The sequence below is a fragment of the Amblyomma mixtum genome, chromosome 6 (genome assembly GCF_055824585.1).
Source record: "Amblyomma mixtum isolate Tamu chromosome 6, ASM5582458v1, whole genome shotgun sequence".
Lineage (NCBI taxonomy): Eukaryota > Metazoa > Arthropoda > Arachnida > Ixodida > Ixodidae > Amblyomma > Amblyomma mixtum.
This window is the reverse complement of record NC_143017.1, coordinates 6025412-6097222: the sequence shown is the minus strand read 5'-3', so window position 1 is coordinate 6097222 and position 71811 is coordinate 6025412. Positions and strand designations below refer to the sequence as shown.

The window sequence follows — 71811 nt, the reverse complement described above, 5'->3', positions numbered from 1 at the left end:
TCACAAATTTTACCCTTTGCTTTCCAAGCCCCAGGTCTACTAATTTCGGAGCTGTGGAAAACAGACATGGCGCATTTCCTTTCCTCAAAAACCTATTCACAAATTATACCCTCTGCTTTTCGAGTCCCCGTGTATTGCTTTAGGAGCTGTGGAAAACAGATATGGCGCATTTCCCTTCCTCAAAAAGCAATCACACATTTTACCCTCTGCTTTATGAGCCCCCGCCTATTTGTTTCGGGACTGTGGAAAACAGATACAGTGTATTTCCTTTCCTCAAAATCTTATTCACAGATTTTACCCTTTCCTTTCCAAGATCCCGGTCTCCTGGTTTCGAAGCTTTGTAGGACTGATACGGCGCATTTTCTTTCCTCAAAATCAGTGCACTAATTTTACCCTCTGCTGGTTTCGAAGCCGTGGAAGGCAGATACGGCGCATTTCACTTCCTCATAAACCAATGAACTAATTTTACCCTCTGATTTTCGAGCCCCTGCTTATTGGTTTCGGGGCTGCGGAAAACAGATACGGTGCATTTCCTTTCCTCAAAAACATATTCACAAATTTTACCCTTTGCTTTCCAAGCTTCCGGTCTACTGGTTTCGAAGCTGTGGAAGGCAGATACGGCGCAATTCTTTTCCTCAATAACCAATGCACAAATTTTACCCTCTGCATTCCAAGCCCCCGGTCTACTTGTATCGAAGCTGTGGAAGGGAGATACGGCGCATTTCCTTTCCTCAAACCCCAAAGCACAAATTTTACCCTCTGCTTTCCAAGCCCCCGGTCTACTGATTTCAAAGCTGCGGAAGGCAGATACGGCGCATTTCATTTCCTCATAAACCAATGAACAAAGTTTACCCTCTGCTTTCCGAGCCCCCGAGTATTGGTTTCGGAGCTGTGCAAAACTGATACGGCGCATTTCCCTTCCTCAAAAACCTATTCACAAATTTTATCCTTTGCTTTCCAAGTCCCTGGTCTACTGGTTTCGAAGCTGAGGAAGGCAGATACGGCGCAATTCTTTTCCTCAAAAACCAATGAAAAAATTTTACCCTCAGCTTTCCGAGCCCCCGCGTATTGGTTTCGGAGCTGTGGTAAACATACGGCGCATTTTCTTTCCTCAAAAACTAATCACAAATTTTACCCGTGCTTTCTGTGCCCCCGCGTATTGTTTCGGGGCTGTCGAAAACAGATACGGTGCATTTTCTTTCCTCAAAAACTTATTCAGAAATTTTACCCTTTGCTTTCCAAGCCCCAGGTCTACTAATTTCGGAGCTGTGGAAAACAGACACGGCGCATTTCCTTTCCTCAAAAACCTATTCACAAATTATACCCTCTGCTTTCCGAGCCATAGCGTATAGGTTTTGGGGCTGTGGAAAACAGATACAGTGCATTTCCTTTCCTCAAAATCCTATTCACAAATTTTACCCTTTGCTTTCCAAGCTCCCGATCTACTGGTTTCGAAGCAGTAGAAGAGAGATATGGACATTTTCATTCCTCAAAAACCGATACAAAAATTTTTGCCCCTGCATTCCCTGCCCCCCCTCTACTTGTTTCCAAGCTAGGGAATACAGATATGGCGCATTTCCTTTCCTTGAAAACCTATTTACTACTTTCACCCCCTGCTTTCCATACCCCCGGTTATTTGTTTCGGATCATTGGAAGACAGATACGGTGCATTTCCCTTCCTCCAAAACCTATTCACAAATTTTACCCTTTGCTTTCCAAGCTCCCGGTCTACTGGTTTCGAAGCTTTGGAGGACAGATACGGCGCATTTTCTTTCCTCAAGAACGAATCCACAAATTTTACCGTCTCTTTTCCAAGCCCCCGGTCTACTGATTTCGAAGCTGTGGAAGGCAGATACGGCGCATTTCATTTCCTCATAAACTATTGAACAAATTTTACCCCCTGCTTTCCGAGCCATAGCGTATTGGTTTTGGGGCTGTGGAAAACAGATACGGTGCATTTCCTTTCCTCAAAAAACCTATTCACAAATTTAACCCTCTTCCTTCCAAGCTCCCGGTCTACTGATTTCGAAGCTGTGGAAGGCAGACACGGCGCATTTCTTTTCCTCAAAAACCAATCACAAATTATACCCTCTGCTTTCCAAGCTCCCGGTCTACTGGTTTCGAAGCTTTGGAGGACAGATGCGGCGCATTTTCTTTCCTCAAAAACCAATCACAAGTTTTACCCTCTGCTTTCCGTGCCCCCGCGTATTGGGTTCTGTGCTGTGGAAAACAGATACGGCGCGTTTCCTTTCCTCAAAGACCTATTCACAAATTTTACCCTTTGCTTTCCAAGCTTCCGGTCTACTGGTTTCGAAGCTGTGGAACGGAGATACGGCGCATTTCCTTTCCTCACACCCCAAAGCACAAATTTTACCCTGTGCTTTCCAAGCCCCTGGTCTACTGATTTCAAAGCTGCGGAAGGCAGATACGGCGCGTTTCTTTTCCTCAAAAACCAATGAAAAAATTTTATCCTCAGCATTCCGAGCCCCCGCGTATTGGTTTCGGAGCTGTGGTAAACATACTTCGCATTTTCTTTCCTCAGAAACCAATCACAAATTTTACCCTTGCTTTCCGAGCACGCGAATTCGTCTCGGGGCTGTGGAAAACAGATACAGTGAATTTCCTTTCCTCAAAAACCGATTCACATATTTTACCCTTTGCTTTCAAGGTTCCGGTCTACTGCTTTCGAAGCTTTGGTGGACAGATACGGTGCATTTCCCTTCCTCAAAAACCTATTCACAAATTTTACCCTTTGGTTTCCAAGCTCCCGGTCTAAGGGTTTCGAAGCTGTGGAAGGCGGATACGGCGCATTTCTTTTCCTCAAAAACCAATACACAAATTTTACCCTCTGCTTTCCAAGCCCCCGTTTACTGGTTTCGAAGCTGTGGAAGGCAGATACGGCGCATTTCCTTTCCTCAAACACCAAAGCACAAATTTTACCCTCTGCTTTCCAAGCCCCCGGTCTACTGATTTCGAAGCTGCGGAAGGCAGATACGGCGCATTTCATTTCCTCATAAACCAATGAACAAAGTTTACCCTCTGCTTTCCGAGCCCCCGAGTATTGGTTTCGGAGCTGTGGAAAACAGATACGGCGCATTTCCCTTCCTCAAAAACCTATTCACAAATTTTACCCTTCGCTTTCCAAGCCCCTGGTGTACTGATTTCGAAGCTGTGGAAGGCCGATACGGCGCGTTTCTTTTTCTCAAAAGCCATTGGAAAAATTTTACCCTCAGCTTTCCGAGCCCCCGCGTATTGGTTTCGGAGCTGTGGTAAACATACGGCGCATTTTCTTTGCTCAAAAACTAATCACAAATTTTACCCTTGCTTTCCGTGCCCCCGCGCATTGGGTTCGGGGCTGTGGAAAACAGATATGGTGCATTTCCTTTCCTCAAATAACTATTCACAAATTTTAACCTTTGCTTTCCAAGCTCCCGGTCTACTGGTTTCGAAGCTTTGGAGGACAGAAACGGCGCATTTTCCTTCCTCAAAAACCAGTCAGAAATTTTACGCTGTGCTTTCCGAGCCCCCGCGTATTGTTTCGGGGCTGTCGAAAACAGATACGGTGCATTTTCTTTCCTCAAAAACCTATTCAGAAATTTTAGCCTTTGGTTTCCAAGCTCCCGGTCTACTGGTTTCAAAGCTTTGGAGGACAGATACGGCGCGTTTTCTTTTCTCAAAAACCAATTTCCAATTTTACCTGTTGCTTTCCGAGCCCCCTGTCTACTGGTTTCGAAGCTGTGGAAGACAGATACGGCGCATTTATTTTCCTCAAAAACCAATGCACAAATTTTACCCTTTGATTTCCAAGCTCCCGGTCTACTGGTTTCGAAGCTTTGGAGGACAGATACGGCAGATTTCCTAACCTCGAAAACCAATCAGAAATTTTACCCTCTGCTTTCTGTGCCCCTGCGTATTGGTTTCTGGGCTGTGAAAACAGATACGGCGCATTTCCTTTCCTCAAAAACCTATTTACAAATTATACCCTCTGCTTTCCGAGCCCCCGCGTATTGGTTTCGGAGCTGTGGAAAACAGATACGGCGCATTTCCTTTCTCTAACACCAAAGCACAAATTTTACCCTCTGCTTTCCAAGCCCGCGGTCTACTGATTTCGAAGCTGTGGAAGGCAGACACGGCGCATTTCATTTCCTCATAAACCAATGAACAAAGTTTACCCTCTGCTTTCCGAGCCCCCGAGTATTGGTTTCGGAGCTGTGGAAAACAGATACGGCGCATTTCCCTTCCTCAAAAACCTATTCACAAATTTTACCCTTCGCTTTCCAAGCCCCTGGTCTACTGGTTTCGAATCTTTAGAGAACAGAAACGGCGCATTTTCCTTCCTCAAAAACCAATCAGAAATTTTACCCTCTGCTTTCCGAGCCCCCGCGTATTGTTTCGGGGCTTTCGAAAACAGATACGGTGCATTTTCTTTCCTCAAAAACCTATTCAGAAATTTTACCCTTTGCTTTCCAAGCTCCCGGTCTACTGGTTTCGAAGCTTTGGAGGACAGATACGGCGCGTTTTCTTTTCTCAAAAACCAATTTCCAATTTTACCTTTTGCTTTCCGAGCCCCCTGTCTACTGGTTTCGAAGCTGTGGAGGCAGATACAGCGCATTTATTTTCCTCAAAAACCAATGCACAAATTTTACCCTCAGCTTTCCAAGTCCCCGGTCTACTGGTTTCAAAGCTGTGGAAGGGAGATACGGCGCATTTCCCTTCCTCAAGAACCTATTCACAAATTTTACACTTTGATTTCCAAGCTCCCGGTCTACTGGTTTCGACGCTTTGGAGGACAGATACGGCGCATTTCCTATCCTCGAAAACCAATCAGAAATTTTACCCTCTGCTTTCTGTGCCCCTGCGTATTGGTTTCTGGGCTGTGAAAACAGATACGGCGCATTTCTTTTCCTCAAAAACCTATTTACAAATTATACCCTCTGCTTTCCGAGCCCCCGCGTATTGGTTTCGGAGCTGTGGAAAACAGATACGGCGCATTTCCCTTCCTCAAAAACGAGTCACAAATTTTACCCTCTGCTTTACGAGCCTCCGCGTATTTGTTTCGGGACTGTGGAAAACAGATACAGCGTATTTCCTTTCCTCAAAATCTTATTCACAGATGCTTTGCTTTCCAAGATCCCGGTCTCCTGGTTTCGAAGCTTTGTAGGACTGATACGGCCCATTTTCTTTCCTCAAAAACCAATGCACTAATTTTACCCTCTGCTGGTTTCGAAGCCGTGGAAGGCAGATACGGCGCATTTCCATTCCTCAAAAACCAATGAACAAATTTTACCGTCTGTTTTCTAAGCCCCCGGTCTACTAATTTCGAACCTGTGGAAGGCAGATACGGCGCATTTCACTTCCTCATAAACCAATGCACAAATTTTACCCTCAGCTTTCCAAGTCCCCGGTCTACTGGTTTCAAAGCTGTGGAAGGGAGATACGGCGCATTTCCCGATCAAAACGCACGACAGAATTTACTGTCGCGTATCTGTCGCGCGACAAACTTTTGTGTCGCGCGACAAGCTCTCTTGTAGTGCATTGTGTCGTGCGACAGGAGCTCGTGTCGTGGGTTCTTTCGCGCGACAAAGGTGTTTGTAGTGGGTTCTGCCGCACGACAGTCATCATTCCTGTATTTTGTAGTGCGCAGAAGGTGCCTGTCGCAGGATTTGTCGCGCGACAGGTTTCTGTCGCGGGTGCTGTCGTGTGACAGAGAGAGTCGTGCCGCGCGACAGGGCCTGCGTGCCTCGACAGAGTTGCCTGTCGCGGGTTTAGTCGCGCGACACTACAGCCTGTCGAGGTATCTGTCTTGCGACAGATACCTGTCGTGGGACTGTCTTGCGACAGATACCTGTCGCGGGTTCTGTCTTGGGACAAATATCTGTCGAGGCAAGTGTCGTGTTACAGATTGCAGTCGATGGTAATTGTGGTTTTCTACAGAAATCTCGAAATTCTGTAGCGCCATCGTGTGATAGGGATAGGCAGACATTCACCAATTTCGTGTTAAATCGCTTCCACTTTGGCGAGCCACGAAGACGATGCGAGTTGCTTTGTTCGATTGGCGACGATCATCGAGGGAATTAAATGAAGTGTTAATTCACAAACGTGACTCGAGTTTGCAACTCGCTTCCCTAGACCTAGCTACCGGCCGCACGAAAATTGGCGGGGAGGAGAGGCGCCGCTCGCAATCAATCTTCCCTTCAGTTCGCACATGACAGTGTGAGCGAAAGAAGACCATGCTCAAGAGAAAGCATATGCACCAGCGAGAATGCTAGCGGCGCCTGTGAATGAGGCAGTGCTTGCGGTAGTGGCATGCTGCGAGCCACGCGAGCGTCTTCATTCGAGTCGGCGCGAGCATGACGAATGGCGCTACCGAAGGCTGCTGTGACCTGTGCGTCTCGCAGTGTAACATACTGTACCCACTACCACATGCGGAGAAAAAGCTAAGGTCACAAATACGCGTCGCTTAACGACACGTAATAGAGTAACCTGATGGCGAAAAAGCTGGAAGATTACTCGCAGTAATCGTCCTGCTATCAGAAAGGCAGCATGTATGTTACGCACGCATGACCTGTTGCCTGTATAAATGATCAAGGCGACTCCCATATCAAGTTTCCACGTTTCAGTTTTTAGCCGCGCATGCTGCAAGATCATCATAAAATATGAAAAATATATATATATTTTTACGACTTCGCTCATTGCTTCCACTGAAAATTTCATGACTGTGACGCAACCATCTCGCTAAATATAGAGAACAGCGTACGAAGCCTAAGGCCCAGTACAGCCTTGAGCGTCTTTGAACACGGACGCCTAAAAAGGGCGCGTGCGTGGACCGTTGCGTCGCGCCTTCGCTGTAATTTCCCGGAGGAACAAGAACCCGATTATTTGTCAGTCGACGTGGCGTTACCCCGCGGCGCCAAGGATTGGGTGGCGAGTTCTGCGACATGAAGTCGCGCCGCAAGAATTCGGTCAGTGAGTGACTTCCCCATGAGGATGTATTTGTTCGGGGATCACCCTCCGTGACCAAGGGGCTTAATTAACTCGCGCGAACTCTGCGACTGGATCCCTACTGTAAACGTGCGTTTAATGCCCATTCACACTTGCAATAGCAAAGGGCATGCGACCAGCAGTCGCTTGCGATCGGGCAGCAGCTCCACGACACTTCCTCATACCTACAAGAGTGACCTGCAGCTCGCCTGCTCGTTTGAATCTCACGTGAAATGAGAAGTCTTGGAACTGACGTCAGTCGATCGCGCGCTTTGGTTCAGTCTCCTGCGCCCTCGCGCTTCGTCCTCTAGAGTGTTCTGGTCCCTCACGCTCGGTCCACTAAAGTGTTCCTTACTATTAACAGTGTGCTATGACAACCTGAGCTAAGAGTAGAATGTCGGGGCGGTTTTGACGTGCGCCCCTGCCATGCAAGCGTAAGGGCGCTCTTCTCGGGACCGGCCTGCCAGCCTGGATGCCGGCGTCAGAAAAATTCACTGGTATTTTTTGTTCACGTCCATGGGATAGAGTATCGTTAGCCAATATCGAGTTGTTGGTAGAAGCGATAACAGCAAAACAAATTTTCTCCCACAGCCGCTTCTGCTGCCCATTGCAGCTCGCCTGGCCTCTGCTAGCTCAGCTCCTGAAGGGGTCACAGAAACCGCGGGCTTATTTCACTATGACGCGGCGCTCACAGTAAAACGGTGGCGAGGGTAACACCTCAGTGCTAGCCAGTTCCGAATCGCACTCAGCTTAGGCGTCGATGTGCAATCGGCTAAGCTTAGCGACGACAAGGGTAGCTAGAGAGCAGCGCGCAGTTCGTCGGCCGGCGGGGCGGCGTCGTTGCCGAACGCTCGGCTCGCTCAATGATTGGCTCAGTAGCTTGCGAACTGAGCAGGCAAGGCTGGAAAATCGAGCAGCGGGCGTCTGTCCTGCGACTGAGAGAGACTTTATTCTCACGTTTGCAGCATAGGTGAACAAATTTAGCACACATATATGCATCGAATATCTGCATGCTGCCTTACGGCGTTTATTAAGCTCGTCCTCGACGTCACCGTTAGCGCGGAAACCGCGCATATCTTTATTTCACTACGAGACATGGCTCACAGTACAACGTACGGTGAAGAGAGTAGCACCTCAGCGCTAGCCAGTTCGAAAGCACTCTCAGCTCTAGCATCGATATGAAACCTGCTAGGCTTTTTAGCGACGAATACGACATCCAGAGAGCAGCGCAAACTTCGTCGCTCGGCGCGCTCGCGGGCAGTGTCATTGCTGAAAGCTCGGCTCCCTCAATGCTCAGCAACATGCGACTTGGGCTCGCAAGGCTGGAAAACTGAGCAGCTAGCGGCTGGACTGCGACTGAGCCCTCGTTTGCAGCACAGGTAAACAACTTTTAGCGCACATACGCTTGGAATACCGGCTTCGTTGCGGCCACCTTAAGGTGATTCTTACGCTCGTCATCGACGCCATCGTCACCGCTCGTGACGCACTGGCTGAGAACTACAATTCGAGTGCGTGCTAAAACAAGCTGCTCGTATTTCTCGGAACAATCTGAACTCGAAAACACAGTTGCTTCTATCGGCTTCCATGTGGGCTCTTGCTCAATTGTGAAAGTACACGCGCGAACAAGATGCGGCGAGTGCGAGCCGCTGTTGCGTATCAGCTAAAGTGTGACGCAACTATCGGCGTAGTTTCGTAAAGCAGTTGATATCAAAGTAATCCGCTTGTACGGGTCACAGTTAAGCTCTCAGTTTCATGTAAATCTCCGTCGAGCATGCCCGCGTCAGTCAAAGTAATGCATCGCAGCTGCTCTCAGTCCTACCGCTCACGTCCAACATATCCTTGATATGCACCAGCTTGAGATACGGTGCATTTCTTTGCCCTTTTTGTCGCAATTAGGAGATTTTAGCTGGCAGCAAACGAAATTTCATTCCGTCAACAGCGTCGTCTGCGCCGTCGTCTGCTCCGTCGTCTGCTAGGACATCCGGGGCACCCTGGGTGATGGGATCACAGGATCGCAGCTTCTACAAAAGTCAAGTCAACAAAAGTATTTAAAAGTGCTTTAGTGTTCACACTTAATAAAAAAATCAAGATTATTTTTGTTCTAAACATAATTTAAATATTAGTAGTAAAAAAGTGCATTTTAGTTGCAGTTTTTCAACGACGCAAAAACAAGGGCAAAGCCGCTTCCGCCGGCGCCATGGCATGCGTGCGTTGTTTCACGTTTTGTGTTATTTGGCTTTTCATGGCATTGTTTGAGTGTTTGTGCGGCGGACATGTGTGAAGAACAGAAGCGTGTTTTGGAAGCCAACGACGAGTATTACGCCCAGTCAACATCGGTGTGTTTGGACGGGCAAAGCCATGAAGAAAGGCAGCGCTACGACGCCTTGTCACCTGGAAAGGCAATGAAGACGACGGCGTGGGTTTACTAAGCCTGGATGAGCTGCATGATCGGCGAGTCCCGTCAACGCTTCTCTATTACTGATCTGTATTCGCACGCGTTATTAGTGTGCTGCTATATAGGGATGGCAGTGGAGACAGTCTGCGTGCGGTTGCCTCAGCTATAATGCGTTGCCAGAAAAGCACGGGCGTATAGCCTGCGTGATAAGTGTTGCTTCATAGTCTATTTCTGCGTTTAGTACTCAGGTGCCGTGGTAAATAAAAATGCCACCAGAGATCACAGCAGAGTTATGCGGTCGCTTGGCAGCGCTGCGAAAAACTACAATGTTTACTACATTCAACTGGCATGGATTTGTACAGCGTAGAAGACGACGATCAGTGCCGCGGGTGAGAGCGCTTTTGCTTGGACAGCTGACAACAGGCAAGGGAACTGACAACGGGCGATTTTGCTCGCGGCTGGTACCCATCGGGTGGATTTGTGCTATTTAGAAGATTATTATGAGCGGCAGTGCTGCGCGATGAAGCACTCGCGCTAGGCGAACTGCGAATAGACGCCGGATGATTTTGCTCGGTGTTGGTGCTAATCGGATCAGTGCTTCTTAATATTCGTCATGCAAATTTTTTCGAAGACAGTGATCGCATGTGGAAGGCTGGCGCAGATTTACTAGTCATTTGTAAACTTTTTATCTGTTTTTCCCCATTGGAACAGAATTTGGCAATATTATGTCAGTTAGGTCGTTCTTGTGTCTTCCCTGAACTGTAGGCGTCCATGCTTCCTCTCCTTCAGGGCACTGAACTGTTGGGGATGCAACTGCACACTTATTTGGGATTTCAAGCTTTTTGCTGTATGCCTCGCTTATGCGGCCCGCTTTCAGGTCGTTCGCAATTGGTGATGGTTTGTTATTCATTTTCACTTTCTCTTATTTATTCTTGGTTGACTGCCGGCAGCAGTTCTCGGCGCTCGGAACTGTTCCCAGGCACGGAACCCTACCCACAGACCTCCCTGCACCACACTCACCAGTGTTCTTCGGTATCTTTTTTTTCTCTTGCCCCTACTTCCATTGCCACTCGACAAATGTTTTGCTGTTTTTATTTGTGTGCAGATTTGTTAAATGCACTGCTAACTTTCGTATCATGCTCAGTTGTGACGTGAGATATTGGGCTCCTTGCTATTGAATTCATGCCTTTTCCATTCTCTCTTCTCATTTATGCAAGGTAAACTGGTCGACTGGTTGCTACGTTCAATTTAAGAATACATTAGATGCTGGTGCAAGGCACCCTAATAGTAATTAACTAAAGCCTGCGCATGCTATATTCGAATAGTTGGGCTCTTTTCATCATGCATAAAAATAAAGCGGTATTCCAGCCAGCTCATCTTTCATTGTGGTTATGACAGTCATGTAAATGTACTCAAAGAATGTGTATGGGTGTTTCACATACAATCTCCTTATTTATTTTGTCATGGGCCACCTCATTGCTTTTTGTGTTCCTATATTAATACCTTATTTTAGTTTCTGAAGCAGTCGACAGTTTGTTTTGTTGTCATTCATGACATTGTCACTGGCACTGACAGCTGTTGGTTGGGACGTATTTATCTGCAGTTGCCAGCTCAAAGAATGTGTATGGGTGTTTCACATACAATCTCCTTATTTATTTTGTCATGGGCCACCTCATTGCTTTTTGTGTTCCTATATTAATACCTTATTTTAGTTTCTGAAGCAGTCGACAGTTTGTTTTGTTGTCATTCATGACATTGTCACTGGCACTGACAGCTGTTGGTTGGGACGTATTTATCTGCAGTTGCCAGCTCAAAGAATGTGTATGGGTGTTTCACATACAATCTCCGTATTTATTTTGTCATGGGTCACCTCATTGCTTTTTGTGTTCCTATATTAATACCTTATTTTAGTTTCTGAAGCAGTCGACAGTTTGTTTTGTTGTCATTCATGACATTGTCACTGGCACTGACAGCTGTTGGTTGGGACGTATTTATCTGCAGTTGCCAGCTCAAAGAATGTGTATGGGTGTTTCACATACAATCTCCTTATTTATTTTGTCATGGGCCACCTCATTGCATTTTGTGTTCCTATATTAATACCTTATTTTAGTTTCTGAAGCAGTCGACAGTTTGTTTTGTTGTCATTCATGACATTGTCACTGGCACTGACAGCTGTTGGTTGGGACGTATTTATCTGCAGTTGCCAGCTCAAAGAATGTGTATGGGTGTTTCACATACAATCTCCTTATTTATTTTGTCATGGGCCACCTCATTGCTTTTTGTGTTCCTATATTAATACCTTATTTTAGTTTCTGAAGCAGTCGACAGTTTGTTTTGTTGTCATTCATGACATTGTCACTGGCACTGACAGCTGTTGGTTGGGACGTATTTATCTGCAGTTGCCAGCTGCCAGCATCTGCTGGGCCATGCGTGCTTCCTGCCTTCAGCTGTGCCATCCCTCCAAGCCATTCATGGTAATTTTCTTTTTCAGTTACGCATACCTTACCTGCCTGTTTTGAAAAATATTTTCAACATAGGCTCACTGCTGTGTTTAAAAATGCATGCAGAACTCTACATGCACTTTACAGCAGTACCTCAGCTTATTACATGAACTGCAAATTTGTACGAAATATAGCCGCACATGTAGCTCTTGACACTGCGCTGTTATTATAAAGCTGAGCCTGCTTCAGGTGCAGTGACTATTCCACACCTGTTGCCTTTTATGCATGTGTGTCCTCTGAAAAGGCCAAAATGTTCGTTTATCTTTTAAAAACGTTGTGCTCTACAATAATACTTTAATGGTATTTCTTGCTTGTACACTGAAATGTCAGTCAGTAAAGTAGCATTGTATGATGACACCAAATCTTGCGTGGCATAGCATCCTTGCAGTGTACTTGGCAAGCTCCTGTCAGCGCAGATGTATTGCTGGTTTATTGCTGTAGCATGTGGTTTTACTGTACAGTTTGTACCTCTACGTTCTTGAAAGTATCCTTGAAAAATTTAAAATTGGTTTTTGAGGCAAGTAAGTGACAGAGTAACTGTCTCACATCTTGATAAGCACCTGAACCATGATGCAAGGGAAGGGATAAAGGAGGGAGTTAAAGAAGAAAAGAGGTGCCGTAGCAGAGGGCTGCAGAATAATTTTGGCCACCTGGGGATCTTTATCCTGCACTGACATCAAACAGCATGCAGTTTAGCCTGTGTTCACTTGGGCCCGCATAAAAAAAACGAGCAGACCTTCTTAGAACTAACATTTCATTGCACCAGCTACTTTGTAGTTTTGACTGCAGTGACCTGAAATCAACGGTTGTTTACTTTGCACAACCCACATACCCTGAACAAGATGTGATGATGCTAGATGAGGTGACCCTCTCTGCATAGCAGCGGGTTGGTTCAGGAAATGCGAAGACTCATGGAGAACCGCTCAGTTATATTTGATTTCATGTTATTGTAGTATTAGTGGTGAGTTGTAGTATAAGTGATGAATTCTTGCAAATGATTGAGGACATCAGTACTCAGTGTGAAAATGAGAGCTAAATCAATACTTAATAATCAGGAAAGAGGCCATTTTATGAAATGCAGTAAGGTACTGGAAGTCGAAACAGAATACACCTCGGCCAGGTCATGCACAGATATAGAGCATTTGAAAGAAATGGTTGGGAGAATAAGAAAGGGGTTTATTGCCTTAGGCATGCACTCAGAAGTTACGAGCAGCACCTTGCAGTATTGTCAAAAAGAAATTTTAAACTGCTTTGCCTTTGCTAAGCTGTCGGGAAAAGTGGGGTACGCTATAAAAGGCTTAAAATTGAGAACAGTGCGCTGAACCACTCAGGAAAATCATAGGGTTAATGATAAGAGATTGGGAGAGAACTGAGTTGGTTGGAAATAAATGCGAATTAAAATCTGAGCGGGAATCATAAATGGACATAGGCAGGACATACATTTTTTAAAGAAGCTGGCTATCCTTTTGGATAGTGGAGTGGTTACTCACAGCAGGAAATTGTGCTCTTGCCTTCATTTTATGGACATATGCTTTGTGTCTTACATCTCTTGGCCTGCCATAGGCAGCATATGCTCATAATAAATTTTTACCTGTCTAATTATGTGGCATAGGGAGAATTGAATTATATAACCTCATCAATGCACACCCTCTCTGAAGTGAACTTTGTCAGCCCCGTCAGTCACCACATTGATGTATGTCACCCCAAATGGGAGCCGTCATGGTGGCTGAGTGGTTATTGTACTTGGCTGCTGACCCGGAAGAGGCAGGTTCGATTCCAGCCAGTTTTGATTCCAGCTGTACTATTCTCATTTCAATGGAGACGAAATGCTACAGGCCTAGGTACCGTGTGATGTCAGCACACCTAAAGAATTTTCCAGTCCTCTACAATAGCGCCCTGTATAGCCTGCGCCGCTTTGTGGCATTAAACCCTTTAAAACCAAGTAAAGTAATGGATACATCATTTCCAAAAATTGTTTATTATTTTCTAAACGTTAACAATTTTCTGCACCTGTTTTCCTTCGTCTTTCCCTCTTATTTCCTTCCTCATGCTGAGTAACAGGTCAGTGATTTTAAGTGCCAGCTAAATATTTTGTTCATTTCATTAGTAAACTTTCTCTGTCTCTCTCTATTGCTTTCCTTTTGGTATCGGCAGTATAGTATTATGCAGAAATATGTCAAGCTTAGATCCAAGAGATATGGCCTAGATTTTAAGTTCTATAGTCAACCACACATTACTTATTACGCTATCGAGGCTTTTTTTTTGGCATGTGCTACCTGGTACAGAACTGATGTGGCCTACAGCGGTAAATATCGTTTGAATGTGCATAAATTGAATAGGAAGGCAAATTTCCCATTTGCCTATGTAAATAGATTGGGCAATCATCATGTGCTAACAAAGCTCATAAACTTTTCTGTTTCCAAAACTTTCTGTAAAAGGCGCTGACTCACTGAAATACACTACAGTTACTTTTGCCTAATCCTGATATTATTTACTGAAGATTGGTTTGAGGGAAAGTCCACTGAGCTCGAATGAGTGCACGGCAGCTTGTCTTTGTCCAAAGTATTTGGAGAATAATGAATTTTGTTACCTGGCAGAGATAAAGCAAGGATGGCAGTGTTTTGTAATGTCCACAGGGAATTCTTCCAAAGCCCAATATGCATGTAATTCCTTTCTTTTTGTGCAACGTAAAACGTCTTCCCTTTACACTCATGGTTGAAATAAAATGCTGAATACTTCACCACTCAAAAAATGAAGGCCATTGTGCTGCTCTACAAAATATCAGGCTGCAGCGGTTGTTGCGAGGCAAATTCACAAGGTTGTCATCATCATCAGCCTGACTACACCCACTGCACGGCAGAGGCCTCTCCCATGTCTCTCCAATTAACCCTGTCCTTTGCCAGTTGTGGCCACCGTATCCCCACAAACTTCTTAATCACATCCGCCCGCCTAACTTTCTGCTGCCCCCTGCTACGTTTGCCTTCTCTTGGAATCCACTCCATCACTCTTAAGGACCACTGGTTATCTTGTCTTTGCATTAAATCTCCTGCCCAAGCCCATTTCTTCCAAATAACCCACGTTTTTTTCGCACCTATTTGTCAGGCTCCGCGTTTTTTTCTCACCTCTTCGTCAAGCTGCGAGCCACTTGCACGCTCTACAAACCTATTTAAAGTACATTATCCAGCATTGTTGCCATGGAGTGTGTAGTGCTAAAACAAAAAATAATACAATAGCTTATGATCTGCTAGAGCAACAGAATTCCAAGAGTTTGAGAAGGGCAGTGGGAGAACTAGCAAGGCGGGATAGCAAAATTCGACAAGCAGCGGACAGGGATCCTTGTAGAGGACAGGCAAATTGGAGACTTCTGGAAGGGGCTGTAGACTTAAGTGCACCTAGCTCGCCTTGTGATGCAGTGTATAGGGCCCTTTGTTTTTGAGTAAAACTGGTTTCTTCTTATTGTTGCATTCCAGAAAGATTCATCAAGATTGGGTTAAACCCATTTTCGCGTGCAAATGTGCCTGTAAGAAAGTGTTGATTGATAATGCATGAAGCTAAAGAACCACTGGGGTGTAGTGGATACGTCTCGTATTTCTTCGTAGCTATATTGTTTAAACAGTGCTGGCTATTTTAATTCCTTTTTATTGCTCGTCGAGTTGCATAAAATTTTAGGATAAATTGAAAACTGCAGGTAGGTTTAATTACAATAATTATACCCGTATTTATGAAGCTCTGTTCGAAGAGAGGTCCACATTTTGTGTGCATGCTTTGAATTTGATTATTTTCACACTGCAAAATGGAGGACAGGTCTGCTGTGCGAGTTTTTTTGCAATGAAGCGGGAGCAAGTGGTGCGGAATGCTTGTTACTGTGTCGCCCTGCCAATATTTCTAGAACCCCTGGGACCACTGAGCTTGTGAGTATCTATGACTCAAAAGCTCGGAGCTGATTGCCCGTTCCGAGGTTGTCTGTATTAACCGGTGCAAGGCCAAGGGCTCATAGCTAACAAGCATATGACACCATAGAACTAGATGCAGTCAGGCTGGGACTGTGCAGTATGTCAGTGTTAACGAGGTCGTGATAAACGAGGTTTACTCTGCGAAGCTAGTGTGAAATAATAATTGTTCTTATGGAAAATATCGTTTTTTCTTAGTCATTGCAGCAATGCAAGAATATCAAATCTGATATCTCTCACTCATCACTCTATGTTTCAGTTTCAAGGGACCAAGAGTTGCATGGAAGTCAGGCAAGCCACAAAGTTGCGTGCGGCTTGAGCCAGCAACCAGGAGCAGGCTGGGAATTTGCGAATTGCCAGTGGTATTCACTCAGTCAAGCAGGCTTTACTGTAAGTACAGTGTTTTCGCCATAGCATTTCTTTGAAAAGTACACATTGAGCTTGAATAGGACAAGCTGTCGGTCTAGTTGGTGCTGATCTTTTGTGGTTGACAGAGCTTAGAAACACAGACTGGGGTCAGAAAGAAAGAATATGAGGGCACAGGTGCTGACTACAGATTTATTCCAGAATCACCGAAACACTGCATATATAACCAAAACACAGGCGCCAACAGGTGGCAATTTTATGCACTCGTAACAAGTAAGTGATATGGCCAATAGTGGGAAAACAACACAAACTAGAAACAGAAACCAAGACTATAGAGCAGGGAAGGATGAAACCATAACAAGGTTAAAGGAATAGTTTTAAGCAAGTCAATTTTAAGACCACCAGCATGTGAAACAGTGGAAGGGTTTGACCAAAATTTTTAAGTACTGGTCTGATAACACGGAACTAAAAGACTACATGCAAACACAGATCAAGGGCAGTGAAATAAAAGTAAAATGGCAAGAAAAAACATGCCGTGAAAAGAAAATGGTGATTGGGCAAGCAAACAAGAATTGGTCTACAAAGGTGAAGTGAGCTAAAAAACTGAAAGAATAAAAGGGGAATAAATGCACAATAGCAACAAAGGTGAAGCCAAGAATTAACATGGCTAAAGGAGGAAGATGAGCTACTGTAAAAATGAGAGATAAAATATCAAAATATGAAATTCAATTAGTAATAAAGATAAAAGCAAACAAACACGAAAATAGAGGAGTTGGCAGAAAAGTCAAGGCATGCAAGATGTTTATAAAACCAGGGCTAGGTCAAACAGATCCTGAAGAAAGGCAATCTTTTTTTCCGAGGGTGTTCTTGCCCATTAATCCTCGAGCCTCAAAATCCCGGCGGCTCCCACCAGTTTGTCATTTGAGCTTATTCTGGTGCTTTTTTAACACAATGGCACTTTTTTTGAACACGGGTAGCATGGCTTTTTTCGGTCACAGTTTTGGCAATGGACTTGCAGATTTAGAAGGACGTGCTTGTAGGCCAGTTGGTTGGTAATCGTTAGAAAAACCGCAAAACAGGATGGGACAAAGGCAGGCGAAACACAAGGTGGTACGACAACTGAACATTTATTGAAGAAATGAGTGCTCATATGGATCAGTTGCGCATGTAATCTGCAAACAATCGTTGCAAAAACAACCTAGGGAGGGAAACAAATTCTAATTCTTTCTGAAAATGGACACACAAGGCATGCTATCCCACCTATCTGGCTTCGACCTCAGGATGGCAACAGCCTTGAGAATTTCTTTCCAACTGGCCCTTTATTCATCCAATAATAATGTGCAGTTCAGTTTAGGTTAACAGTCTTTACAACTGGGACAGTGGACAGGCAGGCAAGGTCGTCCGGGCCTACCCAAGGAATGCTAATACTCTTGCAAGGGAGTGTTTCACCATCTACCAATTTGGCCGGTATAAAATCGACCACAGCTGAGAGGAATCGTGTACACCACCCCCATTGCACATGGCATGAGGCATTCAAAAAGTACCGCCAACGGGCATGTTGTACAAGATTCCCCTCAGCTGTGGCCAGTTTTATATCGTCCAAAGTGGTAGATGTTTACACATTTGTTTGCAAGAGTATGCGTGTTCCTTGAGTAGACCCGGAGGCATTTGCCGTCCCACTCACTGTCTCATTGTAGACTGCTGTCCCAAACTGAACTGCACACAGATTATTGGATGAAGAAAGGAGCAGTTGGAAAGAGAAATTCTCGAGGCTGTTGCCATCTTGAGGTCGGAGCCAGATAAGTGTGTCAGCACGCCTACTGTGTTCATTTTTCAGGAAAATTAGCGTTTCTGTCTGTGTTTCCCCCGGTTGTTTTTGTTTCGTTTTTGAGCAGGTGATTGTCATATTTGCTCAGCTCTATGGTTGCCATTGAATTTTTTGCCTCTTTACGATTGTTTGCAGATTACACACGTGACTTGTCTATATAAGCACTGCTGTTCAATAAATTTTCAGTTGTCAGTACGGCCTTGTGTTGTCACCTGCCTCTGTGTGATAGTTTTGTGGTTTTGCTCTTTCCGACTGGCAGATTCCCGAGAAATGTACCCGATAAATCAATCTTATGCTCCCTTATCCTTTCATTGATGCCAATGTATACCTTGCCGCAAGACAAAAGGATTGATTAAATGCCCTCCGTGCATGGCGCTAAGGGTTTTCTGTGCTGCGTGGTGCAGCGTCTTTTTTTTTCATTTAGGATTCCGCAACTGCAATAGGTGCTAGGGGGTCAGAAAAGGCAATGTCTACTCCTGCTTTCTCTCCGAGTTTCTGAAGGTTCTGTGAAATTTACCTTTAGAAAAATCGAGAGATAGAGTAGATGCTTTTTTTGCTGCCGCCCCCCCCATCACCTATCACACCTCTCTAGGATCGTCAATGAAAAAGAAAAAAGAAACAGGCTGCACTGCATTGCACAGAAACCCTTAGTGGCATGCACAAGAAGTGCTTTCTCAATCCTTTTTTCTTGCTGCAAGGTATACATTGGCATCAATGGAAGGCTAAGAGAGCATTACACTGATTTATCGGGTACATCTCTTAGGTACCTGCAAGTCCACTGCTGATAATGGGACGCAAAAAAGCCATGCTGCCCAAAGTTCGAGAAAGCCACTGTGTTAATAGAGCCCTGTAATAAGCTGACGCAATGCAATGGTGGAAGCCGCAGAGATTTTCCGGCTCCGGGGTGAATGTAAAGAACACGCTTGGTTTCACTCGGAGGATTGCCTTTCTTTGTGGACGTACTTGATCTAGCCGTGGTTCTACATGTGTGTTACATGCCTTGCCTCTTCCGCCAACTTCCCTCTTTTGGTGTTTTTCCTCGATTTTTGCCTTCATACTGGTTATTGAATTTCACTCTTTTTATATTTTATCTCTCGGCTTCAGTGTACGTCATCTTCCACTTTTAACCATCTTAACTGTTGGCTTCACCTTTGTGGCTCATGCGCGTTTTTATTCCCTTTTTATCCTTTTAATTTTTAGCAGACTTCACCTTCGCTTGATGCTCAATTCTCGTTTGCTTACCCAATCACCATTTTGCTTCTATTGCGTGTTTTTTCTTGCCATTTCTCCTTCATTTTTTTTTCACTGCACTTGGTCTGTGTTTGTGCATAAGGTTTTTTAGTTCCATTTTATAAGACCAGTTCTTAAATATTCTTTTGGTCAAACCTATCCACTGTTGGCAGTCTTTTAAAAATGACTTGCTTATAAATTTTTCTCTCACCTTGTTCTGGTTTTATCCTGTGCTGTGTCCTCTGGTTTTTGCTTCTAGCTTTTGTTGTTTTTCCACTACTTCTCATACCACTTCTTGTTACCACGAGTGCATAAATCGCTGCGTGTTGGTGCCTGTGGTGTGGGTATTTATGCAGTATGTCGGCAGTTCTGGAAAAAGTTTAGGTTCAGTGCCTGTGCCATCGTCTTTTTTGTTTCTGTCCCTTGTCTGAGTGCTGTCAACCACAATCGGTGCATTGAGCTGACTGCTCTGCAGCCACCCATGTGTATGCAATGAAGTGGCTTCAAGAATAATGAAGTACACAAAAAAATTGATTGCTTAAAATTTCTGGTATGTTTTTTAGGAAAACATTTGGCATTTAAAGGGATAAGAGTGCTCTGAAAACCTAAAAAAATTAGTATGTGCTTCTTGGGGCCTTTCCTCAAATTTCACATCACCTTGTAGCGTGATGCAAGACATTCAAGTTGTTACCCACAGTTTACTTTTTTGTTGCCCACTTATTGGCTGCCACCTTCTTTGGGAGGCAGTGTCATGGGGTTTGGGAGACAATCTGATTCCTGTGTGTTGGCCTGAAGTGCAAGCTTTTGGATGTGGGGAGCAGGTTCACGGTGCCAACTTTTGGCTGTAACTACAGTTTGGCCATGACTGTTAGTCCTTTTCTGTGATGCAGTGTCATTTATGTAATGCGTAATTTGATGATGAAGCAGTCTCAGGGGTTGCGGTGCTCAGCTGTTGACTTCAAAGACACAGGATCGATCCTGGCCGCGGCAGTCGCATTCTGATGGAGACAAAATGCTGGAAGCCTGTGTACTGTGCGATGTCAGTGCACGTAAAAGAACCCCACGTGGATGAAATTATCAGAGCCCTTCACTCTGGCATCCCTCATAGCCTGACTCACTTGGGACATTAAACCCCATCAATCCAAATCCATTTTCGTACTTCTCAGCTTCGCCGCTGGCCTCTGCAGGCCAGCGAAACCTCCCACAAGTTGACGAACGGCAGTTTATACACCATTCGTAAATGCCTACATAGACACTACATCATTGGTGGCAAAGGTTGCCAGATGTGCAAGCGTTTCCGGTAGTTTTTCTCTGTTGCTTTCGTCAGGCAGCTTGCAAAAGATGTTTTACTAGGCTAATAAACGGTGAGGTTCTTTGTGTTCTTAAGGTGGTGCAGCGTGATAAAACAGACACGTAATAGCCATGCCATGCTTTTTTGTAGCCAAAGGCAATTTTTCGCCTTATTCTCATCTTCATTTGCCGTTCATGCTTTCTCGAGGTACGGCAGTTGGAAGAAGGTCTCTAGAGCAGCTCCTTGTCTGAAGAAATGCCGAGTGGCATTCTTCAATCCTAACTGCCCATCAAATGGAAGAGCAGTTTTCTCCACTCCACAGAGTGGAGACGGAGTATCGAGTTGAGGCGCACTTCTGAATTCGGCGGTTAGCCTTTCATAGGCAGCAGAGATGTGCAGTAAACTTTATTCGCTGTTAATCTTCCAGATAAACACTAAATCCTCCTCATTCCTCATCAGTGCACACACTGTGTAAGAAACTTTGTCACTCCATTTGTCACCACTTTGATGTATGCCATCCCTAATTCAGGGGCTGTATAATCTTTGAAATTTTGTTGAAATTGCTTGAAAACCTTTGCAATTTCCTGCACCTCTCTTTTTCCCCCAAGTCCCAAACCTATGCAGAGTGCAAGTGGGTTTTTAAACTCCAGCTAAATTTTGTTATTCATCAAAGGGCTTTTCTCTCTACTGCTTTGCTGGGTGTATCTGAAGTATAATATTATGCACCAGTGTGTGAAGCTTTGTTCCCAGAGCTATTAGCCCGAGGTAGTAATTTTAGAGCATTGTGTTGTGTTCTAAGCCTGGTTGCGTTTTAAGCCTCAGAGTTGTGCTGATTCCGCGGATAGAAACCATGATGGCAGCCTCCAATGCAGCAGTGTATCCCAGTAGTTGCCATGGGAGCCGAGGTGGTTACATAATGGAATAAAATAATAGCAGGTGGCAGTGTGATGCTCGAGCACCACAGCTCGAAACTAAACTATATCGATCGGTATATGTATATCTGTCTGGCAGGCATTAAAGTCTGGCTGCTTAGTCTCGACATTCGTGTAAAATTTGTGTGTGAACCGTTTGGCATGAATGTACCAGATGGTGTCATACGATTCAGCCTGTCGTGCAGCATAAACTTACTAGTTAAGTTAGAGCCTATCTCGCAGCACGGATTCGAACTGACAACCTATGTTAGGTGTATGAATGCTCGTTATTCGATCACTGCCTCAGCATCTCATTTTTTATATTCAACCACACTAACATTACTTATTACCCCATCTGTGCAGATTCCTTCTGGCACTATTTGAAGCTGAAGGGTTGCTCAGCTGAGGATCTCCAAAAGCGCCACAAGAAGGTCCCGCGCTACCTGGCACAAAAGTGCTGTGACCTGTGGCAGTAAGTAGCTGTTCAAGCCAATAGTCTCTTGTTATATGCATGAATAGATTGGGTAAGCTCATGTGCTTACAAAACTCGTAAACTTGACTGTATTTCCTAACTGTCTGTATGGTATACTTAGGCACTGGAATAACCTGCAAATCTCACTGGAATTTGCCTACTATAGTGAGATACTGCTTTACCCAAGTTCTGCTTAAGGGTAGTCGACTACTCAGATGACGCACAGAAGATTATATTTATTAAGAAGATTAAGATTATAGTCACCTCTTTCATTGAATGTGTGTTTTTTTTTTTTGAAATGCGGCAATGCTAACCTTATAATTGGAGTATTTTACCGTCCTCCTGACATGCGTGACGGTTTTGCTGAAGAATTGCATCGCATATTAGGTGAAGTGTGTGCACGTTTCCCGAATTCTATTTTACTCATTCTCGGTGACTTTAATTTTCCCAACATTAGCTGGGATATGTTGTCTGCCCCTCCTAGTGACAAAGAAGCCCATGCCTTCATACAGACGTGTCTCGACTTTTCGTTATCTCAAATTATCTCTCAACCTACTCGGTCATCGGTGCATTCCTCAAACATTCTGGACCTCTTCCTAGCCAGTGACCCAAATATTTGTTCAGATATCATTCATCATGAAGGCCTTTCCGATCACGACATTATCACCGGGCACATCAACTATCTGCTCAGCGAAAGAACAACTGTTCCAAAAAAGATAAGATGCTACAACAAGGCTAACTTTCACAAAATGAACTCCGAATTAACCACCTTCTCAGTGCAATACCTTTCTGATTGGTCCTCTCATTCTGTTAAGGAAAACTGGATGTTGTTCAAAACTACACTTACTAACCTCATCAATGATTGCATTCCTCTTATATCGATAAAGTGCAACCCAAGTGTACCCTGGTTTGATCTCAGGCTTCGTAGAGTTAATAATAAGAAAAAACGTCTGTACAGAGAAGCCAAAGCGCATCGAACTACTCATTCCCTTGAAAGGTATAAGCAAAGCGATAAAGAATACCAAGTATTACTAAAAAAAACCCGCAGGGAATTCTTCAGCAATGTTTTGCCAACAATCATCACCAATAACCCACGTAGATTCTGGCGCGATATTAATCCCCGCAGCTCTGATGACATTATCCTTACTGACTCGAATAACACTCCAATTCCTGCACCCGAATGTGCTCAGATGTTTCTTTCAGCATTTTCATCCGTATTTACTTTAGAAGACATCGCTACAGCTCCCATCCTAGATCAATTTCTTGAGGTTTCAAATGCCCAATTAGTTATTAATGACGAAGGAATTAAATCCCTCCTGAATAATGTTAAACTAACTTCTAGCTCTGATCCTCTGGGCTTTAACAACAAGATTCTTAAAAAACATTTCTGAGAGCATTTATCCAGGTATTGTCATCACTCTTTTCTCAGTCATTATCAACTGGATCGATTTCTAGCGATTGGCGCATAGCTAAAGTAATACCCATATTCAAATCTGGTGACCACTCTAATCCTCTCAACTATCGTCCAATATCCTTGACTAGCTCCATATCTAAGCTAATGGAACATGTTGTTTACACTAATATTATCAGCTATCTTGAGCACCACAACATCATATTCAAATACCAGCATGGATTTCGAAGGGGTTTCTCATGTGACACTCAACTTTCCGGCTTCACTTACGACCTCTTTTCATCAATAGACGCAGGCAAACAAGTCGATGCGCTATTCCTTGACTTTTCTAAAGCATTTGACCGGGTCCCCCATTACAGACTTTTGCTCAAACTAACCCACTTGAACATTCATTCTGATGTTATTGCCTGGGTTAAAGCTTTTCTTGCATGCCGATCTCAGTTCATTTCTGTCAATAATCATCTTTCGTCCTCCTCACCCGTTTCGTCCGGTGTTCCCCAGGGTAGCGTTTTGGGTCCTTTACTTTTTCTAATCTTCATAAATGACTTACCCGCCTGCGTATCATCCAAAATCAGATTATTCGTTGATGATTGTGTTATATACCGTAGCATTTCTAACGACTCTGACCGCCAATCTTTGCAAACTGATTTAGATTCCATTAGTAAGTGGTGTTCTTCTTGGTTAATGACCCTTAATTCCTCTAAAACTAAACTTGTCTCTTTCACTCGCAAGTCTTGTCGCATTCCAACATCTTACTCTCCTTAATAACCCGGTTGAACTTTCTACTTCCTACAAGGATTTGGGACTACACCTTCAGTCTAATTTAACATGGAATTACCATCTTAGCCATATTCTTGCAGCTGCTAACCGCTCTCTGGGTCTTCTAAAACGTAACCTTAAACAAGCGCCTTTCCACCTGAAAAAACTAGCATATGTTACCTTAATACGGCCTAAAATCGAATATGCGTCGGCCATCTGGGACCCGGATCAAGCATACCTTATTGATGACTTGGAATCTTTGCAAAACCGTGCCGTTAGATTCATCTTTTCTGATTATTCTCGTCATACTAGCGTCACCGCACTAAAGGCTCGCGCCGAACTTGATACGTTATCACATCGCACATCACATCACGTTATCACAAACTATCACGCTTGACCCTTTTCCATAAACTTTACCATCATGTTCTGCTCCATGACGATTTTTTTTCAATCACCTGAATCGTTTTTTCCACGTCGCGACCACCCGCTGAAAGTTTAATGCATATCATGCCACACTTCTTTGTTTGCTCTTTCATACCACGTACTATAGTCGACTGGAATAATCTTCCATCACACATCGCTTCTGAACGGGATCTTAATAAGTTTCAGGACCTTCTTACCCAAATGTCTGTTTAGCTTCACTAATTGATTGTACCACATGCTGCATTCAGCTTTTTTGTTATTTTGTTTTGTTCCTGCGGTTGTTATGCGTCTAAAACACTATCTGTTCTTTTTTTTCTGTAAATTACAATGTATACTACAGGTTTTTGTTTATTTCTTTTGTTTTCTACATGTGCTTTCTGTTCTTATGTATAGCACATTGGCGCTTGCTCAATATTATTTTGTGTTGCGTGTCATTGCTCCCCTCTATGTAATACCCTCGATTGAGGGCCTTTAGGGGTTTATTGAATAAATTGAATAAATAAATTATTGAATAAATGAACCATACTGTTACAGCACTTATGGACCACATTAGCAGACGGATAAAAGCAAGGATCAGGAGTGTTTTGTAGTGTTCACGGGGCATTATTGAAGATAGCATCCTTGTGATTATTTTCTGGTCATCTAAAGTAAAATATCTTCCCTTTGCGCTCATGTTTTGAGACTGTTCTGAGACGGCGTGCAGCCAGGCTTTTCAGCATGGAAGAGGCGGCTTTAGACAAGGCAGGCGAGCGCTCTGTTCCTGCACGTTATGTAGATGTCGGATGAATCTCGAAAAAATTATATGAACGACGCGCCAGGAATATGACTACTCCAACCCTTCGGAGATGTGCAGCGCACAGTATACGGCCGTGCCAGCGACATGTCTTTCTGTTCAAACTTTCTCTAGAACCGCTGTCACTACGCAGAAGCAGGTAGCAGTATCTATCTGTACTAAGAATTCGTATCTTAAAGGAAAAAAGAAAGCGCAATGTTCACCTTTGGCACGATTTCTGCAGTGATGTGCGTTCTGCCGGCTGACAGTACACCGCTTGCTTGGCGTTGTAGGCCTAACCTGTGCTTTACTCAAGCTGTAGCGGGAAGCGCTTTTGAACTAGCCACCAGTGATCACAGAAATGTCTACTTTTTTTACCGCCTCTACAATAACTTTATGGTGGTTTATTTCCCCAACGTCTTCGTAAGTCAAGCGCGCGGAAAAACGGGCCAGGCGGACCGCCTCGCACTGATAGATGCGGGTTGCATGCACGGACTCAGTCTGAGCCGTTGGCAGAACCGTCATTACAGGTCATGATGCACTTGGTCACACGTTGCATGCACGTCTGCATCTTGATTTCTTGGTTGACGTCACTTCTGTGATGTCAGCTTGGTTGACGTCACTTCTGTGATGTCAGCTTGGTTGACGTCACTTCTGTGACGTCAGCTTGGTTGACGTCACTTCTGTCAATAAAGTGCTCTGCACGCCAATGTCTCACCCATTCCGGACGGTTCCCACCAGCCATCGTATGAAGCGCGGTGTGCATATTCTTCAGTTGTATAATTGAGGCTTTTAATGCATTATTCCTATGGGTTTACGTCGGGCCCGTGCCAATTTGATGTTAAATGTGGATCGTTGCATGAAAAGGGAATGCATAATCAAGATTCCACTATGACTTTTGTAACATTTGCATGCGTTTGTTGTGTATGCATACTATATATATCACTGTTCTTTTTCTTCACCTAGGACAGTCTGAACAAGAGAGACCTGCTGAAGAAAAATTCTGTATATATGTAATAAATAGTCAATTTGCTCCAAATGAGGTGTTTTTGTGCCTGGCTGTACTGCAGGAATGCATGGAATGTTCAGAGTGAGACTGCTGCTCTGTAGCTGCATATTAATTGACAAATAAAGCGTACTTAGTAATGACTACAGGAATACAACACACTACACAAATGCACTACAGAAGGCAGACTACAGAGATACGACACTACAGAATTACGTCACTACAGAAGACAGACTACAGAAATACTACACTACAGAAGACAGACTACAGAAATACTACACTACAGAAGACAGACTACAGAAATACGACACTACAGACTACACAAATACTACATGCCCAAAATACGACAGACTACAGAAGTTTTCTGTCGTAAATTCCTGTAGTGCGTTTTGACTGGGTTCCCTTCCTCAAAAACCTATTCACAAATTTTACACTTTGATTTCCAAGCTCCCGGTCTACTGGTTTTGACGCTTTGGAGGACAGATACGGCGCATTTCCGATCCTCGAAAACCAATCAGAAATTTTACCCTCTGCTTTCTGTGCCCCTGCGGATTGGTTTCTGGGCTGTGAAAACAGATACGGCGCATTTCCTTTCCCCAAAAACCTATTTACAAATTATACCCTCTGCTTTCCGAGGCCCCGCGTATTGGTTTCGGAGCTGTGGAAAACAGATACGGCGCATTTCCCTTCCTCAAAAACCAGTCACAAATTTTACCCTCTGCTTTAGGAGCCTCCGCGTATTGGTTTCGGAGCTGTGGAAAACAGACACGGCGCATTTCCTTTCCTCAAAACCTTTTCACAAATTATACCCTCTGCTTTCCGAGCCCCCGTGTATGGTTTCGGAGCTGTGGAAAACAGATACAGCGTATTTCCTTTCCTCAAAATCTTATTCACAGATTTTACCCTTTGCTTTCTAAGATCCCGGTCTCCTGGTTTCGAAGCTTTGTAGGACTGATACGGCGCATTTTCTTTCCTCAAAAACCAATGCAGTAATTTTACCCTCTGCTGGTTTCGATGCCGTGGAAGGCAGATACGGCGCATTTCCATTCCTCAAAAACCAATGAACAAATTTTACCATCTGTTTTCCAAGCCCCCGGTCTACTAATTTCGAAGCTGTGGAAGGCAGATACGGCGCATTTCACTTCCTCATAAACCAATGAACTAATTATACCCTCTGATTTTCGAGCCCCTGCTTATTGGTTTCGGGGCTGCGGAAAACAGATACGGTGCATTTCTTTTCCTCAAAAACCAATCACAAATTTTACCCTCTGCTTTCCGTACCTCCGCGTATTGGTTTCTGGGCTATGGAAAACAGATACGGCGCATTTCCTTTCCTCAAAAACCTATTCATCCATTATATCCTCTGCTTTCCGAGCCCCCGCGTATTGGTTTCGAAGCTGTGGAAGGCAGATACGGCGCATTTTCTTTCCTCAAAAACCAATGCAGTAATTTTACCCTCTGCTGGTTTCGAAGCTGAGGAAGGCAGATACGGCGCATTTCCTTTCTCTAACACCAAAGCACAAATTTTACCCTCTGCTTTCCAAGCCCGCGGTCTACTGATTTCGAAGCTGTGGAAGGCAGACACGGCGCATTTCATTTCCTCATAAACCAATGAACAAAGTTTACCCTCTGCTTTCCGAGCCCCCGAGTATTGGTTTCGGAGCTGTGGAAAACAGATACGGCGCATTTCCCTTCCTCAAAAACCTATTCACAAAATTTACCCTTCGCTTTCCAAGCCCCTGGTCTACTGGTTTCGAATCTTTAGAGGACAGAAACGGCGCATTTTCCTTCCTCAAAAACCAATCAGAAATTTTACCCTCTGCTTTCCGAGCCCCCGCGTATTGTTTCGGGGCTTTCGAAAACAGATACGGTGCATTTTCTTTCCTCAAAAACCTATTCAGAAATTTTACCCTTTGCTTTCCAAGCTCCCGGTCTACTGGTTTCGAAGCTTTGGAGGACAGATACGGCGCGTTTTCTTTTCTCAAAAACCAATTTCCAATTTTACCTTTTGCTTTCCGAGCCCCCTGTCTACTGGTTTCGAAGCTGTGGAGGCAGATACAGCGCATTTATTTTCCTCAAAAACCAATGCACAAATTTTACCCTCAGCTTTCCAAGTCCCCGGTCTACTGGTTTCAAAGCTGTGGAAGGGAGATACGGCGCATTTCCCTTCCTCAAGAACCTATTCACAAATTTTACACTTTGATTTCCAAGCTCCCGGTCTACTGGTTTCGACGCTTTGGAGGACAGATACGGCGCATTTCCTATCCTCGAAAACCAATCAGAAATTTTACCCTCTGCTTTCTGTGCCCCTGCGTATTGGTTTCTGGGCTGTGAAAACAGATACGGCGCATTTCCTTTCCTCAAAAACCTATTTACAAATTATACCCTCTGCTTTCCGAGCCCCCGCGTATTGGTTTCGGAGCTGTGGAAAACAGATACGGCGCATTTCCCTTCCTCAAAAACGAGTCACAAATTTTACCCTCTGCTTTACGAGCCTCCGCGTATTTGTTTCGGGACTGTGGAAAACAGATACAGCGTATTTCCTTTCCTCAAAATCTTATTCACAGATGCTTTGCTTTCCAAGATCCCGGTCTCCTGGTTTCGAAGCTTTGTAGGACTGATACGGCCCATTTTCTTTCCTCAAAAACCAATGCACTAATTTTACCCTCTGCTGGTTTCGAAGCCGTGGAAGGCAGATACGGCGCATTTCCATTCCTCAAAAACCAATGAACAAATTTTACCGTCTGTTTTCTAAGCCCCCGGTCTACTAATTTCGAACCTGTGGAAGGCAGATACGGCGCATTTCACTTCCTCATAAACCAATGCACAAATTTTACCCTCAGCTTTCCAAGTCCCCGGTCTACTGGTTTCAAAGCTGTGGAAGGGAGATACGGCGCATTTCCCTTCCTCAAAAACCTATTCACAAATTTTACACTTTGATTTCCAAGCTCCTGGTCTACTGGTTTCGACGCTTTGGAGGACAGATACGGCGCATTTCCGATCCTCGAAAACCAATCAGAAATTTTACCCTCTGCTTTCTGTGCCCCTGCGGATTGGTTTCTGGGCTGTGAAAACAGATACGGCGCATTTCCTTTCCCCAAAAACCTATTTACAAATTATACCCTCTGCTTTCCGAGGCCCCGCGTATTGGTTTCGGAGCTGTGGAAAACAGATACGGCGCATTTCCCTTTCTCAAAAACCAGTCACAAATTTTACCCTCTGCTTTAGGAGCCTCCGCGTATTGGTTTCGGAGCTGTGGAAAACAGACACGGCGCATTTCCTTTCCTCAAAACCTATTCACAAATTATACCCTCTGCTTTCCGAGCCCCGTGTATGGTTTCGGAGCTGTGGAAAACAGATACAGCGTATTTCCTTTCCTCAAAATCTTATTCACAGATTTTACCCTTTGCTTTCTAAGATCCCGGCCTCCTGGTTTCGAAGCTTTGTAGGACTGATACGGCGCATTTTCTTTCCTCAAAAACCAATGCAGTAATTTTACCCTCTGCTGGTTTCGATGCCGTGGAAGGCAGATACGGCGCATTTCCATTCCTCAAAAACCAATGAACAAATTTTACCGTCTGTTTTCCAAGCCCCCGGTCTACTAATTTCGAAGCTGTGGAAGGCAGATACGGCGCATTTCACTTCCTCATAAACCAATGAACTAATTTTACCCTCTGATTTTCGAGCCCCTGCTTATTGGTTTCGGGGCTGCGGAAAACAGATACGGTGCATTTCTTTTCCTCAAAAACCAATCACAAATTTTACCCTCTGCTTTCCGTACCTCCGCGTATTGGTTTCTGGGCTGTGGAAAACAGATACGGCGCATTTCCTTTCCTCAAAAACCTATTCACCCATTATATCCTCTGCTTTCCGAGCCCCCGCGTATTGGTTTCGAAGCTGTGGAAGGCAGATACGGCGCATTTTCTTTCCTCAAAAACCAATGCAGTAATTTTACCCTCTGCTGGTTTCGAAGCTGAGGAAGGCAGATACGGCGCATTTCCTTTCCTCAAAAAACAATCACAAATTTTACCCTCTGCTTTCCGAGCCCCCGCGTATTGGTTTCGAAGCTGTGGAAGGCAGGTATGGCGAATTTCATTTCCTCAGAAACCAAACACAAATTTTACCCTCTGCTTTCCGAGCCCCCGCGTATTGGTCTCGGGGCTGTGGAAAACAGATACAGTGGATTTCCTTTCCTCAAAATCCTATTCACAAATTTTACCCTTTGCTTACCAAGCTCCCGGTTTACTCGTTTCGAAGCTGTGGAGGGCAGATACGGCGCATTTCTTTTCCTCAAAAACCAATGCACAAATTTTACCCTCTGCTTTCCAAGTCCCTGGTCTACTGGTTTCGAAGCTGTGGAGGCAGATACAGCGCATTTCCTTTCCTCAAAAACCAAACACAGATTTTACCCTCTGCTTTCCGAGCCCCCGCGTATTGGTCTCAGGGCTGTGGAAAACAGATACAGTGAATTTCCTTTCCTCAAGAACCGATTCACATATTTTACCCTTTGCTTTCCAAGCTCCCGGTCTACTGGTTTCGAAGCTGTGGAAGGCAGACACGGCGCATTTCCTTTCCTCAAAAAACCTATTCACAAATTTAACCCTCTTCCTTCCAAGCTCCCGGTCTACTGTTTTCGAAGCTGTGGAAGGCAGACATGGCGCATTTTTTTTCCTCAAAAACCAATCACAAATTTTACCCTCTGCTTTCCAAGCTCCCGGTCTACTGGTTTCGAAGCTTTGGAGGACAGATACGGCGCATTTTCTTTCCTCAAAAACCAATCACAATTTTTCCCTCTGCTTTCCGTGCCCCCTCGTTTTGGGTTCTGTGCTGTGGAAAACAGATACGGCGCGTTTCCTTTCCTCAAAAACCTATTCACAAATTTTACCCTTTGCTTTCCAAGCTTCCGGTCTACTGGTTTCGAAGCTGTGGAAGGCAGATACGGCGCATTTCTTTTCCTCAATAACCAATGCACAAATTTTACCCTCTGCATTCCAAGCAACCGGTCTACTGGTTTCGAAGCTGTGGAAGGGAGATACGGCGCATTTCCTTTCCTCAAACCCCAAAGCACAAATTTTACCCTCTGCTTTCCAAGCCCCCGGTCTAGTGATTTCAAAGCTGCGGAAGGCAGATACGGCGCATTTCATTTCCTCATAAACCAATGAACAAAGTTTACCCTCTGCTTTCCGAGCCCCCGAGTATTGGTTTCGGAGCTGTGGAAAACAGATACGGCGCATTTCCCTTCCTCAAAAACCTATTCACAAAATTTACCCTTTGTTTTCCAAGCCCCTGGTGTACTGGTTTCGAAGCTGAGGAAGGCAGATACGGCGCGTTTCTTTTCCTCAAAAACCAATGAAAAAACTTTACCCTCAGCTTTCCGAGCCCCCGCGTATTGGTTTCGGAGCTGTGGTAAACATACTTCGCATTTTCTTTCCTCAAAAACCAATCACAAATTTTACCCTTGCTTTCCGAGCCCCCGCGTATTGGTCTCGGGGCTGTGGAAAACAGATACAGTGAATTTCCTTTCCTCAAAAACCGATTCACATATTTTACCCTTTGGTTTCCAAGCTTCCGGTCTACTGGTTTCGAAGCTGTGGAAGGCGGATACGGCGCATTTCTTTTCCTCAAAAACCAATACACAAATTTTACAATCTGCTTTCCAAGCCCCCGGTCTACTGATTTCGAAGCTGCGGAATTCTGATACGGCGCATTTCATTTCCTCATAAACCAATGAACTAATTTTACCCTCTGATTTTCGAGCCCCTGCTTATTGGTTTCGGGGCTGCGGAAAACAGATACGGTGCATTTCCTTTCCTCAAAAACCTATTCACAAATTTTACCCTTTGATTTCCAAGCTCCCGGTCTACTGGTTTCGAAGCTTCGGAGGACAGATACGGCGCATTTCCTTTCCTCAAAAACCTATTCACCAATTATATCCTCTGCTTTCCGAACCCCCGTGTATTGGTTTCGGAGGTGTGGAAAACAGATACGGCGCATTTCCCTTCCGCAAAAACCGATCACAAATTTTGCCGTCTGCTTTGCGAGCCCCCGCGTATTGGTTTCGGGGCTGTGGAAAACAGATACAGTGGATTTCCTTTCCTCAAAATCCTATTCACAAATTTTACCCTTTGCTTTCCAAGCTCCCGGTTTACTCGTTTCGAAGCTGTGGAGGGCAGATACGGCGCATTTCCTTTCCTCAAAAACCAATGCACAAATTTTACCGTCTCTTTTCCAAGCCCCCGGTCTACTGGTATCGAAGCTGTGGAAGGCAGATACGGCGCATTTCTTTTCCTCAAAAACCAATGCACAAATTTTACCCTCTGCTTTCCAAGTCCCCGGTCTACTGGTTTCGAAGCTGTGGAGGCAGATACGGCGCATTTCCTTTCCTCAAAAAACAATCACAAATTTTACCCTCTGCTTTCCGAGCCCCCGCGTATTGGTTTCGAAGCTGTGGAAGGCAGATATGGCGAATTTCATTTCCTCAGAAACCAAACACAAATTTTACCCTCTGCTTTCCGAGCCCCCGCGTATTGGTCTCGGGGCTGTGGAAAACAGATACAGTGAATTTCCTTTCCTCAAAAACCGATTCACATATTTTACCCTTTGCTTTCCAAGCTCCCGGTCTACTGGTATCGAAGCTGTGGAAGGCAGACACGGCGCATTTCCTTTCCTCAAAAACCAATCCACAAATTTTACCGTCTCTTTTCCAAGCCCCCGGTCTACTGATTTCGAAGCTGTGGAGGCAGATACGGCGCATTTCATTTCCTCATAAACTATTGAACAAATTTTACCCTCTGCTTTCCGAGCCCCCGCGTATTGGTTTCGGGCTGTGGAAAACAGATACAGTGCATTTCCTTTCCTCAAAAAACAATCACAAATTTTACCCTCTGCTTTCCGAGCCCCCGCGTATTGGTTTCGAAGCTGTGGAAGGCAGATACGGCGAATTTCATTTCCTCAAAAACCAAACACAAATTTTACCCTCTGCTTTCCGAGCCCCCGCGTATTGGTGTCGGATCTGTGGAAAACAGATACGGCGCATTTCCCTTCATCAAAAACCTATTCACAAATTTTACCCTTTGCTTTCCAAGCCCCTGGTCTACTGGTTTCGAAGCTGAGGAAGGCAGATACGGCGCGTTTCTTTTCATCAAAACCAATGAAAAAATTTTACCCTCAGCTTTCCGAGCCCCCGCGTATTGGTTTCGGAGCTGTGGTAAACATACTTCGCATTTTCTTTCCTCAAAAACCAATCACAAATTTTACCCTTGCTTTCCGAGCCCCCGCGTATTGGTCTCGGGGCTGTGGAAAACAGATACAGTGAATTTCCTTTCCTCAAAAAGCGATTCACATATTTTACCCTTTGCTTTCCAAGCTTCCGGTCTACTGCTTTCGAAGCTTTGGTGGACAGATACGGTGCATTTCCCTTCCTCAAAAACCTATACACAAATTTTACCCTCTGCTTTCCAAGCCCCCGTCTACTGGTTTCGAAGCTGTGGAAGGCAGATACGACGCATTTCCTTTCCTCAAACACCAAAGCACAAATTTTACCCTCTGCTTTCCAAGCCCCCGGTCTACTGATTTCAAAGCTGCGGAAGGCTGATACGGCGCATTTCATTTCCTCATAAACCAATGACCAAAGTTTACCCTCTGCTTTCCGAGCCCCCGAGTATTGGTTTCGGAGCTGTGGAAAACAGATACGGCGCATTTCCCTTCCTCAAAAACCTATTCACAAATTTTACCCTTCGCTTTCCAAGCCCCTGGTCTACTGGTTTCGAAGCCGTGGAAGGCAGATACGGCGCGTTTCTTTTTCTCAAAAGCCAATGAAAAAAATTTACGCTCAGCTTTCCGAGCCCCGGCGTATTGGTTTCGGAGCTGTGGTAAACATACGGCGCATTTTCTTTCCTGAAAAACTAATCACAAATTTTACCCTTGCTTTCCGTGCCCCCGCGCATTGGTTTCGGGGCTGTGGAAAACAGATATGGTGCATTTCGTTTCCTGAAAAACCTATTCACAAATTTTACCCTTTGCTTTCCAAGCTCCCGGTCTACTGGTTTCGAAGCTTTGGTGGACAGAAACGGCGCATTTTCCTTCCTCAAAAGCCAATCAGAAATTTTACCCTCTGCTTTCCGAGCCCCCGCGTATTGTTTCGGGGCTGTCGAAAACAGATACGGTGCCTTTTCTTTCCTCAAAAACCTATTCAGAAATTTTACCCTTTGCTTTCCAAGCTCCCGGTCTACTGGTTTCGAAGCAGTGGAAGACAGATACGGCACATTTATTTTCCTCAAAAACCAATGAACAAAGTTTACCCTCTGCTTTCCGAGCCCCCGAGTATTGGTTTCGGAGCTGTGGAAAACAGATACGGCGCATTTCCCTTCCTCAAAAACCAATTCACAAATTTTACCCTTTGCTTTCCAAGCCCCTGGTCTACTGGTTTCGAAGCTGAGGAAGGCAGATACGGCGCATTTCCTTTCCTCAAAAAACAATCACAAATTTTACCCTCTGCTTTCCGAGCCCCCGCGTATTGGTTTCGAAGCTGTGGAAGGCAGATATGGCGAATTTAATTTCCTCAGAAACCAAACACAAATTTTACCCTCTGCTGTCCGAGCCCCCGCGTATTGGTCTCAGGGCTGTGGAAAACAGATACAGTGAATTTCCTTTCCTCAAAAACCGATTCACATATTTTACCCTTTGCTTTCCAAGCTCCCGGTCTACTGGTTTCGAAGCTGTGGAAGGCAGACACGGCGCATTTCCTTTCCTCAAAAAACCTATTCACAAATTTAACCCTCTTCCTTCCAAGCTCCCGGTCTACTGTTTTCGAAGCTGTGGAAGGCAGATATGGCGCATTTTTTTTCCTCAAAAACCAATCACAAATTTTACCCTCTGCTTTCCAAGCTCCCGGTCTACTGGTTTCGAAGCTTTGGAGGACAGATACGGCGCATTTTCTTTCCTCAAAAACCAATCACAATTTTTCCCTCTGCTTTCCGTGCCCCCTCGTTTTGGGTTCTGTGCTGTGGAAAACAGATACGGCGCGTTTCCTTTCCTCAAAAACCTATTCACAAATTTTACCCTTTGCTTTCCAAGCTTCCGGTCTACTGGTTTCGAAGCTGTGGAAGGCAGATACGGCGCATTTCTTTTCCTCAATAACCAATGCACAAATTTTACCCTCTGCATTCCAAGCACCCGGTCTACTGGTTTCGAAGCTGTGGAAGGGAGATACGGCGCATTTCCTTTCCTCAAACCCCAAAGCACATATTTTACCCTCTGCTTTCCAAGCCCCCGGTCTAGTGATTTCAAAGCTGCGGAAGGCAGATACGGCGCATTTCATTTCCTCATAAACCAATGAACAAAGTTTACCCTCTGCTTTCCGAGCCCCCGAGTATTGGTTTCGGAGCTGTGGAAAACAGATACGGCGCATTTCCCTTCCTCAAAAACCAATTCACAAATTTTACCCTTTGGTTTCCAAGCCCCTGGTCTACTGGTTTCGAAGCTGAGGAAGGCAGATACGGCGCATTTCCTTTCCTCAAAAAACAATCACAAATTTTACCCTCTGCTTTCCGAGCCCCCGCGTATTGGTTTCGAAGCTGTGGAAGGCAGATATGGCGAATTTCATTTCCTCAGAAACCAAACACAAATTTTACCCTCTGCTTTCCGAGCCCCCGCGTATTGGTCTCGGGGCTGTGGAAAACAGATACAGTGGATTTCCTTTCCTCAAAATCCTATTCACAAATTTTACCCTTTGCTTACCAATCTCCCGGTTTACTCGTTTCGAAGCTGTGGAGGGCAGATACGGCGCATTTCTTTTCCTCAAAAACCAATGCACAAATTTTACCCTCTGCTTTCCAAGTCCCTGGTCTACTGGTTTCGAAGCTGTGGAGGCAGATACAGCGCATTTCCTTTCCTCAAAAACCAAACACAAATTTTACCCTCTGCTTTCCGAGCCCCCGCGTATTGGTCTCAGGGCTGTGGAAAACAGATACAGTGAATTTCCTTTCCTCAAAAACCGATTCACATATTTTACCCTTTGCTTTCCAAGCTCCCGGTCTACTGGTTTCGAAGCTGTGGAAGGCAGACACGGCGCATTTCCTTTCCTCAAAAAACCTATTCACAAATTTAACCCTCTTCCTTCCAAGCTCCCGGTCTACTGTTTTCGAAGCTGTGGAAGGCAGACATGGCGCATTTTTTTTCCTCAAAAACCAATCACAAATTATACCCTCTGCTTTCCAAGCTCCCGGTCTACTGGTTTCGAAGCTTTGGAGGACAGATACGGCGCATTTTCTTTCCTCAAAAACCAATCACAATTTTTCCCTCTGCTTTCCGTGCCCCCTCGTTTTGGGTTCTGTGCTGTGGAAAACAGATACGGCGCGTTTCCTTTCCTCAAAAACCTATTCACAAATTTTACCCTTTGCTTTCCAAGCTTCCGGTCTACTGGTTTCGAAGCTGTGGAAGGCAGATACGGCGCATTTCTTTTCCTCAATAACCAATGCACAAATTTTACCCTCTGCATTCCAAGCACCCGGTCTACTGGTTTCGAAGCTGTGGAAGGGAGATACGGCGCATTTCCTTTCCTCAAACCCCAAAGCACAAATTTTACCCTCTGCTTTCCAAGCCCCCGGTCTAGTGATTTCAAAGCTGCGGAAGGCAGATACGGCGCATTTCATTTCCTCATAAACCAATGAACAAAGTTTACCCTCTGCTTTCCGAGCCCCCGAGTATTGGTTTCGGAGCTGTGGAAAACAGATACGGCGCATTTCCCTTCCTCAAAAACCTATTCACAAATTTTACCCTTTGTTTTCCAAGCCCCTGGTCTACTGGTTTCGAAGCTGAGGAAGGCAGATACGGCGCGTTTCTTTTCCTCAAAAACCAATGAAAAAACTTTACCCTCAGCTTTCCGAGCCCCTGCGTATTGGTTTCGGAGCTGTGGTAAACATACTTCGCATTTTCTTTCCTCAAAAACCAATCACAAATTTTACCCTTGCTTTCCGAGCCCCCGCGTATTGGTCTCGGGGCTGTGGAAAACAGATACAGTGAATTTCCTTTCCTCAAAAACCGATTCACATATTTTACCCTTTGGTTTCCAAGCTTCCGGTCTACTGGTTTCGAAGCTGTGGAAGGCGGATACGGCGCATTTCTTTTCCTCAAAAACCAATACACAAATTTTACCCTCTGCTTTCCAAGCCCCCCTCTACTGGTTTCGAACCTGTGGAAGGCAGATACAGCGCATTTCCTTTCCTCAAACACCAAAGCACAAATTTTACCCTCTGCTTTCCAAGCCCCCGGTCTACTGATTTCGAAGCTGCGGAATTCTGATACGGCGCATTTCATTTCCTCATAAACCAATGAACTAATTTTACCCTCTCATTTTCGAGCCCCTGCTTATTGGTTTCGGGGCTGCGGAAAACAGATACGTTGCATTTCCTTTCCTCAAAAACCTATTCACAAATTTTACCCTTTGATTTCCAAGCTCCCGGTCTACTGGTTTCGAAGCTTCGGAGGACAGATACGGCGCATTTCCTTTCCTCAAAAACCTATTCACCAATTATATCCTCTGCTTTCCGAACCCCCGTGTATTGGTTTCGGAGGTGTGGAAAACAGATACGGCGCATTTCCCTTCCGCAAAAACCGATCACAAATTTTGCCGTCTGCTTTGCGAGCCCCCGCGTATTGGTTTCGGGGCTGTGGAAAACAGATACAGTGGATTTCCTTTCCTCAAAATCCTATTCACAAATTTTACCCTTTGCTTTCCAAGCTCCCGGTTTACTCGTTTCGAAGCTGTGGAGGGCAGATACGGCGCATTTCCTTTCCTCAAAAACCAATACACAAATTTTACCCTCTGCTTTCCAAGCCCCCCTCTACTGGTTTCGAACCTGTGGAAGGCAGATACGGCGCATTTCCTTTCCTGAAACACCAAAGCACAAATTTTACCTTCTGCTTTCCAAGCCCCCGGTCTACTGATTTCGAAGCTGCGGAATTCTGATACGGCGCATTTCATTTCCTCATAAACCAATGAACTAATTTTACCCTCTGATTTTCGAGCCCCTGCTTATTGGTTTCGGGGCTGCGGAAAACAGATACGGTGCATTTCCTTTCCTCAAAAACCTATTCACAAATTTTACCCTTTGCTTTTCAAGCTCCCGGTCTACTGGTATCGAAGCTGTGGAAGGCAGACACGGCGCATTTCCTTTCCTCAAAAACCAATCCACAAATTTTACCGTCTCTTTTCCAAGCCCCCGGTCTACTGATTTCGAAGCTGTGGAGGCAGATACGGCGCATTTCATTTCCTCATAAACTATTGAACAAATTTTACCCTCTGCTTTCCGAGCCCCCGCGTATTGGTTTCGGGCTGTGGAAAACAGATACAGTGCATTTCATTTCCTCAAAAACCAAACACAAATTTTACCCTCTGCTTTCCGAGCCCCCGCGTATTGGTGTCGGGGCTGTGGAAAACAGATACGGCGCATTTCCCTTCCTCAAAAACCTATTCACAAATTTTACCCTTTGCTTTCCAAGCCCCTGGTCTACTGGTTTCGAAGCTGAGGAAGGCAGATACGGCGCGTTTCTTTTCATCAAAAACCAATGAAAAAATTTTACCCTCAGCTTTCCGAGCCCTCGCGTATTGGTTTCGGAGCTGTGGTAAACATACTTCGCATTTTCTTTCCTCAAAAACCAATAACAAATTTTACCCTTGCTTTCCGAGCCCCCGCGTATTGGTCTCGGGGCTGTGGAAAACAGATACAGTGAATTTCCTTTCCTCAAAAAGCGATTCACATATTTTACCCTTAGCTTTCCAAGCTTCCGGTCTACTGCTTTCGAAGCTTTGGTGGACAGATACGGTGCATTTCCCTTCCTCAAAAACCAATACACAAATTTTACCCTCTGCTTTCCAAGCCCCCGTCTACTGGTTTCGAAGCTGTGGAAGGCAGATACGACGCATTTCCTTTCCTCAAACACCAAAGCACAAATTTTACCCTCTGCTTTCCAAGCTCCCGGTCTACTGATTTCAAAGCTGCGGAAGGCTGATACGGCGCATTTCATTTCCTCATAAACCAATGACCAAAGTTTACCCTCTGCTTTCCGAGCCCCCGAGTATTGGTTTCGGAGCTGTGGAAAACAGATACGGCGCATTTCCCTTCCTCAAAAACCTATTCACAAATTTTACCCTTCGCTTTCCAAGCCCCTGGTCTACTGGTTTCGAAGCCGTGGAAGGAAGATACGGCGCGTTTCTTTTTATCAAAAGCCAATGAAAAAATTTTACCCTCAGCTTTCCGAGCCCCCGCGTATTGGTTTCGGAGCTGTGGTAAACATACGGCGCATTTTCTTTCCTCAAAAACTAATCCCAAATTTTACCCTTGCTTTCCGTGCCCCCGCGCATTGGTTTCGGGGCTGTGGAAAACAGATATGGTGCATTTCGTTTCCCGAAAAACCTATTCACAAATTTTACCCTTTGCTTTCCAAGCTCCCGGTCTACTGGTTTCGAAGCTTTGGTGGACAGAAACGGCGCATTTTCCTTCCTCAAAAGCCAATCAGAAATTTTACCCTCTGCTTTCCGAGCCCCCGCGTGTTGTTTCGGGGCTGTCGAAAACAGATACGGTGCATTTTCTTTCCTCAAAAACCTATTCAGAAATTTTACCCTTTGCTTTCCAAGCTCCCGGTCTACTGGTTTCGAAGCTTTGGAGGACAGATACGGCGCGTTTTCTTTTCTCAAAAACCAATTTCCAATTTTATCTTTTGCTTTCCGAGCCCCCTGTCTACTGGTTTCGAAGCAGTGGAAGACAGATACGGCGCATTTATTTTCCTCAAAAACCAATGAACAAAGTTTACCCTCTGCTTTCCGAGCCCCCGAGTATTGGTTTCGGAGCTGCGGAAAACAGATACGGCGCATTTCCCGTCCTCAAAAACCTATTCACAAATTTTACCCTTTGCTTTCCAAGCCCCTGGTCTACTGGTTTCGAAGCTGAGGAAGGCAGATACGGCGCATTTCCTTTCCTCAAAAAACAATCACAAATTTTACCCTCTGCTTTCCGAGCCCCCGCGTATTGGTTTCGAAGCTGTGGAAGGCAGATATGGCGAATTTCATTTCCTCAGAAACCAAACACAAATTTTACCCTCTGCTTTCCGAGCCCCCGCAATTGGTCTCGGGGCTGGGGAAAACAGATACAGTGAATTTCCTTTCCTCAAAAACCGATTCACATATTTTACCCTTTGCTTTCCAAGCTCCCGGTGTACTGGTATCGAAGCTGTGGAAGGCAGACACGGCGCATTTCCTTTCCTCAAAAACCAATCCACAAATTTTACCGTCTCTTTTCCAAGCCCCCGGTCTACTGATTTCGAAGCTGTGGAGGCAGATACGGCGCATTTCATTTCCTCATAAACTATTGAACAAATTTTACCCTCTGCTTTCCGAGCCCCCGCGTATTGGTTTCGGGCTGTGGAAAACAGATACAGTGCATTTCCTTTCCTCAAAAAACAATCACAAATTTTACCCTCTGCTTTCCGAGCCCCCGCGTATTGGTTTCGAAGCTGTGGAAAACAGATACGGCGCATTTCCCTTCCTCAAAAAGCTATTCACAAATTTTACCGTTCGCTTTCCAAGCCCCTGGTCTACTGGTTTCGAAGCTGAGGAAGGCAGATACGGCGCGTTTCTTTTCATCAAAAACCAATGAAACAATTTTACCCTCAGCTTTCCGAGCCCCCGCGCATTGGTTTCGGAGCTGTGGTAAACATACTTCGCATTTTCTTTCCTCAAAAACCAGTCACAAATTTTACCCTTGCTTTCTGAGCCCCCGCGTATTGGTCTCGGGGCTGTGGAAAACAGATACAGTGAATTTCCTTTCCTCAAAAACCGATTCACATATTTTACCCTTTGCTTTCCAAGCTTCCGGTCTACTGCTTTCGAAGCTTTGGTGGACAGATACGGTGCATTTCCCTTCCTCAAAAACCAATACACAAATTTTACCCTCTGCTTTCCAAGCCCCCGTCTACTGGTTTCGAAGCTGTGGAAGGCAGATACGGCGCATGTCCTTTCCTCAAACACCAAAGCACAAATTTTACCCTCTGCTTTCCAAGCCCCCGGTCTACTGATTTCAAATCTGCGGAAGGCTGATACGGCGCATTTCATTTCCTCATAAACCAATGACCAAAGTTTACCCTCTGCTTTCCGAGCCCCCGAGTATTGGTTTCGGAGCTGTGGAAAACAGATACGGCGCATTTCCCTTCCTCAAAAACCTATTCACAAATTTTACCCTTCGCTTTCCAAGCCCCTGCTCTACTGGTTTCGAAGCCGTGGAAGGCAGATACGGCGCATTTCTTTTTCTCAAAAGCCAATGAAAAAATTTTACCCTCAGCTTTCCGAGCCCCCGCGTATTGGTTTCGGAGCTGTGGTAAACATACGGCGCATTTTCTTTCCTCAAAACTAATCACAAATTTTACTCTTGCTTTCCGTGCCCCCGCGCATTGGTTTCGGGGCTGTGGAAAACAGATATGGTGCATTTCGTTTCCTGAAAAACCTATTCACAAATTTTACCCTTTGCTTTCCAAGCTCCCGGTCTACTGGTTTCGAAGCTTTGGTGGACAGAAACGGCGCATTTTCCTTCCTCAAAAGCCAATCAGAAATTTTACCCTCTGCTTTCCGAGCCCCCGCGTATTGTTTCGGGGCTGTCGAAAACAGATACGGTGCATTTTCTTTCCTCAAAAACCTATTCAGAAATTTTACCCTTTGCTTTCCAAGCTCCCGGTCTACTGGTTTCGAAGCTTTGGAGGACGGATACGGCGCGTTTTCTTTTCTCAAAAACCAATTTCCAATTTTACCTTTTTCTTTCCGAGCCCCCTGTCTACTGGTTTCGAAGCAGTGGAAGACAGATACGGCGCATTTATTTTCCTCAAAAACCAATGAACAAAGTTTACCCTCTGCTTTCCGAGCCCCCGAGTATTGGTTTCGGAGCTGTGGAAAACAGATACGGCGCATTTCCCTTCCTCAAAAACCTATTCACAAATTTTACCCTTTGCTTTCCAAGCCCCTGGTCTACTGGTTTCGAAGCTGAGGAAGGCAGATACGGCGCGTGTCTTTTCCTCAAAAACCAATGAAAAAATTTTACCCTCAGCTTTCCGAGCCCCCGCGTATTGGTTTCGGAGCTGTGGTAAACATACTTCGCATTTTCTTTCCTCAAACACCAATCACAAATTTTACCCTTGCTTTCCGAGCCCCCGCGTATTGGTCTCGGGGCTGGGGAAAACAGATACAGTGAATTTCCTTTCCTCAAAAACCGATTCACATATTTTACAGTTTGCTTGCCAAGCTTCCGGTCTACTGCTTTCGAAGCTTTGGTGGACAGATACGGTGCATTTCCCTTCCTCAAAAACCTATTCACAAATTTTACCCTTTGGTTTCCAAGCTCCCGGTCTACTGTTTTCGAAGCTGTGGAAGGCGGATACGGCGCATTTCTTTTCCTCAAAAACCAATACACAAATTTTACCCTCTGCTTTCCAAGCCCCCGAGTATTGGTTTCGGAGCTGTGGAAAACAGATACGGCGCATTTCATTTCCTCAAAAACCAAACACAAATTTTACCCTCTGCTTTCCGAGCCCCCGCGTATTGGTCTCGGGGCTGTGGAAAACAGATACTGTGAATTTCCTTTCCTCAAAAACAGATTCACATATTTTACCCTTGGCTTTCCAAGCTCCCGGTCTACTGGTTTCGAAGCTGTGGAAGGCAGACACGGCGCAATTCCTTTCCTCAAAAACGAATCCACAAATTTTACCGTCTCTTTTCCAAGCCCCCGGTCTACTGATTTCGAAGCTGTGGAAGACAGATACGGCGCATTTCATTTCCTCATAAACTATTGAACAAAGTTTACCCCCCGCTTTCCGAGCCATAGCGTATTGGTTTTGGGGCTGTGGAAAACAGATACGGTGCATTTCCTTTCCTCAAAAAACCTATTCACAAATTTAACCCTCTTCCTTCCAAGCTCCCGGTCTACAGGTTTCGAAGCTTTGGAGGACAGATACGGCGCATTTTCTTTCCTCGAAAACCAATCACAAGTTTTACCCTCTGCTTTCCGTGCCCCCGCGCATTGGGTTCTGTGCTGTGGAAAACAGATACGGCGCGTTTCCTTTCCTCAAAAACCTATTCACAAATTTTACCCTTTGCTTTCCAAGCTTCCGGTCTACTGGTTTCGAAACTGTGGAAGGCAGATACGGCGCATTTCTTTTCCTCAATAACCAATGCACAAATTTTACCCTCTGCATTCCAAGCCCCCGGTCTACTGGTTTCGAAGCTGTGGAAGGGAGATACGGCGCATTTCCTTTCCTCAAACCCCAATGCACAAATTTTACCCTCTGCTTTCCAAGCCCCCGTCTACTGGTTTCGAAGCTGTGGAAGGCAGATACGGCGCATTTCCTCTCCTCAAACACCAAAGCACAAATTTTACCCTCTGCTTTCCAAGCCCCCGGTCTACTGGTTTCAAAGCTGCGGAAGGCAGATAAGGCGCATTTCATTTCCTCATAAACCAATGAACAAAGTTTACCCTCTGCTTTCCGAGCCCCCGAGTATTGGTTTCGGAGCTGTGGAAAACAGATACGGCGCATTTCCCTTCCTCAAAAACCTATTCAAAAATTTTACCCTTTGCTTTCCAAGCCCCTGGTCTACTGGTTTCGAAGCTGAGGAAGGCAGATACGGCGCGTTTCTTTTCCTCAAAATCCAATGAAAAAATTTTACCCTCAGCTTTCCGAGCCCCCACGTATTGGTTTCGGAGCTGTGGTAAACATACTTCGCATTTTCTTTCCTCAAAAATCAATCACAAATTTTACCCTTGCTTTCCGAGCCTCCGCGTATTGGTCTCGGGGCTGTGGAAAACAGATACAGTGAATTTCCTTTCCTCAAAAACCGATTCACATATTTTACCCTTTGCTTTCCAAGCTTCCGGTCTGCTGCTTTCGAAGCTTTGGTGGACAGATACGGCGCATTTCCCTTCCTCAAAAACCTATTCACAAATTTTACCCTCTGCTTTCCAAGCCCCCGGTCTACTGATTTCGAAGCTGCGGAAGCCTGATACGGCGCATTTCATTTCCTCATAAACCAATGAACAAAGTTTACCCTCTGCTTTCCGAGCCCCCGAGTATTGGTTTCGGAGCTGTGGAAAACAGATACGGCGCATTTCCCTTCCTCAAAAACCTATTCAGAAATTTTACCCTTCGCTTTCCAAGGCCCTGGTCTACTGGTTTCGAAGCCGTGGAAGGCAGATACGGCGCGTTTCTTTTTCTCAAAAGCCAATGAAAAAATTTTACCCTCAGCTTTCCGAGCCCCCGCGTATTGGTTTCGGAGCTGTGGTAAACATACGGCGCATTTTCTTTCCTCAAAAACTAATCACAAATTTTACCCTTGCTTTCCGTGCCCCCGCGCATTAGTTTCGGGGCTGTGGAAAACAGATATGGTGCATTTCCTTTCCTCAAAAACCTATTCAGAAATTTGACCCTTTGCTTTCCAAGCTCCCGGTCTACTGGTTTCGAAGCTTTGGAGGACAGATACGGCGCGTTTTCTTTTCTCAAAAACCAATTTACAATTTTACCTTTTGCTTTCCGAGCCCCCTGTCTACTGGTTTCGAAGCTGTGGAAGACAGATACGGCGCATTTATTTTCATAAAAAACCAATGCACAAATTTTACCCTCAGCTTTCCAAGTCCCCAGTCTACTGGTTTCAAAGCTGTGGAAGGGAGATACGGCGCATTTCCCTTCCTCAAAAACCTATTCACAAATTTTAAACTTTGATTTCCAAGCTCCCGGTCTACTGGTTTCGACGCTTTGGAGGACAGATATGGCGCATTTCCTATCCTCGAAAACCAATCAGAGATTTTACCGTCTGCTTTCAGTGCCCCTGCGTATTGTTTTATGGGCTGTGAAAACAGATATGGCGCATTTCCTTTCCTCAAAAACCTATTTACAAATTATACCCTCTGCTATCCGAGCCCCGCGTATTGGTTTCGGAGCTGTGGAAAACAGATACGGCGCATTTCCCTACCTCAAAAACCAGTCACACATTTTACCCTCTGCTTTACGAGCCCCCGCCTATTTGTTTCGGGGCTGTGGAAAACAGATACAGTGCATTTACTTTCCTCAAAATCCTATTCACAAATTTTACCCTTTGCTTTCCAAGATCACGGTCTCCTGGTTTCGAAGCTTTGTAGGACTGATACGGCGCATTTTCTTTCCTCAGAAACCAATGCACTAATTTTACCCTCTGCTGGTTTCGAAGTCGTGGAAGGCAGATACAGCGCATTTCCTTTCCTAAAAAACTAATGAACAAATTTTACCGTCTGTTTTCCAAGCCTCCGGTCTACTAATTTCGAAGCTGTGGAAGGCAGATATGGCGCATTTCACTTCCTCATAAACCAATGAACTAATTTTACCCTCTGATTTTCGAGCCCCTGCTTATTGGTTTCGGGGCTGCGGAAAACAGATACGGTGCATTTCCTTTCCTCAAAAACCTATTCACAAATTTTATCCTTTGATTTCCAAGCTCCCGGTCTACTGGTTTCGAACCTTCGGAGATACAGATACGGCGCATTTCCTTTCCTCAAAAACCAATCACAAATTTTACCCTCTGCTTTCCGTACCTCCGCGTATTGGTTTCTGAGCTGTGGAAAACAGATATGGCGCATTTCCTTTCATCAAAAACCTATTCACCAATTATATCTGCTTTCCGAGCTCCCGTGTATTGGTTTCGGAGCTGTGGAAAACAGATACGGCGCATTTCCCTTCCGCAAAAACCAATCACAAATTTTGCCCTCTGCTTTACGAGCCCCCGCGTATTGGTTTCGGGGCTGTGGAAAACAGATACAGTGGATTTCCTTTCCTCAAAATCCTATTCACAAATTTTACCCTTTGCTTTCCAAGCTCCCGGTTTACTCGTTTCGAAGCTGTGGAGGGCAGATACGGCGCGTTTCCTTTCCTCAAAAAGCAATCACAAATTTTACCCTCTGCTTTCCGAGCCCCCGCGTATTGGTTTCGAAGCTGTGGAAGGCAGATATGGCGAATTTCATTTCCTCAAAAACCAAACAAATTTTACCCTCTGCTTTCCGAGCCCCCGCGTATTGGTCTCGGGGCGGTGGAAAACAGATACAGTGAATTTCCTTTCCTCAAAAACCGATTCACATATTTTACCCTTTGCTTTCCAAGCTCCCGGTCTACTGGTTTCGAAGCTGTGGAAGGCAGACACGGCGCATTTCCTTTCCTCGAAAACCAATCACAAATTTTACCCTCTGCTTTCCGTACCTCCGCGTATTGGTTTCTGAGCTGTGGAAAACAGATATGGCGCATTTCCTTTCATCAAAAACCTATTCACCAATTATATCTGCTTTCCGAGCTCCCGTGTATTGGTTTCGGAGCTGTGGAAAACAGATACGGCGCATTTCCCTTCCGCAAAAACCAATCACAAATTTTGCCCTCTGCTTTACGAGCCCCCGCGTATTGGTTTCGGGGCTGTGGAAAACAGATACAGTGGATTTCCTTTCCTCAAAATCCTATTCACAAATTTTACCCTTTGCTTTCCAAGCTCCCGGTTTACTCGTTTCGAAGCTGTGGAGGGCAGATACGGCGCGTTTCCTTTCCTCAAAAAGCAATCACAAATTTTACCCTCTGCTTTCCGAGCCCCCGCGTATTGGTTTCGAAGCTGTGGAAGGCAGATATGGCGAATTTCATTTCCTCAAAAACCAAACACAAATTTTATCCTTTGCTTTCCGAGCCCCCGCGTATTGGTCTCGGGGCGGTGGAAAACAGATACAGTGAATTTCCTTTCCTCAAAAACCGATTCACATATTTTACCCTTTGCTTTCCAAGCTCCCGGTCTACTGGTTTCGAAGCTGTGGAAGGCAGACACGGCGCATTTCCTTTCCTCGAAAACCAATCCACAAATTTTACCGTCTCTTTTCCAAGCCCCCGGTCTACTTATTTCGAAGCTGTGGAAGGCCGATACGGCGCATTTCATTTCCTCATAAACTATTGAACAAATTTTACCCTCTGCTTTCCGAGCCCCCGCGTATTGGTTTCGGGCTGTGGAAAACAGATACAGTGCATTTCCTTTCCTCAAAAAACAATCACAAATTTTACCCTCTGCTTTCCGAGCCCCCGCGTATTGGTTTCGAAGCTGTGGAAGGCAGATACGGCGAATTTCTTTTCCTCAAAAACCAAACACAAATTTTACCCTCTGCTTACCGAGCCCCCGCGTATTGGTCTCGGGGCTGTGGAAAACTGATACGGCGCATTTATGTTCCTCAAAAACCAATGCACAAATTTTACCCTCAGCTTTCCAAGTCCCCGGTCTACTGGTTTCAAAGCTGTGGAAGGGAGATACGGCGCATTTCCCTTCCTCAAACACCTATTCACAAATTTTACACTTTGATTGCCAAGCTTTCGGTCTACTGGTTTCGACGCTTTGGAGGACAGATACAGCGCATTTCCTATCCTCGAAAACCAATCAGAAATTTGACCGTCTGCTTTCTGTGCCCCTGCGTATTGGTTTCTGTGCTGTGGAAAACAGATACGGCGCGTTTCCTTTCCTCAAAAACCTATTCACAAATTTTACCCTTTGCTTTCCAAGCTTCCGGTCTACTGGTTTCGAAGCTGTGGAAGGCAGATACATCGCATTTCTTTTCCTCAATAACCAATGCACAAATTTTACCCTCTGCATTCCAAGCCCCCGGTCTACTGGTTTCGAAGCTGTGGAAGGGAGATACGGCGCGTGTCTTTTCCTCAAAAACCAATGAAAAAATTTTACCCTCTACTTTCCAAGCCCCCGCGTATTGGTTTCGGAGCTGTGGTAAACATACTTCGCATTTTCTTTCCTCAAAAACCAATCACAAATTTTACCCTTGCTTTCCGAGCCCCCGCGTATTGGTCTCGGGGCTGTGGAAAACAGATACAGTGAATTTCCTTTCGTCAAAAACCGATTCACATATTTTACCATTTGCTTTCCAAGCTCCCGGTCTACTGGTTTCGAAGCTGTGGAAGGCAGATACGGCGCATTTCCTTTCCTCAAACACCACAGCACAAATTTTACCCTCTGCTTTCCAAGCCCCCGGTCTACTGATTTCGAAGCTGCGGAAGGCTGATACGGCGCATTTCATTTCCTCATAAACCAATGAACAAAGTTTACCCTCTGCTTTCCGAGCCCCCGAGTATTGGTTTCGGAGCTGTGGAAAACAGATACGGCGCATTTCCCTTCCTCAAACACCTATTCACAAATTTTACGCTTTGCTTTCCAAGCTTCCGGTCTACTGCTTTCGAAGCTTTGGTGGACAGATACGGTGCATTTCCCTTCCTCAAAAACCTATTCACAAATTTTACCCTTTGGTTTCCAAGCTCCCGGTCTACTGGTTTCGAAGCTGTGGAAGGCGGATACGGCGCATTTCTTTTCCTCAAAAACCAATACACAAATTTTACCCTCTGCTTTCCAAGCCCCCGTCTACTTGTTTCGAAGCTGTGGAATTCAGATACGGCGCATTTCCTTTCCTCAAACACCACAGCACAAATTTTACCCTCTGCTTTCCAAGCCCCCGGTCTACTGATTTCGAAGCTGCGGAAGGCTGATACGGCGCATTTCATTTCCTCATAAACCAATGAACAAAGTTTACCCTCTGCTTTCCGAGCCCCCGAGTATTGGTTTCGGAGCTGTGGAAAACAGATACGGCGCATTTCATTTCCTCAAAAAACAATCACAAATTTTACCCTCTGCTTTCCGAGCCCCCGCGTATTGGTTTCGAAGCTTTGGAAGGCAGAGACGGCGAATTTCATTTCCTAAAAACCAAACACAAATTTTACCCTTGCTTTCCGAGCCCCCGCGTATTGGTCTCGGGGCTGTGGAAAACAGATACAGTGAATTTCCTTTCCTCAAAAACCGATTCACATATTTTACCCTTTGCTTTCCAAGCTTCCGGTCTACTGATTTCGAAGCTTTGGTGGACAGATATGGTGCATTTCCCTTCCTCAAAAACCAATACACAAATTTTACCCTCTGCTTTCCAAGCCCCCGTCTAATGGTTTCGAAGCTGTGGAAGGCAGATACGGCGCATTTCCTTTCCTTAAACACCAAAGCACAAATTTTACCCTCTGCTTTCCAAGCCCCCGGTCTACTGATTTCAAAGCTGGGAAGGCTAATACGGCGCATTTCATTTCCTCATAAACCAATTACCAAAGTTTACCCTCTGCTTTCCGAGCCCCCGAGTATTGGTTTCGGAGCTGTGGAAAACAGATACGGCGCATTTCTCTTCCTCAAAAACCTATTCACAAATTTTACCCTTCGCTTTCCAAGCCCCTGGTCTACTGGTTTCGAAGCCGTGGAAGGCAGATACGGCGCGTTTCTTTTTCTCAAAAGCCAATCAGAAATTTTACCCTCTGCTTTCCGAGCCCCCGCGTATTGTTTCGGGGCTGTCGAAAACAGATACGGCGCATTTCCCTTCCTCAAACACCTATTCACAAATTTTACCCTTTGCTTTCCAATCCCCTGGTCTACTGGTGTCGAAGCTGAGGAAGGCAGATACGGCGCGTGTCTTTTCCTCAAAAACCAATGAAAAAATTTTACCCTCAGCTTTCCGAGCCCCCGCGTATTGGTTTCGGAGCTGTGGAAAACTGATGCGGCGCATTTATTTTCCTCAAAAACCAATGCACAAATTTTACCCTTTGCTTTCCAAGTCCCCGGTCTACTGGTTTCAAAGCTGTGGAAGGGAGATACGGCGCATTTCCCTTCCTCAAACACCCATTCACAAATTTTACACTTTGATTGCCAAGCTTTCGGTCTACAGGTTTCGACGCTTTGGAGGACAGATACAGCGCATTTCCTATCCTCGAAAACCAATCAGAAATTTGACCGTCTGCTTTCTGTGCCCCTGCGTATTGGTTTCTGTGCTGTGGAAAACAGATACGGCGCGTTTCCTTTCCTCAAAAACCTATTCACAAATTTTACCCTTTGCTTTCCAAGCTTCCGGTCTACTGGTTTCGAAGCTGTGGAAGGCAGATACATCGCATTTCTTTTCCTCAATAACCAATGCACAAATTTTACCCTCTGCATTCCAAGCCCCCGGTCTACTGGTTTAGAAGCTGTGGAAGGGAGATACGGCGCGTGTCTTTTCCTCAAAAACCAATGAAAAAATTTTACCCTCTACTTTCCAAGCCCCCGCGTATTGGTTTCGGAGCTGTGGTAAACATACTTCGCATTTTCTTTCCTCAAAAACCAATCACAAATTTTACCCTTGCTTTCCGAGCCCCCGCGTATTGGTCTCGGGGCTGTGGAAAACAGATACAGTGAATTTCCTTTCCTCAAAAACCGATTCACATATTTTACCATTTGCTTTCCAAGCTCCCGGTCTACTGGTTTCGAAGCTGTGGAAGGCAGATACGGCGCATTTCCTTTCCTCAAACACCACAGCACAAATTTTACCCTCTGCTTTCCAAGCCCCCGGTCTACTGATTTCGAAGCTGCGGAAGGCTGATACGGCGCATTTCATTTCCTCATAAACCAATGAACAAAGATTACCCTCTGCTTTCCGAGCCCCCGAGTATTGGTTTCGGAGCTGTGGAAAACAGATACGGCGCATTTCCCTTCCTCAAACACCTATTCACAAATTTTACCCTTTGCTTTCCAAGCCCCTGGTCTACTGGTTTCGAAGCTGAGGAAGGCAGATACGGCGCGTGTCTTTTCCTCAAAAACCAATGAACAAAGTTTACCCTCTGCTTTCCGAGCCCCCGAGTATTGGTTTCGGAGCTGTGGAAAACAGATACGGCGCATTTCCCTTCCTCAAACACCTATTCACAAATTTTACCCTTTGCTTTCCAAGCTTCCGGTCTACTGGTTTCGAAGCTGTGGAAGGCGGATACGGCGCATTTCTTTTCCTCAAACACCAATACACAAATTTTACCCTCTGCTTTCCAAGCCCCCGTCTACTTGTTTCGAAGCTGTGGAATTCAGATACGGCGCATTTCCTTTCCTCAAACACCACAGCACAAATTTTACCCTCTGCTTTCCAAGCCCCCGGTCTACTGATTTCGAAGCTGCGGAAGGCTGATACGGCGCATTTCATTTCCTCATAAACCAATGAACAAAGTTTACCCTCTGCTTTCCGAGCCCCCGAGTATTGGTTTCGGAGCTGTGGAAAACAGATACGGCGCATTTCCCTTCCTCAAACACCTATTCACAAATTTTACCCTTTGCTTTCCAAGCCCCTGGTCTACTGGTTTCGAAGCTGAGGAAGGCAGATACGGCGCGTGTCTTTTCCTCAAAAACCAATTAAAAAATTTTACCCTCAGCTTTCCGAGCCCCCGCGTATTGGTTTCGGAGCTGTGGTAAACATGCTTCGCATTTTCTTTCCTCAAAAACCAATCACAAATTTTACCCTTGCTTCCCGAGCCCCCGCGTATTGGTCTCGGGGCTGGGGAAAACAGATACAGTGAATTTCCTTTCCTCAAAAACCTATTCACATATTTTACCCTTTGCTTTCCAAGCTTCCGGTCTACTGCTTTCGAAGCTTTGGTGGACAGATACGGTGCATTTCCCTTCCTCAAAAACCTATTCACAAATTTTACCCTTTGGTTTCCAAGCTCCCGGTCTACTGGTTTCGAAGCTGTGGAAGGCGGATACGGCGCATTTCTTTTCCTCAAAAACCAATACACAAATTTTACCCTCTGCTTTCCAAGCCCCCGTCTACTTGTTTCGAAGCTGTGGAATTCAGATACGGCGCATTTCCTTTCCTCAAACACCAAAGCACAAATTTTACCCTCTGCTTTCCAAGCCCCCGGTCTACTGATTTCGAAGCTGCGGAAGGCTGATACGGCGGTTTTCATTTCCTCATAAACCAATGAACTAATTTTACCCTCTGATTTTCGAGCCCCTGCTTATTGGTTTCTGGGCTGTGGAAAACAGATACGGCGCATTTCCTTTCCTCAAAAACCTATTCACCAATTATATCCTCTGCTTTCCGAGCCCCCGTGTATTGGTTTCGGAGCTGTGGAAAACAGATACAGTGGATTTCCTTTCCTCAAAATTCTATTCACAAATTTTATCCTTTGCTTTCCAAGCTCCCGGTTTACTCCTTTCGAAGCTGTGGAGGGCAGATACGGCGCATTTCCTTTCCTTAAAAACCAATGCACAAATTTTACCGTCTCTTTTCCAAGCCCCCGGTCTACTGGTTTCGAAGCTGTGGAAGGCAGATACGGCGCATTTCTTTTCCTCAAAAACCAATGCACAAATTTTACCCTCTGCTTTCCACGTCCCCGGTCTACTGGTTTCGAAGCTGTGGAGGCAGATACAGCGCATTTCCTGTCCTCAAAAAACAATCACAAATTTTACCCTCTGCTTTCCGAGCCCCCGCGTATTGGTTTCGAAGCTGTGGAAGACAGATACGGCGAATTTCATTTCCTCAAAAACCAAACACAAATTTATCCTCTGCTTTCCGAGCCCCCGCGTATTGGTCTCGGGGCTGTGGAAAACAGATACAGTGAATTTCCTTTCCTCAAAAACCGATTCACATATTTTACCCTTGGCTTTCCAAGCTCCCGGTCTACTGGTTTCGAAGCTGTGGAAGGCAGACACGGCGCAATTCCTTTCCTCAAAAACCAATCCACAAATTTTACCGTCTCTTTTCCAAGCCCCCGGTCTACTGATTTCGAAGCTGTGGAAGACAGATACGGCGCATTTCATTTCCTCATAAACTATTGAACAAAGTTTACCCCCCGCTTTCCGAGCCATAGCGTATTGGTTTTGGGGCTGTGGAAAACAGATACGGTGCATTTCCTTTCCTCAAAAAACCTATTCACAAATTTAACCCTCTTCCTTCCAAGCTCCCGGTCTACTGATTTCGAAGCTGTGGAAGGCAGACACGGCGCATTTCTTTTCCTCAAAAACCAATCACAAATTATACCCCCTGCTTTCCAAGCTCCCGGTCTACTGGTTTCGAAGCTTTGGAGGACAGATACGGCGCATTTTCTTTCCTCGAAAACCAATCACAAGTTTTACCCACTGCTTTCCGTGCCCCCGCGTATTGGGTTCTGTGCTGTGGAAAACAGATACGGCGCGTTTCCTTTCCTCAAAAACCTATTCACAAATTTTACCCTTTGCTTTCCAAGCTTCCGGTCTACTGGTTTCGAAACTGTGGAAGGCAGATACGGCGCATTTCTTTTCCTCAATAACCAATGCACAAATTTTACCCTCTGCATTCTAAGCCCCCGGTCTACTGGTTTCGAAGCTGTGGAAGGGAGATACGGCGCATTTCCTTTCCTGAAACCTCAAAGCACAAATTTTACCCTCTGCTTTCCAAGCCCCCGGTCTACTGATTTCAACACTGCGGAAGGCAGATAAGGCGCATTTCATTTCCTCATAAACCAATGAACAAAGTTTACCCTCTGCTTTCCGAGCCCCCGAGTATTGGTTTCGGAGCTGTGGAAAACAGATACGGCGCATTTCCCTTCCTCAAAAACCTATTCACAAATTTTACCCTTTGCTTTCCAAGCCCCTGGTCTACTGGTTTCGAAGCTGAGGAAGGCAGATACGGCGCGTTTCTTTTCCTCAAAAACCAATGAAAAAATTTTACCCTCAGCTTTCCGAGCCCCCACATATTGGTTTCGAGCTGTGGTAAACATACTTCGCATTTTCTTTCCTCAAAAACCAATCACATATTTTACCCTTTGCTTTCCAAGCTTCCGGTCTGCTGCTTTCGAAGCTTTGGTGGACAGATACGGCGCATTTCCCTTCCTCAGAAACCTATTCACAAATTTTACCCTCTGCTTTCCAAGCCCCCGGTCTACTGGTTTCGAAGCTGTGGAAGGCAGATACATCGCATTTCTTTTCCTCAATAACCAATGCACAAATTTTACCCTCTGCATTCCAAGCCCCCGGTCTACTGGTTTAGAAGCTGTGGAAGGGAGATACGGCGCGTGTCTTTTCCTCAAAAACCAATGAAAAAATTTTACCCTCTACTTTCCAAGCCCCCGCGTATTGGTTTCGGAGCTGTGGTAAACATACTTCGCATTTTCTTTCCTCAAAAACCAATCACAAATTTTACCCTTGCTTTCCGAGCCCCCGCGTATTGGTCTCGGGGCTGTGGAAAACAGATACAGTGAATTTCCTTTCCTCAAAAACCGATTCACACATTTTACCATTTGCTTTCCAAGCTCCCGGTCTACTGGTTTCGAAGCTGTGGAAGGCAGATACGGCGCATTTCCTTTCCTCAAACAATACAGCACAAATTTTACCCTCTGCTTTCCAAGCCCCCGGTCTACTGATTTCGAAGCTGCGGAAGGCTGATACGGCGCATTTCATTTCCTCATAAACCAATGAACAAAGTTTACCCTCTGCTTTCCGAGCCCCCGAGTATTGGTTTCGGAGCTGTGGAAAACAGATACGGCGCATTTCCCTTCCTCAAACACCTATTCACAAATTTTACCCTTTGCTTTCCAAGCCCCTGGTCTACTGGTTTCGAAGCTGAGGAAGGCAGATACGGCGCGTGTCTTTTCCTCAAAAACCAATGAACAAAGTTTACCCTCTGCTTTCCGAGCCCCCGAGTATTGGTTTCGGAGCTGTGGAAAACAGATACGGCGCATTTCCCTTCCTCAAACACCTATTCACAAATTTTACACTTTGCTTTCCAAGCTTCCGGTCTACTGCTTTCGAAGCTTTGGTGGACAGATACGGTGCATTTCCCTTCCTCAAAAACCTATTCACAAATTTTACCCTTTGGTTTCCAAGCTCCCGGTCTACTGGTTTCGAAGCTGTGGAAGGCGGATACGGCGCATTTCTTTTCCTCAAACACCAATACACAAATTTTACCCTCTGCTTTCCAAGCCCCCGTCTACTTGTTTCGAAGCTGTGGAATTCAGATACGGCGCATTTCCTTTCCTCAAACACCACAGCACAAATTTTACCCTCTGCTTTCCAAGCCCCCGGTCTACTGATTTCGAAGCTGCGGAAGGCTGATACGGCGCCTTTCATTTCCTCATAAACCAATGAACAAAGTTTACCCTCTGCTTTCCGAGCCCCCGAGTATTGGTTTCGGAGCTGTGGAAAACAGATACGGCGCATTTCCCTTCCTCAAACACCTATTCACAAATTTTACCCTTTGCTTTCCGAGCCCCCGTGTATTGGTTTCGGGCTGTGGAAAACAGATACAGTGCATTTCCTTTCCTCAAAAAACAATCACAAATTTTACCCTCTGCTTTCCGAGCCCCCGCGTATTGTCGAAGCTGTGGAAGGCAGATACGGCGAATTCCATTTCCTCAAAAACTATTGAACAAATTTTACCCTCTGCTTTCCGAGCCCCCGCGTATTGGTTTCGGGCTGTGGAAAACAGATGCAGTGCATTTCCTTTCCTCAAAAAGAATCACAAATTTTGCCCTCCGCTTTCCGAGCCCCCGCGTATTGGTTTCGAAGCTGTGGAAGGCAGAGACGGCGAATTTCATTTCCTCAAAAACCAAACACAAATTTTACCCTCTGCTTTCCGAGCCCCCGCGTATTGTTTCGGGGCTGTCGAAAACAGATACGGTGCATTTTCTTTCCTCAAAAACCTATTCAGAAATTTTACCCTTTGCTTTCCAAGCTCCCGGTCTACTGGTTTCGAAGCTTTGGAGGACAGATACGGCGCGTTTTCTTTTCTCAAAAACCAATTTCCAATTTACCTTTTGCTTTCCGAGCCCCCTGTCTACTGGTTTCGAAGCAGTGGAAGACAGATACGGCGCATTTATTTTCCTCAAAAACCAATGCACAAATTTTACCCTTTGCTTTCCAAGCTCCCGGTCTACTGGTTTCGAAGCTTTGGAGGACAGATACGGCGCGTTTTCTTTTCTCAAAAACCAATTTCCAATTTACCTTTTGCTTTCCGAGCCCCCTGTCTACTGGTTTCGAAGCAGTGGAAGACAGATACGGCGCATTTCCCTTCCTCAAAAACCTATTCACAAATTTTACACTTTGATTGCCAAGCTTCCGGTCTACTGGTTTCGACCTTTGGAGGACAGATACAGCGCATTTCCTATCCTCGAAAACCAATCAGAAATTTGACCGTCTGCTTTCTGTGCCCCTGCGTATTGGTTTCTGTGCTGTGGAAAACAGATACGGCGCGTTTCCTTTCCTCAAAAACCTATTCACAAATTTTACCCTTTGCTTTCCAAGCTTCCGGTCTACTGGTTTCGAAGCTGTGGAAGGCAGATACGGCGCATTTCTTTTCCTCAATAACCAATGCACAAATTTTACCCTCTGCATTCCAAGCCCCCGGTCTACTGGTTTCGTAGCTGTGGAAGGGAGATACGGCGCATTTCCTTTCTTCAAACCCCAAAGCACAAATTTTACCCTCTGCTTTCCAAGCCCCCGGTCTACTGATTTCAAAGCTGCGGAAGGCAGATACGGCGCATTTCATTTCCTTATAAACCAATGAACAAAGTTTACCCTCTGCTTTCCGAGCCCCCGAGTATTGGTTTCGGAGCTGTGGAAAACAGATACGGCGCATTTCCCTTCCTCAAAAACCTATTCACAAATTTTACCCTTTGCTTTCCAAGCCCCTGGTCTACTGGTTTCGAAGCTGAGGAAGGCAGATACGGCGCGTGTCTTTTCCTCAAAAACCAATTAAAAAATTTTACCCTCAGCTTTCCGAGCCCCCGCGTATTGGTTTCGGAGCTGTGGTAAACATGCTTCGCATTTTCTTTCCTCAAAAACCAATCACAAATTTTACCCTTGCTTTCCGAGCCCCCGCGTATTGGTCTCGGGGCTGGGGAAAACAGATACAGTGAATTTCCTTTCCTCAAAAACCTATTCACATATTTTACCCTTTGCTTTCCAAGCTTCCGGTCTACTGCTTTCGAAGCTTTGGTGGACAGATACGGTGCATTTCCCTTCCTCAAAAACCTATTCACAAATTTTACACTTTGGTTTCCAAGCTCCCGGTCTACTGGTTTCGAAGCTGTGGAAGACGGATACGGCGCATTTCTTTTCCTCAAAAACCAATACACAAATTTTACCCTCTGCTTTCCAAGCCCCCGTCTACTTGTTTCGAAGCTGTGGAATTCAGATACGGCGCATTTCCTTTCCTCAAACACCAAAGCACAAATTTTACCCTCTGCTTTCTAAGGCCCCGGTCTACTGATTTCGAAGCTGCGGAAGGCTGATACGGCGGTTTTCATTTCCTCATAAACCAATGAACTAATTTTACCCTCTGATTTTCGAGCCCCTGCTTATTGGTTTCTGGGCTGTGGAAAACAGATACGGCGCATTTCCTTTCCTCAAAAACCTATTCACCAATTATATTGCCGCCAGGTGTCCCCGAGCGGCGCCGAAAGGACGAAGAAGTGAGGAACTCGCGTGCTCTCGGAGCTGGGACTCTGCTTCTCTGTTGGCGGCTTGCGCCTAGCCTGTGTGATTAAGGACCCATCCGTGACATTTCTGGTGGAGTGCGCTGGGTACATCGCCCTGGAATATGTCGCACACCCCTCCTAACACCGATGACCCCAGACCTCTCCCTATCGACACGGCAGTGCATCGGGTCAGTCGCGGCAATCTAGGACTGCCCCCTGAGCATAGGCTGTTGGAGACTACCTCGCCACCTGGCCGGCTGCCTCCTGAGCTCAGGCCATTTGACACTACCTCGGCGCCTGCCCCTCAACCAGTCATGCAAGGCGCCGCGTACTACACCCTCCAAAACCCACGGCTACCAAAATCCTTTCACGGGACTCAGCTGGAGGACGTGGAAGATTGGCTCCTCCAGTTTGAACGGGTCGCCGCATTCAACCAGTGGGATGACGCCGCCAAACTGAGGAACGTTTTCTTCAGCTTGGAGGACGGTGCTCGGACGTGGTACGAAAACCGTGAGGACGCTCTTTTGTCATGGCATGAGTTCCGACGTCAATTGCTCGCCACGTATGTCAGCGCTGATCGTCGGGACCGAGCTGAACGCGCCCTACAGTCCCGCATGCAGATGCCCAATGAAACGGTTACCATGTACGTCGAAGACATGACGCGTCTCTTCCGGCGGGCTGACCCAGCCATGTCGGAAGCCAAAAAGCTGCGCCACCTAATGCGTGGTGTGAAAGAACAGCTTTTCGCCGGCCTCGTGCGCAGCCCCCCAAGCACTGTTGCCGAGTTTCTAGCAGAGGCTGTCACGATGGAGCAGGTTCTCCGGCAGCGTTCCACCGCGTACGACCGGCCAGTCCTTGCTGCTTCTATAACGGAGCCTCTCCCGGCGTTCAACACCAATACCGACTTCCTCCGTGACATGATCCGCACTGTCGTCCGTGAGGAGCTGCAGAAGATCTGTGGTACGTCGCAGACCACGGCCAGCTCCTTTATGGGCGTTATCCGCGACGAGGTGCAGCAGGCTGTCAGGCCACAGTTACTACGCGGCGAACCACAGCCAGTACAGCCAGATTACTACCGCCCGACGTACGCTGAAGCTCTGCGACGCCCTGCCCCGACTCCAGCGGCATTTACACAGCCTATCCAGACGGACTACTGCCGCCCGACGTATGCTGACGCTTTACGACGCCCTCCCCCAAATGCAACGGCGTTTGTTCAAGCCCATCACGACGTCCCGCTACCCTCCGTGCAGCCAGTGCAGCACATCCCGAGTGACCGACGATCCCTGCGCAGAGCGGACGTCTGGCGTGGCCCAGACCGACGACGTTTGTGTTTCCATTGTGGGGAGCCCGGTCACCTGTTCCGGCGGTGCCCATATCGTGAACTTGGCCTGCAGGGTTTTTCCCCCGATGCGCCAAGACCCCGATTTGGTCAACGGCCCCCTGCGATTGAAGAGTACGTAACGCAGCAACCACTGTGGTCCACGGCGCGCCGTCAGTCCCGATCGCCGTCCCCTCGCCGGTCATCATTTTCACCGAATCCGCAGAACTTTTCGCGAGCGGCAGCGGACCGCTCGCCCAGTCCTCGCCGGGAAAACTGAAGACAGCGACCTCCGGGGGCGTGGTCGCTGGATATCGATGCTGTAAGGACCCCCTGACGACGCCGACATTCGATGATAGAGCTTTGTCGACGTCGACGACAGCCGGTGATCTAAAGGAGCGATTCTCACTCGACATACCCGTGCTTCTCGACGGTCACAGCATTAGCGCGTTGGTGGACACAGGAGCAGAGTTTTCAATTATTAGTGGCAAATTGGCAGCGCTTCTGAAGAAAGTCACGACTCCCTGCTCTGGCATGCAGATCCGGACGGCGGGGGGCCATATCATTACTCCGCTTGGACAGTGCACGGCTAGGGTCCAGATCATCGATTCGACGTTCGTAGTGAGCTGCCTGGTGCTCCGCGACTGTTCTCGTGACCTGATTTTGGGCGTAGATTTTCTCCGTGAGAATGGTGCCGTTATCGACCTGCGGAACAGAACCGTTACGTTTTCTAGAGCGAAAGCCGACAACACCTCCGATGTTCGTCAACGCAGCTCCGCCCTTCGTATTTCCACTGAGAGTGTTTTGATCCCGCCGCGCGCCAGTGTTTTTGCAAGAGTTGAATGCGATGATAGGCTACGTGATGGACCTGCAGTCGCCGAGGGCAACCTTTCCTTGCTACTGACACACGGCATTTGCTCGGCCCGAAGCCTTGTCCACCTCCATAACGGTCGGTCGGAGCTCCTGATTACTAATTTTACCAACGAACCTCGTCGCCTTTTCCGAGCTACTGCCATAGCGTGGGCCGACCAATTGGCAGATGTTACTGAGTGTTTTGCGTCCGAGGGCATGGTACAACCGGAGACGTCCCTGGATCGCATCGATATTAGCTCCGGGCTATCAGCCACTCAACAGCGCGACCTACGCGCCCTACTGCTTCAATACCAAACCTGGCCACTTGGGATTTGCACGCACGCTCGCCCGAGTGCGTCAGGCCTATTATTGGCCTAAACTTGCAGCGACCATTCATCGCTACGTCAGAGGTTGCCGTGAGTGCCAGCGTCGTAAGTCGCCACCGCTAAAACCTGCAGGTTTGCTCCATCCAATTGAACCACCTCGCACACCTTTTGACCAAGTCGGCATTGATCTTCTGGGCCCATTTCCTGTATCAGCATCTGGCAATAAGTGGATTATAGTTGCGACTGATTATTTGACGCGCTATGCGGAAACCAAGGCGGTGCCGCGCAGTACATCCTCGGAAATCGCGCATTTCTTCATACACCACATCGTTTTACGACACGGCGCCCCGTCTTCCGTAATCACCGACAGAGGCACTGCGTTTACTGCGCAGCTCTTGCACGAGGTGTTCCAGCTGAGTCACACGACCCACCGCAAGACTACTGCATACCACCCGCAGTCAAACGGGCTCACGGAGCGCCTCAACAAAACCTTAGCGGACATGCTCGCCATGTACGTCGATGTACAGCACAAGACCTGGGACGAGATCCTCCCATACGTGACGTTTGCCTATAACACGGCGCTTCAGGAAACGACTCGCTTTACGCCGTTTCGCCTCGTCTACGGGCGTGACGTACAGACAATGCTCGACGCCATGCTTCCGTGCGCCCCTGACGACCAGGAGCTCACGTCGGACGCCGAGGAGTTTACCCGGCACGCAGAGGAAGCCCGGCAACTGGCCCGTATGCACATCCGACGGCAGCAGGCCACGGATGCAAAACGCTACAACCAACGACATCGACACGTAGAGTACCACCCCGACGACAAAGTGTGGGTATGGACCCCAGTACGTCGCCCAGGTCTGTCGGAGAAGCTCCTGAGCCGCTACTTTGGACCGTACACAGTGTTTCGCCGTATCACGGATGTGACGTATGAAGTCCTCCCCGATGGCACTCTACCGAGTTCGCGCCGTCGACCTCAGCCTGAGGTCGTGCACGTACTGCGCATGAAGCCTTACTGTACACAGTAAGGGACGTAGCCTCTTCCACGTGTTCTTTTTATTAGTGCCTGCAGCCGTTGAGCGGCATGTGACCGTTTGTTCACTTGCTTACTTCCTCCCGTTCACTCAATGTGCGCCCACGTTTTTGCTTTCTTTTTTGGGGAGGGGGAATAATGCCGCCAGGTGTCCCCGAGCGGCGCCGAAAGGACGAAGAAGTGAGGAACTCGCGTGCTCTCGGAGCTGGGACTCTGCTTCTCTGTTGGCGGCTTGCGCCTAGCCTGTGTGATTAAGGACCCATCCGTGACAATATCCTCTGCTTTCCGAGCCCCCGTGTATTGGTTTCGGAGCTGTGGAAAACAGATACAGTGGATTTCCTTTCCTCAAAATTCTATTCACAAATTTTATCCTTTGCTTTCCAAGCTCCCGGTTTACTCGTTTCCAAGCTGTGGAGGGCAGATACGGCGCATTTCCTTTCCTCAAAAACCAATGCACAAATTTTACCGTCTCTTTTCCAAGCCCCCGGTCTACTGGTTTCGAAGCTGTGGAAGGCAGATACGGCGCATTTCTTTTCCTCAAAAACCAATGCACAAATTTTACCCTCTGCTTTCCACGTCCCCGGTCTACTGGTTTCGAAGCTGTGGAGGCAGATACAGCGCATTTCCTGTCCTCAAAAAACAATCACGAATTTTAATCTCTGCTTTCCGAGCCCCCGCGTATTGGTTTCGAAGCTGTGGAAGACAGATACGGCGAATTTCATTTCCTCAAAAACCAAACACAAATTTATCCTCTGCTTTCCGAGCCCCCGCGTATTGGTCTCGGGGCTGTGGAAAACAGATACAGTGAATTTCCTTTCCTCAAAAACCGATTCACATATTTTACCCTTGGCTTTCCAAGCTCCCGGTCTACTGGTTTCGAAGCTGTGGAAGGCAGACACGGCGCAATTCCTTTCCTCAAAAACCAATCCACAAATTTTACCGTCTCTTTTCCAAGCCCCCGGTCTACTGATTTCGAAGCTGTGGAAGACAGATACGGCGCATTTCATTTCCTCATGAACTATTGAACAAAGTTTACCCCCCGCTTTCCGAGCCATAGCGTATTGGTTTTGGGGCTGTGGAAAACAGATACGGTGCATTTCCTTTCCTCAAAAAACCTATTCACAAATTTAACCCTCTTCCTTCCAAGCTCCCGGTCTACTGATTTCGAAGCTGTGGAAGGCAGACACGGCGCATTTCTTTTCCTCAAAAACCAATCACAAATTATACCCTCTGCTTTCCAAGCTCCCGGTCTACTGGTTTCGAAGCTTTGGAGGACAGATACGGCGCATTTTCTTTCCTCGAAAACCAATCACAAGTTTTACCCACTGCTTTCCGTGCCCCCGCGTATTGGGTTCTGTGCTGTGGAAAACAGATACGGCGCGTTTCCTTTCCTCAAAAACCTATTCACAAATTTTACCCTTTGCTTTCCAAGCTTCCGGTCTACTGGTTTCGAAACTGTGGAAGGCAGATACGGCGCATTTCTTTTCCTCAATAACCAATGCACAAATTTTACCCTCTGCATTCCAAGCCCCCGGTCTACTGGTTTCGAAGCTGTGGAAGGGAGATACGGCGCATTTCCTTTCCTGAAACCTCAAAGCACAAATTTTACCCTCTGCTTTCCAAGCCCCCGGTCTACTGATTTCAAAGCTGCGGAAGGCAGATAAGGCGCATTTCATTTCCTCATAAACCAATGAACAAAGTTTACCCTCTGCTTTCCGAGCCCCCGAGTATTGGTTTCGGAGCTGTGGAAAACAGATACGGCGCATTTCCCTTCCTCAAAAACCTATTCACAAATTTTACCCTTTGCTTTCCAAGCCCCTGGTCTACTGGTTTCGAAGCTGAGGAAGGCAGATACGGCGCGTTTCTTTTCCTCAAAAACCAATGAAAAAATTTTACCCTCAGCTTTCCGAGCCCCCACATATTGGTTTCGAGCTGTGGTAAACATACTTCGCATTTTCTTTCCTCAAAAACCAATCACAAATTTTACCCTTGCTTTCCGAGCCTCCGCGTATTGGTCTCGGGGCTGTGGAAAACAGATACAGTGAATTTCCTTTCCTCAAAAACCGATTCACATATTTTACCCTTTGCTTTCCAAGCTTCCGGTCTGCTGCTTTCGAAGCTTTGGTGGACAGATACGGCGCATTTCCCTTCCTCAGAAACCTATTCACAAATTTTACCCTCTGCTTTCCAAGCCCCCGGTCTACTGATTTCGAAGCTGCGGAAGGCTGATACGGCGCATTTCATTTCCTCATAAACCAATGAACAAAGTTTACCCTCTGCTTTCCGAGCCCCCGAGTATTGGTTTCGGAGCTGTGGAAAACAGATACGGCGCATTTCCTTTCCTCAAACACCAAAGCACAAATTTTACCCTCTGCTTTCCAAGCCCCCGGTCTACTGATTTCGAAGCTGCGGAAGGCTGATACGGCGCATTTCATTTCCTCATAAACCAAAGAACAAAGTTTACCCTCTGCTTTCCGAGCCCCCGAGTATTGGTTTCGGAGCTGTGGAAAACAGATACGGCGCATTTCCTTTCCTCAAACACCAAAGCACAAATTTTACCCTCTGCTTTCCAAGCACCCGGTCTACTGATTTCGAAGCTGCGGAAGGCTGATACGGCGCATTTCATTTCCTCATAAACCAATGAACAAAGTTTACCCTCTGCTTTCCGAGCCCCCGAGTATTGGTTTCGGAGCTGTGGAAAACAGATACGGCGCATTTCCCTTCCTCAAACACCTATTCACAAATTTTCCCTTTGCTTTCCAAGCCCCTGGTCTACTGGTTTCGAACCTGAGGAAAGCAGATACGGCGCGTGTCTTTTCCTCAAAAACCAATGAAAAAATTTTACCCTCAGCTTTCCGAGGCCCCGCGTATTGGCTTCGGAGCTGTGGTAAACATACTTCGCATTTTCTTTCCTCAAAAACCAATCACAAATTTTACCCTTGCTTTCCGAGCCCCCGCGTATTGGTCTCGGGGCTGGGGAAAACAGATACAGTGAATTTCCCTTCCTCAAAAACCTATTCACAAATTTTACCCTTTGGTTTCCAAGCTCCCGGTCTACTGGTTTCGAAGCTGTGGAAGGCGGATACGGCGCATTTCTTTTCCTCAAAAACCAATACACAAATTTTACCCTCTGCTTTCCAAGCCCTCGTCTACTTGTTTCGAAGCTGTGGAGTTCAGATACGGCGCATTTCCTTTCCTCAAACACCAAAGCACAAATTTTACCCTCTGCTTTCCAAGCCCCCGGTCTACTGATTTCGAAGCTGCGGAAGGCTGATACGGCGGTTTTCATTTCCTCATAAACCAATGAACTAATTTTACCCTCTGATTTTTGAGCCACTGCTTCTTGGTTTCGGGGCTGCGGAAAACATATACGGTGCATTTCCTTTCCTAAAAAACCTATTCACAAAGTTTACCCTTTGATTTCCAAGCTCCCGGTCTACTGGTTTCGAAGCTTCGGAGGACAGATACGGCGCATTTCCTTTCCTCAAAAACCAATCACAAATTTTACCCTCTGCTTTCCGTACCTCCGCGTATTGGTTTCTGGGCTGTAGAAAACAGATACGGCGCATTTCCTTTCCTCAAAAACCTATTCACCAATTATATCCTCTGCTTTCCGAGCCCCCGTGTGTTGGTTTCGGGCTGTGGAAAACAGATACAGTGCATTTCCTTTCCTCAAAAAACAATCACAAATTTTACCCTCCGCTTTCCGAGCCCCCGCGTATTGGTTTCGAAGCTGTGGAAGGCAGATACGGCGAATTTCATTTCCTCAAAAACTATTGAACAAATTTTACCCTCTGCATTCCGAGCCCCCGCGTATTGGTTTCGGGCTGTGGAAAACAGATACAGTGCATTTCCTTTCCTCAAAAAACAATCACAAATTTTACCCTCTGCTTTCCGAGCCCCCGCATATTGGTTTCGAATCTGTGGAAGGCAGATACGGCGAATTTCATTTCCTCAAAAACCAAACACAAATTTTACCCTCTGCTTTCCGAGCCCCCGCGTATTGGTCTCGGGGCTGTGGAAAACAGATACGGCGCATTTCCCTTCCTCAAAAACCTATTCACACATTTTACCCTTTGCTTTCCAAGCCCCTGGTCTACTGGTTTCGAAGCTGAGGAAGGCAGATACGGCGCGTTTCTTTTCATCAAAAACCAATGAAAAAATTTTACCCTCAGCTTTCCGAGCCCCCGCGTATTGGTTTCGGAGCTGTGGTAAACATACTTCGCATTTTCTTTCCTCAAAAACCAATCACAAATTTTACCCTTGCTTTCCGAGCCCCCGCGTATTGGTCTCGGGGCTGTGGAAAACAGATACAGTGAATTTCCTTTCCTCAGAAACCAATACACAAATTTTACCCTCTGCTTTCCAAGCCCCCGTCTACTGGTTTTGAAGCTGTGGAAGGCAGATACGGCGCATTTCCTTTCCTCAAAAAACAATCACAAATCTTACCCTCTGCTTTCCGAGCCCCCGCGTATTGGTTTCGAAGCTGTGGAAGGCAGATACGGCGAATTTCATTTCCTCAAAAACCAAACACAAATTTTACCCTCTGCATTCCGAGCCCCCGCGTATTGGTCTCGGGGCTGTGGAAAACAGATACAGTGAATTTCCTTTCCTCAAAAACCGATTCACATATTTTACCCTTGGCTTTCCAAGCTCCCGGTCTACTGGTTTCGAAGCTGTGGAAGGCAGACACGGCGCAATTCCTTTCCTCAAAAACCAATCCACAAATTTTACCGTCTCTTTTCCATGCCCCCGGTCTACTGATTTCGAAGCTGTGGAAGACAGATACGGCGCATTTCCCTTCCTCAAAAACCTATTCACACATTTTACCCTTTGCTTTCCAATCCCCTGGTCTACTGGTTTCGAAGCTGAGGAAGGCAGATACGGCGCGTTTCTTTTCATCAAAAACCAATGAAAAAATTTTACCCTCAGCTTTCCGAGCCCCCGCGTATTGGTTTCGGAGCTGTGGTAAACATACTTCGCATTTTATTTCCTCAAAAACCAATCACAAATTTCACCCTTGCTTTCCGAGCCCCCGCGTATTGGTCTCGGGGCTGTGGAAAACAGATACAGTGAATTTCCTTTCCTCAAAAACCAATACACAAATTTTACCCTCTGCTTTCCAAGCCCCCGTCTACTGGTTTCGAAGCTGTGGAAGGCAGATACGGCGCATTTCCTTTCCTCAAAAAACAATCACAAATTTTACCCTCTGCTTTCCGAGCCCCCGCGTATTGGTTTCGAAGCTGTGGAAGGCAGATACGGCGAATTTCATTTCCTCAAAAACCAAACACAAATTTTACCCTCTGCATTCCGAGCCCCCGCGTATTGGTCTCGGGGCTGTGGAAAACAGATACAGTGAATTTCCTTTCCTCAAAAACCGATTCACATATTTTACCCTTGGCTTTCCAAGCTCCCGGTCTACTGGTTTCGAAGCTGTGGAAGGCAGACACGGCGCAATTCCTTTCCTCAAAAACCAATCCACAAATTTTACCGTCTCTTTTCCAAGCCCCCGGTCTACTGATTTCGAAGCTGCGGAAGGCTGATACGGCGCATTTCATTTCCTCATAAACCAATGAACAAAGTTTACCCTCTGCTTTCCGAGCCCCCGAGTATTGGTTTCGGAGCTGTGGAAAACAGATACGGCGCATTTCCTTTCCTCAAACACCAAAGCACAAATTTTACCCTCGGCTTTCCAAGCCCCCGGTCTACTGATTTCGAAGCTGCGGAAGGCTGATACGGCGCATTTCATTTCCTCATAAACCAATGAACAAAGTTTACCCTCTGCTTTCCGAGCCCCCGAGTATTGGTTTCGGAGCTGTGGAAAACAGATACGGCGCATTTCCTTTCCTCAAACACCAAAGCACAAATTTTACCCTCTGCTTTCCAAGCACCCGGTCTACTGATTTCGAAGCTGCGGAAGGCTGATACGGCGCATTTCATTTCCTCATAAACCAATGAACAAAGTTTACCCTCTGCTTTCCGAGCCCCCGAGTATTGGTTTCGGAGCTGTGGAAAACAGATACGGCGCATTTCCCTTTCTCAAACACCTATTCACAAATTTTCCCTTTGCTTTCCAAGCCCCTGGTCTACTGGTTTCGAAGCTGAGGAAAGCAGATACGGCGCGTGTCTTTTCCTCAAAAACCAATGAAAAAATTTTACCCTCAGCTTTCCGAGCCCCCGCGTATTGGTTTCGGAGCTGTGGTAAACATACTTCGCATTTTCTTTCCTCAAAAACCAATCACAAATTTTACCCTTGCTTTCCGAGCCCCCGCGTATTGGTCTCGGGGCTTGGGAAAACAGATACAGTGAATTTCCCTTCCTCAAAAACCTATTCACAAATTTTACCCTTTGGTTTCCAAGCTCCCGGTCTACTGGTTTCGAAGCTGTGGAAGGCGGATACGGCGCATTTCTTTTCCTCAAAAACCAATACACAAATTTTACCCTCTGCTTTCCAAGCCCTCGTCTACTTGTTTCGAAGCTGTGGAATTCAGATACGGCGCATTTCCTTTCCTCAAACACCAAAGCACAAATTTTACCCTCTGCTTTCCAAGCCCCCGGTCTACTGATTTCGAAGCTGCGGAAGGCTGATACGGCGGTTTTCATTTCCTCATAAACCAATGAACTAATTTTACCCTCTGATTTTTGAGCCCCTGCTTCTTGGTTTCGGGGCTGCGGAAAACAGATACGGTGCATTTCCTTTCCTAAAAAACCTATTCACAAAGTTTACCCTTTGATTTCCAAGCTCCCGGTCTACTGGTTTCGAAGCTTCGGAGGACAGATACGGCGCATTTCCTTTCCTCAAAAACCAATCACAAATTTTACCCTCTGCTTTCCGTACCTCCGCGTATTGGTTTCTGGGCTGTAGAAAACAGATACGGCGCATTTCCTTTCCTCAAAAACCTATTCACCAATCATATCCTCTGCTTTCCGAGCCCCCGTGTGTTGGTTTCGGGCTGTGGAAAACAGATACAGTGCATTTCCTTTCCTCAAAAAACAATCACAAATTTTACCCTCCGCTTTCCGAGCCCCCGCGTATTGGTTTCGAAGCTGTGGAAGGCAGATACGGCGAATTTCATTTCCTCAAAAACTATTGAACAAATTTTACCCTCTGCTTTCCGAGCCCCCGCGTATTGGTTTCGGGCTGTGGAAAACAGATACAGTGCATTTCCTTTCCTCAAAAAACAATCACAAATTTTACCCTCTGCTTTCCGAGCCCCCGCATATTGGTTTCGAATCTGTGGAAGGCAGATACGGCGAATTTCATTTCCTCAAAAACCAAACACAAATTTTACCCTCTGCTTTCCGAGCCCCCGCGTATTGGTCTCGGGGCTGTGGAAAACAGATACGGCGCATTTCCCTTCCTCAAAAACCTATTCACACATTTTACCCTTTGCTTTCCAAGCCCCTGGTCTACTGGTTTTGAAGCTGAGGAAGGCAGATACGGCGCGTTTCTTTTCATCAAAAACCAATGAAAAAATTTTACCCTCAGCTTTCCGAGCCCTCGCGTATTGGTTTCGGAGCTGTGGTAAACATACTTCGCATTTTCTTTCCTCAAAAACCAATCACAAATTTTACCCTTGCTTTCCGAGCCCCCGCGTATTGGTCTCGGGGCTGTGGAAAACAGATACAGTGAATTTCCTTTCCTCAAAAACCAATACACAAATTTTACCCTCTGCTTTCCAAGCCCCCGTCTACTGGTTTCGAAGCTGTGGAAGGCAGATACGGCGCATTTCCTTACCTCAAAAAACAATCACAAATTTTGCCCTCTGCTTTCCGAGCCCCCGCGTATTGGTTTCGAAGCTGTGGAAGGCAGATACGGCGAATTTCATTTCCTCAAAAACCAAACACAAATTTTACCCTCTGCATTCCGAGCCCCCGCGTATTGGTCTCGGGGCTGTGGAAAACAGATACAGTGATTTTCCTTTCCTCAAAAACCGATTCACATATTTTACCCTTGGCTTTCCAAGCTCCCGGTCTACTGGTTTCGAAGCTGTGGAAGGCAGACACGGCGCAATTCCTTTCCTCAAAAACCAATCCACAAATTTTACCGTCTCTTTTCCAAGCCCCCGGTCTACTGATTTCGAAGCTGTGGAAGACAGATACGGCGCATTTCCCTTCCTCAAAAACCTATTCACACATTTTACCCTTTGCTTTCCAATCCCCTGGTCTACTGGTTTCGAAGCTGAGGAAGGCAGATACGGCGCGTTTCTTTTCATCAAAAACCAATGAAAAAATTTTACCCTCAGCTTTCCGAGCCCCCGCGTATTGGTTTCGGAGCTGTGGTAAACATACTTCGCATTTTCTTTCCTCAAAAACCAATCACAAATTTTACCCTTGCTTTCCGAGCCCCCGCGTATTGGTCTCGGGGCTGTGGAAAACAGATACAGTGAATTTCCTTTCCTCAAAAACCAATACACAAATTTTACCCTCTGCTTTCCAAGCCCCCGTCTACTGGTTTCGAAGCTGTGGAAGGCAGATACGGCGCATTTCCTTTCCTCAAAAAACAATCACAAATTTTACCCTCTGCTTTCCGAGCCCCCGCGTATTGGTTTCGAAGCTGTGGAAGGCAGATACGGCGAATTTCATTTCCTCAAAAACCAAACACAAATTTTACCCTCTGCATTCCGAGCCCCCGCGTATTGGTCTCGGGGCTGTGGAAAACAGATACAGTGAATTTCCTTTCCTCAAAAACCGATTCACATATTTTACCCTTGGCTTTCCAAGCTCCCGGTCTACTGGTTTCGAAGCTGTGGAAGGCAGACACGGCGCAATTCCTTTCCTCAAAAACCAATCCACAAATTTTACCGTCTCTTTTCCAAGCCCCCGGTCTACTGATTTCGAAGCTGTGGAAGACAGATACGGCGCATTTCATTTCCTCATAAACTATTGAACAAAGTTTACCCCCCGCTTTCCGAGCCATAGCGTATTGGTTTTGGGGCTGTGGAAAACAGATACGGCGCATTTCCTTTCCTCAAAAACCAATCACAAATTTTACCCTCTGCTTTCCGTACCTCCGCGTATTGGTTTCTGGGCTGTAGAAAACAGATACGGCGCATTTCCTTTCCTCAAAAACCTATTCACCAATTATATCCTCTGCTTTCCGAGCCCCCGTGTGTTGGTTTCGGGCTGTGGAAAACAGATACAGTGCATTCCCTTTCCTCAAAAAACAATCACAAATTTTACCCTCCGCTTTCCGAGCCCCCGCGTATTGGTTTCGAAGCTGTGGAAGGCAGATACGGCGAATTTCATTTCCTCAAAAACTATTGAACAAATTTTACCCTCTGCTTTCCGAGCCCCCGCGTATTGGTTTCGGGCTGTGGAAAACAGATACAGTGCATTTCCTTTCCTCAAAAAACAATCACAAATTTTACCCTCTGCTTTCCGAGCCCCCGCATATTGGTTTCGAATCTGTGGAAGGCAGATACGCCGAATTTCATTTCCTCAAAAACCAAACACATTTTACCCTCTGCTTTCCGAGCCCCCGCGTATTGGTCTCGGGGCTGTGGAAAACAGATACGGCGCATTTCCCTTCCTCAAAAACCTATTCACACATTTTACCCTTTGCTTTCCAAGCCCCTGGTCTACTGGTTTCGAAGCTGAGGAAGACAGATACGGCGCGTTTCTTTTCTTCAAAAACCAATGAAAAAATTTTACCCTCAGCTTTCCGAGCCCCCGCGTATTGGTTTCGGAGCTGTGGTAAACATACTTCGCATTTTCTTTCCTCAAAAAACAATCACAAATTTTACCCTTCCTTTCCGAGCCCCCGCGTATTGGTCTCGGGGCTGTGGAAAACAGATACAGTGAATTTCCTTTCCTCAAAAACCAATACACAAATTTTACCCTCTGCTTTCCAAGCCCCCGTCTACTGGTTTCGAAGCTGTGGAAGGCAGATACGGCGCATTTCCTTTCCTCAAAAAACAATCACAAATTTTTACCCTCTGCTTTCCGAGCCCCCGCGTATTGGTTTCGAAGCTGTGGAAGGCAGATACGGCGAATTTCATTTCCTCAAAAACCAAACACAAATTTTACCCTCTGCATTCCGAGCCCCCGCGTATTGGTCTCGGGGCTGTGGAAAACAGATACAGTGAATTTCCTTTCCTCAAAAACCGATTCACATATTTTACCCTTGGCTTTCCAAGCTCCCGGTCTACTGGTTTCGAAGCTGTGGAAGGCAGACACGGCGCAATTCCTTTCCTCAAAAACCAATCCACAAATTTTACCGTCTCTTTTCCAAGCCCCCGGTCTACTGATTTCGAAGCTGTGGAAGACAGATACGGCGCATTTCCCTTCCTCAAAAACCTATTCACACATTTTACCCTTTGCTTTCCAATCCCCTGGTCTACTGGTTTCGAAGCTGAGGAAGGCAGATACGGCGCGTTTCTTTTCATCAAAAACCAATGAAAAAATTTTACCCTCAGCTTTCCGAGCCCCCGCGTATTGGTTTCGGAGCTGTGGTAAACATACTTCGCATTTTCTTTCCTCAAAAACCAATCACAAATTTTACCCTTGCTTTCCGAGCCCCCGCGTATTGGTCTCGGGGCTGTGGAAAACAGATACAGTGAATTTCCTTTCCTCAAAAACCAATACACAAATTTTACCCTCTGCTTTCCAAGCCCCCGTCTACTGGTTTCGAAGCTGTGGAAGGCAGATACGGCGCATTTCCTTTCCTCAAAAAACAATC

At 46.0% G+C, this 71811-nt stretch overlaps 1 protein-coding gene across 1 annotated transcript; it reads left to right on the top strand.

The window, feature by feature from the left end:
• The first annotated feature begins 11623 nt into the window (after window positions 1-11623).
• Window positions 11624-26329, top strand: LOC149338127 (uncharacterized). The gene is made up of 4 exons (XM_089550275.1): window positions 11624-11850; window positions 16087-16217; window positions 21817-21925; window positions 26257-26329. The coding sequence occupies exons 1-4, from the start codon at window positions 11723-11725 to the stop codon at window positions 26264-26266; spliced, it is 378 nt and encodes a 125-aa protein (XP_089406401.1). The 5' UTR covers window positions 11624-11722; the 3' UTR covers window positions 26267-26329.
• Window positions 26330-71811: the final 45482 nt, after the last annotated feature.

What these genes read in the sequence shown, in the direction of transcription:
- LOC149338127 (XM_089550275.1), top strand. Translation starts at nt 11,723, where the DNA reads ATGACATTGTCACTGGCACTGACAGCTGTTGGTTGGGACGTATTTATC. An exon ending in ATCCCTCCAAGCCATTCATG is followed by an intron (nt 11,851 to 16,086) that starts GTAATTTTCTTT and finishes TCTATGTTTCAG; the next exon opens with TTTCAAGGGACCAAGAGTTG. An exon ending in TCAGTCAAGCAGGCTTTACT is followed by an intron (nt 16,218 to 21,816) that starts GTAAGTACAGTG and finishes CCATCTGTGCAG; the next exon opens with ATTCCTTCTGGCACTATTTG.